At 51.9% G+C, this 70,699-nt stretch overlaps 1 protein-coding gene and 1 pseudogene across 1 annotated transcript; both read left to right on the plus strand.

The window, feature by feature from the left end:
* Positions 1-8,630: 8,630 nt before the first annotated feature.
* LOC129531495 (carboxylesterase 3-like) lies at positions 8,631-20,042 on the plus strand (annotated as a pseudogene).
* A 21,314-nt stretch (positions 20,043-41,356) lies between these two features.
* LOC134756833 (carboxylesterase 4A-like) lies at positions 41,357-52,521 on the plus strand. Its single transcript, XM_063696143.1, has 9 exons — positions 41,357-41,447; positions 43,906-44,107; positions 48,924-49,065; positions 49,142-49,275; positions 49,592-49,745; positions 51,355-51,459; positions 51,541-51,645; positions 51,800-51,838; positions 52,369-52,521. Exons 1-9 carry the CDS (start codon positions 41,357-41,359, stop codon positions 52,519-52,521), a joined length of 1,125 nt encoding a protein of 374 aa, XP_063552213.1.
* The last annotated feature ends 18,178 nt before the right edge of the window (positions 52,522-70,699 follow it).

Consider the following 70,699-nt stretch of genomic DNA (forward strand, 5'->3'; position numbering starts at 1 on the left):
CCTGACACGGCTCCCCAGGTCTTCCGTCATCCCATTTCATTCCTAGAGGCAACCACTGTTCCTGGTGAGTGCTAAGGACCTTCTGGAAATACCGACACAGCAAGAGATTTTGCTAAGTATGTTTAATAGACATAGGGCCCACTTCCCAGGAGAATACCTTTTAATTTTAGTAGGACACAGTTTTCTCAAGATTTGCTCAAGATTTAAGGAATCATAATTGCTCAAGATTTAAGGAATACCACTTAGGAATTTTTTTGGTTAAAATAGAAAAGAGTAGGATGCGTGTGCTGTTAGCTTGCTGAACCAGCCATTTCTCAGATGTGGGGTGAAATTCATGGAGTACCACCGAAGGGGTGGAAATAACACAAGGAGCATGAGGTATCAGCCACATAGCTGCCTTCACTCCCCAAAAGGTAGCATTTCTTTACAAAGCTGTTGCTCCCCTTTCTCATTTGTAGATCACTGGGTGACAGCTCTGAAAGAAACGAATAGCAGGTGGGATGACATGCGTTCATGGGATTTAGGTTACAGTTTGGCTGTAACATATTGCTGTGTCTCTTTCCAGACATGCCTTCATTTCGTAGGCTCAACACCTCTTTTCAACATAATGATTAGATTCAAGGCCTGCATTTCAGTCAAGACGTAGTCATGAGTCACTGTGTTCTTATTATCACAGCTGAGGCTTCAAGCCCACATCAGCTCTTCCAGAAGATCAAGGGAGTCAGGCCACCCAGGAGCAGAGGAGAGGATGTCCCTCAAGAATGAGACAGGAAATGCAGAGGAAATGGGACACCACCTGTCCTGGAAGACAAGGCCAGTCACCGTCTCCTAGCGCTCATTCTAGGCAATCCACCCACCCATGAGGGGAAACATGGGGAAGAAGGAAGCTTCCCTGCCTGAGACACCTATGGAAGCCAAGAGCTCCCGGGTCATGATACCTGCCCAATTAAGCAGAAAAAGGTTTGGAGAGAGAAACGATCATGACACGGACCTCCAGGAAGTGTCTCCCTGATGGACTGGGAAGTCATCTTTGTTGAAGGCATTAGGCAAGAGCAAGAGGCATCCAGGCCCCTGAGAAACAGTGGAGGCAGAGCCAGAGGGAGGAGAGAGCAGAGGCCAGAGACCAGGCAGGATACAGCACCGTGCCACCGCCACGGGCGTAAGGGGTGGGGTTCCAAAAGGGTGGCTTGTCCAGAGAGGCCAGCGTTCCAGTGACAGGGATTGTTGCCATCTCCCATTCCCGGCTTCCTCTTGCTGACTGTATCGTGGAGTGGCTTCATTCCTCAGAGAAGAGCCGTGAAAATATACAAGCGTCTTCTCTGGCGTGGATCCGCTGCTCTCCTGTGGGACAAAGAGTTCCTCTGGGGCTCTTGACCTCGGCTGCAGTGTGTTCATCATGATACTAGAAAAGAGGCCGCTCAGGATGGGGACGAGATTTCAGTTGCTCCGGGAGCAACGCATCTCCTCACGTGGGACAGGCTTTCACACACCCAAAGCGGATCCGCCGCGGAGAGAACGACTGACAGCCGGCCTCATGACCCAGGCAAAGACAAAGAAAGAGGCTCACCAAAGACAGGCCGCCATGCGACAAACCGCTTTGTGGTGCACAGGGCACATTCAGCCAAAGACACACACGCACACGGGCATACACACACAAATCCATAGAGAGAGGGAAAGAAACAAACAGAGACTGAGAAACAGAGAGAGAAGAGAGCATAGGAGACACACACACAGACACATACACACACAAACACACACACACACACAGAGACACACACACACAGAGTCATACAGCAGAGGCATTGAAACACACAGCCCCAGGCAACCCCTAAGGCGGCAGGGTTCTGCTCTGGAGGAGAACGACCCTCGGGTGAGAGAGAAGCCCAGGGGCACGCAGGCCGACCCGTCCTCGAGATCACGGACGGCGGCACGACTTTTGGGGAGACTCACCCCAACCATCACCGTCCGTGAAGGCCTGAGGCTGGGATCCCGTGCTGCTTCCCCCGTCTCCGCCTGGGGTTTCATCATCATGGTCGGCCCACTGTGACTCCTGGTATCCGGAGACGTTCCCTTCGACCCCGAGGAGAGATGAGGCCTTAGCCTCAGAGCCTGGACACCCAAGCACTGCCACGGAGGGCTCCTGCTCTGCCAAGTCTCGGGGCCTGGTTTCTAAGACAACCGTGGGAACCACTGTGACGGGAGAAACCGCTCGCGCCTCGCGCATGCGCATTGGCTGAGCCGACTCGCGCTCCACTCCTGACAGATAGGCTGCGTCCCCTTTAAATATCGCCACCGCCACGCGGCTGCCGCGATGCTCCTGCTTCCGCCGCCGCCGCGGCGGCTGGATCCTGGGTCCTGTTTGGGGAGGCGTGGGAGGGGGGGCCGCCGGTGTCCCTTCCTGTCCCAGGCCCAAACCCCCAGGGGTCCTGTCCTCTGGACCTGCTTGAACCGACTTCCACTGAGGGAGGGGGAGCTTCAGGACGCCTGCTGTGTTCTCCGAACTCCCGTTGAGATCCGATTTTGGTCCCCTCCGAGTGAGATAGGATGGGCTGACCACATCTGGTGAGGCCGGCAGGGCCTTGCTGCAGCACAGAATGATCCCATAGGTCTCAAGGCCTAGTTTCAGCTGCAAATTCACTCATCCATCAGCCCTCTGCCTCCCTCCTCCTTTGAAAGAGCAGTGGCCTGCCCCGCTTGTAAAAGCCCCGGGGGTTCCGGAAAGCTGAACACGCTTCACAGGACACCTGCAAAGAGGAACAGAGGCGAAATCGAGGGGGAGACCATGTGACCAAGCGTGGCACTGGCCAATCCCACAGCAGTTGGTGTAAATGAGTGCCATCGGAGGCATAAGGGGCGACGGCGAAACAAAGGGTGAGGTCCAGGCATGTGCCGGTGGAAGGGGGAAACGGGTGACATTTCCATCAATGAAAAGGAAAATCAAAGAACACCTGGGAACCGAGCGGTGGGGGGGCCGCCTGTGCCTGACGCAAGCCACGTTTTCAAATGCCTACCAGAGGAGCAAAGAGGTTTCTGCAAAATTCGCAACATCCCAAATCCTCCACGGACCTGGTAGCCCTGGCGCAACTTTGGCTGGCACAAACCCACAGAGAGTCGGAAAGAAACACATAGAGACTGAGAGACAGAGAGAGAAGAGAGAATGGGAGACACACAAACAGAGACACACACACACACACACACACACACAAACACACACAGAGTCATACAGCAGAGGCATTGAAACACACTCCCCCAGGCAACACCTGAAGCTGTGAGGTCCTGCTCTGGAGGAGAACGACCCTCGGGTGAGAGAGCAGCACAGGAGAACGCATGCCGACCCGTCCTCGAGATCACGGACGGCAGCACGACTTTTGGGGAGACTCACCCCAACCAACACCGTCCGTGAAGGCCTGAGGCTGGGATCCCGTGCTGCTTCCCCCGTCTCCGCCTGGGGTTTCATCATCATGGTCGGCCCATTGCGACTCCTGGCATCCGGAGACGTTCCCTTCGACCCGGGGAGAGGTGAGGCCTTAGCCTCAGAGCCTGGACACCCAAGCAATGCCACGGAGGGCTCCTGCTCTGCCAAGCCTGGGGGCCTGGTTTCTAAGACATCCGTGGGAACCACTGTGACGGGAGAAACCGCTCGCGCCTCGCGCATGCGCATTGGCTGAGCCGACTCGCGCTCCACTCCTGACAGATAGGCTGCGTCCCCTTTAAATATCGCCACCGCCGCGCGGCTGCCGCGATGCTCCTGCTGCCGCCACGGCGGCGGCTGGATCCTGGGTCCTGTTTGGGGCGGCGTGGGAGAGGGGGCCGCCGGTGTCCCTTCCTGTCCCAGGCCCAAACCCCCAGGGGTACTGCCCTCCGGACCTGCTTCAGCGGACTTCCACCGAGGGAGGGGGAGCTTCAGGACGCCTGCTGTGTTCTCCGGAATCCCGTTGAGATCCGATTTTGGCCCTCTCCCAGTGAGATAGGATGGGCTCACCACATCTGTTCAGGCCGGTAGGGCCTCGCTGCAGCACAGAATGATCCCATATGTCTCAAGGCCTAGTGTCAGCTGCAAATTCACTCATCCATCAGCCCTCTGCCTCCCTCCTCCTTTGAAAGAGCAGTGGCCTGCCCGGCTTGTAAAAGCCCTGGGGTTCCGGAAAGCCGACCGCACTTTACAGGACACCTGCAATGAGAAACAGAGGCGAATCCGAGGGGGAGACAATGTGACCACTCGTCGCACTGGCCAGTCCCACAGCAGTTGGTGTTAATGTGTGTCCCCGGAGGCATACGGGGCGACGGCGAAACAAAGGGTGGTGTCCCGGTATGTGCCGGTGGAAGGGGGAAACTGGTGACCTTGCCCTCAATGCCAAGTAAAATCAAAGAACACCTGGGACCCGGGGGTTGGCGGGGCCTTCTGTGCCTCACCCAAGCCACGTTATCAAACGCCTACCAGAGGAGCAAAGAGGATTCTGCAAAATTCGCAACACCCCCAATTCTGCCCCGACCTGGTGGCCCTGACGCAACTTCGGCTGGTACAAACCCACAGAGAGTGGGAAAGAAACACACAGACTGAGAGACAGAGAGAGAAGAGAAAATGGGAGACACACACACAGACACACACACACACACACACAGAGTCATACAGCAGAGGCATTGAAACGCACACCCCCAGGCAACCCCTGAGGCTGAGGGGTCCTGCTCTGGAGGAGAACGACCCTCGGGTGAGACAGCAGCCCAGGGGCACGCATGCCGACCCGTCCTCGAGATCACGGACGGCGGCACGACTTTTGGGGAGACTCACCCCAACCAACACCGTCCGGGAAGGCCTGAGGCTGGGATCCCGTGCTGCTTCCCCCGTCTCCGCCTGGGGTTTCATCATCACGGTCGGCCCATTGCGACTCCTGGCATCCGGAGACGTTCCCTTCGACCCAGGGAGAGGTGAGGCCTTAGCCTCAGAGCCTGGACACCCAAGCAATGCAACGGAGAGCTCCTGCTCTGCCAAGCCTCGGTGCCTGGTTTCTAAGACAACCGTGGGAACCACTGTGACGGGAGAAACCGCTCGCGCCTCGCGCATGCGCATTGGCTGAGCCGACTCGCGCTCCACTCCTGACAGATAGGCTGCGTCCCCTTTAAATATCTCCACCGCCGCGCGGCTGCCGCGATGCTCCTGCTGCCGCCGCGGCGGCGGCTGGATCCTGGGTCCTATTTGGGGCGGCGTGGGAGAGGGAGCCGCCGGTGTCTCATCCTCTTCCAGGCCCAAACCTCCAGGGGTCCTGTCCTCAGGACCTGCTTGAGCCGACTTCCACCGAGGGAGGGGGAGCTTCAGGACGCCCGCTCTGTTCTCCGGACTCCCGTGGAGATCCAATTTTGGCCCCCTCGGAGTGATATAAGATGGGCTCACCACATCTGGTCAGGCCGGCAGGGCCTCGCTGCAGCACAGAATGATCCCATTGGTCTCAAGGCCGAGTGTCAGCTGCAAGTTCACTCATCCATCAGCCCTCTGCCTCCCTCCTCCTTTGAAAGAGCAGTGGCCTGCCCGGCTTGTAAAAGCCCTGGGGTTGCAGAAAACCGACCGCGCTTGACAGGACACCTGCAAAGAAGAACAGAGGCGCATACGAGGTGCAGACCTTGTGACCACGCGTGGTACTGGCCAATCCCACAGCAGCTGGTGTTAATGTGTGTTACTGGAGGCATTCGGGGCGACGGCGAAAGAAAGGGTGGTGTCCAGGTATGTGCCGGTGGAAGGGGGAAACAGGTGACCTTTCCATGAATGCCAAGGAAAATCAAAGAACACCAGCGACCCGGTGGGTGTGGGGTCCGCCTGTGCCTGACCCAGGCCACGTTTTCCAATGCCTACCAGAGGAACAAAGAGGTTTCTGCAATATTCGCAACACCCCCAATCCTCCACCCACCTGGTAGCCCTGACTCAACTTCGGCTGCACCCAGCCCCAGCCTCAGCCCCAGCCCCCAGCCTTAGCCCAGTCCCTTTGGTTCCCTTTCATTCGTTTCGACCAGAAGTTCAAGGGAGTCAGTCCACCCAGGATCAGAGGAGAGGATGTCCCTCAAAAATGAGACAGGAAATGCAGAGGAAATGCGACACCACCTGTCCTGGATGACAAGGCCAGTCACGGTCGCCTAGCGCTCATTCTAGGCAATCCACCCACCCATGAGGTAAAATGTGGACAAGAAGGAAGCTTCTCTGCCTGAGACACCTATGGAAGCCAAGAGCTCCCGGGTCATGAGACCTGACCAATCAAGCAGAAAGACGTTTGAACGGAGAAACAATCACGACACGCGTCTCCAGGACGTGTCTCCCTGATGGAGTGGGAAGTCATCTTTGTTGAAGGCATTTGGCCAGAGCCAGAGGCATCCAGACCCCTGAGAAACTGGGGAGGCAGAGCAAGAGTGAGGACAGAGCAGAGCCCGGAGCCCAGGCAGGATACAGCACCGTGCCTCCGCCACGGGCATAAGGGGTGGTGTTCCAAAAGGGTGGTTTGTCCAGGGAGGCCAGCGTTCCAGGGACAGGGAGTTTTGCCATATCTCATTCCCGGCTTCCTCTTGCAGACTGTATGGTGTTGTGGCTTCATTTCTCAGAGAAGAGCCGTGAAAAGACTCAAGCATCTTCTGTGACGTGGGTGCGCTGCTCTCCTGTGGGACAAAGAGCTCCTGTGGGGCTCGTGTCTTTGTCTGCAGTGTGTTCATCTTGATCCTAGAAAAGAGGCCGCTCAGGATGGGGATGAGACTTCAATTGCTCCTTGACCGAAGCATCCCCTCACGTGGGCCAGACTTTCACACACCCAAAGCGGATGCGCGGCGGCGAAAAGCATTGACAACCAGCCTCATGAAACAGGTAGAGACGCAGAAAGAGGCTGAGCAAAGACAATCCGCCATGCGAGAAACCGCTTTGTGGCGCACAGGGCATATGCAGCCAAAGACACACACGCACACGGGCACACACACACAAACCCACAGAGTGGGAAAGAAACACACAGACTGAGAGACAGAGAGAGAAGAGAAAATGGGAGACACACACACAGACACATACACACACACACACACACACACACACAGAGTCACAGCAGAGGCATTGAAACACACACCCCCAGGCAACCCCTGAGGCTGCGGGGTTCTGCTCTGGAGGAGAACGACCCTCGGGTAAGAGAGCAGCCCAGGGGCACGCAGGCCCACCCGTCCTCGAGATCGCGGATGGCGGCAACACTTTTGGGGAGACTCACCCCAACCAACACCGTCCGTGCAGGCCTGAGGCTGGGATCCCGTGCTGCTTCCCCCGTCTCCGCCCTGGAGACAGATGCCCTGCAGATCCCCGCCCCGGTCAAGAGCAGGCTTCCATCAGTTCTGTTTCCCAGCCTCTCCTCTGCTCAGGCTTCCATAAGTTCCGGTTCCAAGCTCCTCCCTCCTCTCCCCTCCCCTCCCTCCCTCCCTCTCTCTCTTTCTTTCTTTCTCTCTCTATTTTTCTTTTTTCTCTCTTTTTGTTTCTTTCTCTTTTTCTTTCTGTCTCTTTTTCTTTCTCTCTCTCCTTTCTCTCTCTCCTTTCTTTCTTCTCTCTCTCTCTTTCTCTCTTTCTTTGTCTTGCTCTATAGCCTAGCCTAGAGTGCAGTGGCATTATCACAGCTCACTGCAGTCTCGACAACCTGGGCTCAAGTGATACTCTCACCTCAGCCTCCCAAGTAGCTGGGACCACAGGCATGCACCATCACACCTGGCTAATTTTTTATTTTTTTCTAGAGACGTGTCTCCCTGTGTTGCCCAGGCTGGTCTCAAATGCCTGGGCTCAAGCGATCTTCCTGCCCCATCCTCCTAAAGCACTGGTATTACAGGTATGAGCCACCACACCCAGTCCCAAGCCTCATGTTTTCACACACACACTCACACACACATGCAAACATGTACCTTCACTTCAATGCTATGTGGTGGGTCCTATTATCATCACTGTTTTATTTTCTTTCACATTTTAACATGAGATTTGGAGGGGACAAAACATCCAAACCATATCAAGCCCTCACCTCAGGCCAGGTTGCCCACTCAGAGTGGCACCCCAGGGTCACTGGCCACCACATCCTAGGGTCAGTGATGTGGTCATCTTGGGATGAACGCACAGGATTTCATGGAGATCACCAAGTCAGGAGAGCTGGAATTTGAAAACAGTGGGTCGGGGAGGGCTGTCATATCAACCAGGCCTCTGCAGGGCACTCGTCTAGCCCTGCCTCTGGCTCAGCCTGATCATGGGGCTGGCCACCAGCTAGGTGGCGCTGTCCTTGGAGGTTCTATATCACAGCCCTTTAGAGATCGGTGGTGCTGAAGGGCAGGGATCTTATTCCACCTTCTGAAGCTTCTGTCGAACCAGTTGTAAGGAGAATGGAGAGAGCAGTGAGAGTGGAGTCCAGGGTCCTGGTCAGGGTGGTCTGTCTGCTCCTGCCATGCCCTGCCACAGCCACTGGTAAGACACACCTGCTGGGCCTGCAGAGGGACTTGCTGTGGAGGAGTCAAGAGTGAGACAGGGACAGGGAGCAGTGGGCAGACCGCTCAGGAAAGAGTCCTGTTTGGAGGCAGACCAGGGGTTGTGCATTCTCTCTGGGCAGGCGCTCTGCTCTTGCTATATTTGTTTCGTTGTTTTTGTTGTTGTTGTTTGAGACAGAGTTTTGCTCTTGTTACCCAGGCTGGAGTGCAATGGTGCCATCTCGGCTCACTACAACCTCCTCCTCCTGGATTCAAGCGATTCTCCTGCCTCAGCCTCCTGAGTAGCTGGGATTACAGGCACCTGCCACCATGGCCGGCTAATTTTTGTATTTTTAGCAGAGATGGGGTTTCACCACGTGGGCCAGGCTGGTCTCAAACTCCTGACCTCAGGTGACCCACCTGCCTCGGCCTCCCAAATTGCTGGGATTACAGGCATAAGCCACTGCACCCGGTCTACTCTTGCTTTCTTGAATGATCGCCAAGGGTAGCCCTGCCAGGGGCCATGATTGTCTTTATGGTTTTTTGTTTGTTTGGAGACAGTCCCGCTGTGTCACGCAGACTGGAGTGCAGTGGCGTGATCTCAGCTCACTGCAACTTCCACCTCCCAGGTTCAAGCCATTCTTCTGCCTCAGCCTCCTGAGTAGCTGGGATTACAGGCACCTGCCACAATGGCCGGCTAATTTTTGTATTTTTAGCAGAGATGGGGTTTCACCATGTTGGCCAAGCTGGTCTCAAACTCCTGACCTCAGGTGACCCACCTGCCTCGGCCTCCCAAAGTGCTGAGATTACAGGTGTGAGCCACCGCACCTGGCCTGTCTTTATGTCTTAAGGGGGCCTGAGATTTGTTTTAATGAAGTATAGTAAGACAAGCAGATATGCAAATGACTATCATGAGGGAAGGAGTTTGCTTGTAGTTCCCTGTGAACAGGAAGCAGGCCATGCCACACAGGGCCACAGAGGGAAGCACCAGGTGGCATCGGCCAGGAGGCAGAGGGAGCAGGGGGAAAATGTGGGCAAGCCCCTTTGCCACGGTTGCCGCGGGAAGGAATAGGCAAGGCAGGCTAAAGAGGTTTACGATTGGCAGCATGCTCTGGGGAAAGGGGCTGTCCCCAGCCAGCTTCCTGGTACCTGGCTCTGTGGTGATTATGGCTAGTGGATGGCAGGCAGCCAGGAGCTCAGAGCTGTATAAAGGCGGTGGTTGGGTATGGCTCTGGACTGGTTTGCCTTTGCTCCCTAGAGAGTTGCCTGCCAGTTCCAACTCCCCAGAGAGCTGCCTCCTATCTCTAGGAATTGTCTAGCCTGGGAGAGGGAGTCCTCCAGTCTTAGTCTGTTTGTGTTGTTGTAAAAGAATACAGGAAGCTGGGTAACTCATAAAGAAAAGAAGTTTAATTAGCCCACAGTTCTGCAGGCCATACAAGAAACATGGTGCCAGCTGGGCATGATGGCTCACACCTGTAATCCCAGCACTTGGGGAGGCTGAGGCGAAAGGATTGCTTGAGCCCAGGAGTTTGAGACCAGACTGGGCAACATAATGAGACCCCATCTCTATTTTTTAAGAAATAACTCAGGGCTGGGCATGATGGCTCATGCCTGTAATGCCAGCACTTTGGGAGCCCCAGGTGGATGGATTACTTGAGGTCAGGAGTTCGAGACCAGCCTGGCCAACATGATGAAACCCTGTCTCTACTAAAAATACAAAAATTAGCCAGGCGTTGTGGTGCACACCTGTAATCCCAGCTATTTGGGAGGCTGAGACCCTGGAGTCGCTTGAACCCGGGAGTCAGAGGTTGCAGTGAGCCAAGATCATGCCACTGCACTCCAGCTTGGTCAACAGAGCTAGACCCTGTCTCAAACACAAAAAATAAAAACAAAGAAATGGGCAAGTGGCTGGCTCCAAGGCTCAAGGCCCTAGTGGCAGGCCCGGTCTGGCCAGGAGTGGAGTGGTAGTGACTCTCGGGCAGGCAGGGAGGAGGAAGTTGGGCGTCAACCTAAGACCAGGCTCACCGGATTGCTGGGAAGGTTACCAAGATGCTGTGTGGTAAGTACTGAGAACAGCCTGAGGGTTTGTCTTTCACTCCTTCCCCTCATGGGGGCTGCAAACTCACCCCGTGGCCTTTCTGTCCTTCCCTCAGGGCCCGAAGTTGCTCAGCCTGAAGTAGACACCACCCTGGGTTGTGTGCGAGGCCGGCAGGTGGGCGTGAAGGGCACAGACCGCCTTGTGAATGTCTTTCTGGGCATTCCATTTGCACAGCCGCCACTGGGGCCTAACCGGTTCTCAGCCCCATGCCCAGCACAGCCCTGGCAGGGTGTGCGGGATGCCAGCACTGCGCCCCCAATGTGAGTAGTGCTGGTGGAGGCAGGCAAACAGGCAGGTTGCAGGAGAATCCTGCTGCTGGGGCTTGTGGGGCTGAACAGCTGGACCTCAGGCCCACCCTTGGCCACAGGTGCCTACAAGACGTGAAGAGCATGAACAACAGCAGATTTGTCCTCAACAGAAAACAGCAGATCTTCTCTGTTTCAGAGGACTGCCTGGTGCTCAACATCTATAGCCCAGCTGAGGCCCCCGCAGGGGCCGGTAGGCCAGTAGGCACCCCAGAGGGCCCTGTCCACCTGATCCAGCTCCCCTATGCCCACCTGTCCCCTCCCCGTCCCTGTTTCCAAAGCACCCTAGAGGTCCTGAGACTGCCCTGGGCTGGCAGGTGGGCAGCTAAGGTCTCAGGAGCTTGGGAGTCAGTGCCCCATGGCCACCTCTGCAGGTCATGGTATGGGTCCATGGAGGCGCTCTGATAACTGGCACTGCCACCTCCTACAATGGATCAGCCCTGGCTGCCTATGGGGATGTGGTGGTGGTTACAGTCCAGTACCGCCTTGGGGTCCTTGGCTTCTTCAGGTGAGATGACAGGCCTGGCCAGAGCACTGCCTGCACCGGGGAGAGGCCAGCTCACCAGAGCAACTGGGGATCTAGGCTGGGGTCCGGAACCTGAATGGAGGGCCGCTTACCCATGCTGTCTGGGGCAGAGAAGGGCACCCCCCAAGCCTCCACCCTGGGAGAGGGGTCCAGCCAAAGCCAGAATTATACAGTGAACTTGGTCCCTTGGACAGAGGGCATTGATTCCTGGGCTGAAGCCCAGGTTCCAGCAGGATATGGGACAAAGAGCAACAGGCTGTGGAGATGCCAACCACGGCTCCCAGACCGGCCAGACCTGGGGAGCAGAGAAAGGTCTGGCATCCTGGTGGCTAATTCAAAGCAAACCTGCAGAGGCTGGCGAGGAGCCAGGCTGAACTAACCATTGCCCCAACACTGCCCCCAGCACTGGAGATGAGCATGCACCTGGCAACCAGGGCTTCCTAGATGTGGTAGCTGCTTTGCGCTGGGTGCAAGGAAACATCACCCCGTTTGGGGGTGACCTCAACTGTGTCACCGTCTTTGGTGGATCTGCCAGTGGAAGCATCATCTCTGGCCTGGTAAGTCACCATAGGGGGCTAGCGATGGTGGCCAGGAGGGCTCCGGTGGTCTCAGAACTCCCAGCTCCTCTGCCCTCCTCTGACAGCCACCTACTCTCTCCAATGCACCCAGGTCCTGTCCCCGATGGCTGCAGGGCTGTTCCACAGAGCCATCACACAGAGTGGGGTCATCACCACCCCAGGGATCATCGAGTCTCACCCCTGACCCCTAGCTCAGGTCTGCATTTCCTTCCCTCTCTTACTGTATGTGTGCCTCCCATACCCCACTCTGTGCTGGCCCTGGGGTCTCAGAGTAGCGGGGGTTGCCGGCAGGGAGCTCCCTGTTAGCAAAGAGGAGCCCAATAAGATGAAAGAGCATCAGAGGAAACAACTGCTGCATTCCAGCATGTTGGCAGTCAGGGAGGGCTTCCTGAAGGAGGCCACCCTGAAGCATATCATCGTTGGTCCTTTCTCCAGGGTGGGGGAGCACCCCTCTCTGCCCCAGGCAGCATGGTGGAGGGGGTCTCCATTGCCAGCCACCTGCTGCCTGAGAGCTCTCCATTCAGGCTTCAGATCCCCACCCTACATCCTCATTGTAAGGCCTTGTGAAGAGAATCCAGGGGAGGTAAGTCACAGTGGGAACTGCACCTGCAAAGGCTGCAGGTGTGGGAGAGAGTGACAGGTCCTGCAGCAGCAAGCTCGCAGGTTAGGGAACAGGGCAGGAAGTGAAGGTGCTGGAGAAGTGGGGGCCATGCCTGGGAATCTGGACTTTATCCAGAGGGCAGGAAGAAGTTGGGCAATGACAAGGTTGAGCTACTTGGAGTAGAAGGTGGGTTGGAGGGAGCTGTCCTGAAGATCAAGAGGCCAGTGAAATGATCAGGGCAGAGTCCAGGAGAAAGAGACAGGATGGAATAGGGATAGAGCCACTGCGGGGAGAGGGGGCAAATGTGAGCAGGATTTGGAAGGCTGGGTCAGTTCCCTCACTTGGCCCCAGATGGTGGCCAATGCAGAGTGGGCTGGGCATTGTAACCACTGGGTACAAGATGATTCTGGAACCTCTGCGTGGGCATGTTGACTCTTGTATGGACAACAGCATCCACCTCTCAACCTCCCTAACCCATCCTCTCCCCGTGGCCAGGAGAGATTTTCTCAACCACAGACTTGAGGTCATTCCCTGTCTCTCCTCTGTCCAAAGAAAAACAGCGCAAGGCTGAGGCGGGCGGATCACAAGGTCAGGAGATCGAGGCAATCCTGGCTAACATGGTGAAAACCCATCTCTACTAAAAATACAAAAAATTAGCCGGGCGTGGTGGTAGGTGCCTGTAGTCCCATCTACTCAGGAGGCTGAGGCAGGAGAACGGCATGAACCCGGGAGGCAGAGCTTGTGGTGAGCTGAGATCACGCCACTGCACTCCAGCCTGGGTGACACAGAGAGAGTCGGTCTCAAAAAAAAAAATCAATAAAAGATAATGACACTATTCTTAGAGGGCAGTGAGGACTCAGTGCCCCCATTCCCCCAGATAATAAAGTTATGGTATAATAGGGGATGCAAGGGGGCCCTTGGGACCACCCAAGCTGACAGGCAGGGCAGCCTTCTCAGGAGTGGTGGCAAGTCTATGACCAGTCTCGGGGCCGATCTGTGACATCACGTCCAGCTGTCCTACAGTTGCACCATCTCTGTGGGAGGCAGAAGGCTGCAAGGTGGGGCTGAGTGGCTGAGAGGGAGACATGCCTCTTTCATTTGTCCCCAGAAAATCACAAACACCTTGGCCTGCAGCTCCAGCTCCCTGGCTGAGACGGTGCAGTGCCTTCGGCAGAAGGAAGGAGAAGAGCTGGTCCTTAGCAAGAAGCTGGTATGGCCACCCTTTTGGGGATGGTGCCAGGCAATGGCACAGAGGGGGTTCTATCCATCCCTTGCAGGAGCAGAGGGGCAGTCTACTCCCAGGTGGGGCTGGGGACAGCAGCTCATGAGGGGAAGGGGCTGAGGGCTTGGAGACAGAAATGGAGGGCCATCTCCATCCCTACAGCAGGCTTGTCTTCTAGGAAAGACACTGGAAACATCTGTTGCCCTGATCTCCCAGTTGCCCCGACCCCCTTAGCCCTGGTGATCTCCATCCCTTCACTTTCCCTCCAGGCTCAGCCACTCAGGCCTGCAGCTTAGTGGCTCCTGGGGTCCTAGCCTTTGAGGCTTGATCTTAACTTGGGAGCCTCCTGCATTGCTTTCTCCTGCAGAAAATTACTATCTATCCTCTCACCGTTGATGGCACTGTCTTCCCCAAAAGCCCCAAGGAACTCCTGAAGGAGAAGCCCTTCCACTCTGTGCCCTTCCTCATGGGTGTCAACAACCATGAGTTCAGCTGGCTCATCCCCAGGGTGAGTTGCTCCCGCCCCTGTGCCCTTCAAGGCCCTGCCCCAGCCAGTACCTCCCACCCCAGCATCAACACTACAGCCTTGTGAACCGAGCACTCCCGTTACTCCCATTTGATACGTGAGAAAGCAGAGGCCCAGAAAGGTTTGAGGGACTTGCCCAAGGTCACCCAGCTTTGTTTTGTTGTGTTGTTGTTGTTGTTTTGTTTTGTTTTGTCTTGTTTTTGTTTGTTTGTTTGTTTGTTTTTGAGACAGAGTCTCACTCTGTCGCCCAGGCTGGAGTGCAGTGGTACGATCTCAGCTCACTTCAACCTCCACCTCCTGGGTTCAAGAGTTTCTCCTGCCTCAGCCTCCCAAGCAGCTGGGATTACAGGCACATGCCACCACACCCGGCTAATTTTTGTATTTTTATAGAGATGAGGTTTCACCACGTTGGCCAGGCTGGTCTCGAACTCCTGACCTCAAGTAATCTGCCTGCTTTGGCCTTCTGAAGTGTTGGGATTACATGCATGGGCCACTTCAATAAAGCAAATGTTTTCTTTTGGGGAACCAGGCTTTTGCACAAACTGGCCTTCTGGGCAGTGCTGATCTGGGCAGCATATTCCTGCCTTGGCGTCTGGTTTATACATCAGGCTCTTTGAGACTGGTTACTGTGACTCTGTGCCAGAGCAATTGACTAAGACTCTCAGGTTTTAGATATGAAGCCACCGGGGACCTCATGAGCCAAGTCCCTTCCAGTCCTTTCCAGGTGCATAGAACTTCCCACAAGAGTCAGCACTGTGCTTTCATCCCAAGCATCTTGTTTCTGTCATTCTTATTCTTCTACCCATCTTCACAGCAATCATTTTCTTCACTTTTCTTTTTTTTTTTTTTTCGTCTTGGCCCATTGCACACCCTAAGACAAAGCAATCCATTTTTGTTGTTGTTGTTGTTTGTGTGTTTGTTTTTTGAGACAGAGTATCGATCCATCATCCAGGCTGCAGTGCAGCAGCGCCATCATGACTCACTACTGCCTCAGCCTCTCAGGCCTGAGCAATCCTCCCAGCTTCCTGAGTAGCTGGGGCCTCAGGTCTGTGCCACCACACTCTGCTAACTTTTTTTTTTTTTTTCCGTGTACAGGCAGGTCTCCCTCTGTTGCCCAAGCTGGTCTAGAGCACCTGGCCTCAAGCAATCCTCTTGCCTCAACCTCCCACAATGCTGGGATTACAGGCATGAGCCATAGCACCCAGCCAGTAACCACTTTTAATGGCTGCAAATCTTCCACAAATGGAGCATCTCATTACATTGTTCTTTCATCTTGGCAATTGGGCATCTTCTAGTTTTTTTGTTTGTTTGTTTGTTTTGTTTTTGAGATGGAGTTTTGCTCTTGTTGCCAAGGCTGGAGTGCAATGGCGTGATCTTAGCTCACCACACGGCAACCTCTGCCTCCCGGGTTCAAGCTATTCTCCTGCCTCAGCCTCCTGAGTAGCTGGGATTACAGGCATCTGCCACCATGCCTGGCTAATTTTTTGTATTTTTTTTTAGTAGAGATGGGGTTTCTCCATGTTGGTCAGGAACTCTTGAACTCAGGTGATCCACCAGCCTTGGCCTCCCAAAGTGCTGGGATTACAGGCATGAGGCCACACCCGGCCCTGGCAACTTCTAGTTTTTACCACTGAGGCTAATAACGCAGTGAATGTCTTCATATCCATGGCTTTTGTCCTCTGAGTTAGCCCTTTGGAATCAATCCCCTCATATTGGTCCCTTGGTATGTGAGACAGAGGCTCATGCAATCTTGACATTCAAAGACAAAGCTTAAGCCAGGTGTGGTGGCTCATACCTGTAATCCCAGCACTTAGGGAGGCTGAGGTGGGTGGGTCACTTGAAGTCAGGTGTTTGAGACCAGCCTAGCCAACATGGTGAAACCCCATCTGTACTAAAAATACAAAAATTAGCTGGGCGTGGTGGTGCATGCCTGTAATCCCAGCTACTCAGGAGACTGAGGCACGAGAATCACTTGAACCCAGGAGGCAGAGGCTGCAGTGAGCCGAGACTGTGCCACTATACTCCAGCCTGGGTGACAGAGTGAGACACTGTCTCACAAAAGACAAAGCTTGTAAAAGTTTTCAGGTCAATGCCCTCGACTCTGGCAGGCAGCCTTTACCCCACACCATCAACTTACAGTTGTATGAGTGAAACCAAGGGAACCCCAACCTGGCTGTGCCCCAGGACCTGGGGAGATCTGCCTGGTGTGGAAGGCTGTGCCCAGGACTTGTTGCTGAGAATGTTTCTTAGAAGTTGGGTGACTCAGGCTGGGCCCGGTGGCTCATGCCTTTAATCCCAGCACTTTCGGAGGCCAAGGCAGGTGGATCACCCAAGGCCAGGAGTGTGAGACCAGCCTGGCCAACATGGCAAAACCCCACCTCTACTAAAAATACAAAAATTAGCCAGGCACGGTGGTGCATGTCTGCGGTCCCAGCTACTTGGGAGGCTGACACAGGAGAATAGCTTGAACCCAGGAGGTGGAGTTTGCGGTGAGCCGAGATTGCGCCACTGCACTCCAGCCTGGGCAACGGAGTGAGTCTCTGTCTCAAAAAAAAAAATGTTGAAGAAATTCTTTCATTCTCTACAGTTGCCTTTAACCACTTACCTGTTGTATTTGGGGCTGCTCTCCCCACCCACACCCACCACCTCCCACCAATTGGAGGTTTATCTTTTTGGGTCTGTGGACTTTTCGGCCCCATTTTGGCCAAGTGCTCCATGATGAGTTTCTGGCCTCAGGACTGTGAACACTCTCTTGCCCAGGGCTGGGAGTCGGGGTGAGCCGGAGTTCAGGCTCCACTGAGAGGGCCTTGGTGTCCACACAGGGCTTGGGTCTCCTGGATACAATGGAACAGATGAGCCGGGAGGACATGCTGGCCATCTCAACACCCGTCTTGACCAGTCTGGTGAGACAAGAGGCAGAAGGGAGGAGGCTAGTGGGTATCCTGTCCAACAGCACAGTCTCTGCTCCTACTTCCGACACCCACAGCTATCCACCTACCACCAAGCCCCTTTGTCTAACTGATTAATTTTACTTCCACTCCAGAATCTCCTTAGATATGAGCCAGTGTGGTTCTCAAAGGAAAACCATCATCACCATCATCGTCAACGTGAAACTGCCCGTTAATGAGCACATATTACGTGCCAGGGACTATGGTGCACTGAGCGCCGGGAGAGGGATTCATCTCCTTCAATCCTCATTGCAACTCTTTTATCTTTTCTTTTCTTTCTTTTTTATTTTATTTTAATTTTTTTTTTTTTTTTTTTTTTTTTGAGACAGAGTCTTGCTCTGTCGCCAAGGCTGGAGTGCAGTGGCCCAATCTCGGCTCACTGCAACATCCACCTCCCTCATTCAAGCGATTCTCCTGCCTCAGCCTCCCGAGTAGCTGGGATTACAGGCGCCTGCCACCATTCCCAGCTAATTTTTGTATTTTAGTAGAGACAGGGTTTCACCATGTTGGCCAGGCTGGTCTCACACTCCTGACCTCAGCTGATTCACCCGCCTCGGCCTCCCAAAGTGCTGGGATTGCAGGCGTGGAGCCACCGTGCCCGGCACTGCAACTCTTTACAGAGGAATTTTCACTAGCCCCATTTTACACATGAGGAAACTGAGGCTTGAGGTGTCATGGTGAGGAAGAGGCAGAGGCAGAGTTTAAGCCAGTTCTGTCTGACCCCAGAGCCTCAGCTGTCACACTTGGAGCTAGATAGACCTGGGGCCAAATCCCAGCCCTGGGCACTTGCCCAGTTATCCTATCCCCTCTAAGCCCATCTCTTCATCTACACATGGGGATGATACTGCCCACTCGCCTGGGCTGTTGTAAGGAGACTAGACATTGCATTTGAAGAGTCTACCTGGGATCTCAATACCAGGGGCTGTTCAATCTCTGTACATTTCCCTTCTTTGGAAGCCCCAGAACCCTTCCCATTCACACAATCTCATCACTGCCCTCTGGAGCTGAGAGGAGCCCCTATCATTTCTGCTCACACTTACTTCCCAGTTAACTTCAACCAAGCACCTGCTTCCAGGCCAGACCCTTTGCTGGGGACTTCACATAGGCTGCCAGGCAGAGACTGACTTTCAGAGAGGTTTAGCCACCTGTCTGAGATCACACAGCCAAGCAGTGGTTGCAGAGCTAAGATTTGACTCCAAACCTGAGCTTATGCCAAGGTGACCTTGGGAAAGATACCTATCCACTCTGAGCCTCAGTTTCCTCCTTTGTAAAATGGAAATAATAATATAATCTAATCTATTAATTCTATTAATACAGAATCTAATCTATTGTGATGGGGATTCAATAAATGATGACACTGGCCAGGCACGGTGGGTGGCTCAAGCTTGTGATCCCAGTACTTTGGGAGAAGTGGGAGGATTGCTTGAGCCCAGGAGTTCAAGACCAGCCTGGGCAACATATTGACCCCAATCTCTACACAAATTGTTTGAAAATTAGCCGGGCATGGTGGTACACACCTGTAGTCCCAGATACTTGGGAAGCTGAAGTGGGAAGATCACTTGAGCGTGGGAGTCTCAGGCTGCAGTGAGCTGTGATCATGCCACTGCACTCCAGCACGGTCGACAGTCAGACCATTTCAGAGATTAAAATAAAAATATTAAATTAAATTAAAATGATGACACAAAGCACAGAGAATGGTGCCTGTCACCTAGCAAGCACTCAGTAAATGTTTGCAGCTAGTCATTTTATCATCATCATCATCATCATCATCATCATCATCATCATGGAAATTGGTGTTATTATGAGCATGTGCTGCCAAAGGCAGCATCGAATCAGGCCATGAGTGCCTAACTCCCATCCCATCCTTTCTTTGTAGATTCTGGAAGCCCTGTGTTTTTCTATGAGTTCCAGCATCGACCCAGTTCTTTTGTGAAGATCAAACCCGCCTGGGTGAAGGCTGATCATGCGGCTGAGGGTGCTTTTGTGTTTGGAGGTCCCTTCCTCATGGATTAGAGCTCCCGCCTGGGTGAGGACAGACAGACAGACATGTGATCCCTAGGCTGCCAGACTCCAAGGGGCCTGGGAAGGGCTTGTGGGAACACGGGTCTCCAGTCAGCACTGAGGATTCTTGGGTCCCTTCCAGGTCCCACCTGACTCTCGTTCAGTTCTGTCCCTCTCACCTTTCCAGCCTTTCCAGAGGCCACAGAGGAGGAGAAGCAGCTAACCCTCACCATGATGGCTCAGTGGACCCACTTTGCCTGGACAGGGTGAGTGAGTGACAGGGCATAGCTCGCTTTGGGCCTGGGATGCTCAGGTCAGCCCCTCTGGGGGACAGCACAGGAAGCCTTGGTCCTCATTCATTCCTCCCACCCAGGGACCCCAATAGCAAGGGTCTGCCTCCTTGGCCCCAATTCAACCAGGCGGAACAATATCTGGAGATCAACCCAGTGCCACGGGCCGGACAGAAGTTCAGGGAGGCCTGGATGCAGTTCTGGTCAGAGACGCTGCCCAGCAAGATACAACAGTGGCACCAGAAATAGAAGAACAGGAAGGCCCAGGAAGACCTTTGAGGCCAGTCCTGAACCTTCTTGGCTGGGGCAAACCACTCTTCAAGTGGTGGCAGAGTCCCAGCAGGGCAGCCCGCCTCTCCCCCTGCTGAGACTTTAATCTCAACCAGCCCCACATGGAGTCATGTTCCTTAAAGCGTCGGCCGCTCTGTGACTGGCATTATGCTCTTTTGAAATGTCATAAGGCTGCCTCCCACCTCTGGGCCATTGTACAAGTTCTTCCCTCTCCCTGAAGTGCCTTTCCTGCTTTCGTCGTGGTAGGTTCTAGCACACTCCTCTAGCTTCCTGGAGGACTCACTCCCTCAGGAAGCCTTCCCTGCTTTCTCTGGGCTGTGCAGCCCCGAGTCTGCATCCATTAGAGCACAGTCCACCCGAGGCTAGCACTGTGTCTGTGTCTGTCTCCCCGTCAGAGGAGCTCTCTGAAAGTGGGGATTAGCCTAACCCCACTCTGTCACCCACACCAGGATCGGGTGGGACCTGGAGTTAGGGGATGTTTGCTGAGTGAGTGAGTGAAACACAGAGTATGGGAATGGCAGCTGCTGAACTTGAACCCAGAGCCTTCAGGTGTCAAAGCCATACTGAGGCCCCCACTGACATTGTCCACCCTGGCCAGAAGGGTGCATGCCAATGGCAGAGACCTGGGATGGGAGAAGTCCTCGGGCACCAGGGGATCCAGCCTAGACCAGACCTTAGCCCCTGACTAAGGCCTCGGACTAGGGTGGGAGGGATCTCCTCCTCTCTGCTGCCTAGTCCTGGCCCCTGCACAAGACAACAGAATCCAGCAGGGCCATGAGTGTCACCCAGACCTGACCCTCACCAATTCCAGCCCTGACCCTCAGGACGCTGGATGCCAGCTCCCAGCCCCAAGTGCCGGGTCCTCCCTCCCTTCCCGGCTTGGGGAGACCAGTTTCTGGGGAGCTCAGCACAGCTCCAAGAGCACCCACCAAGACACAGCAGGACAGGCCAGGGGAGGACATCTGGACAAGGGCATCAGTTGGGCTATTGTCACAGAGGAAAGAAGAGACCCAGCCACTCGGGCTGCAAAAGGTGAAAAGCACCAAGAGATTTTCAGAGTGGGAGTAAACATTTCTTGCTTTGAGGATCAATGTACCACTACCTTAAAACACCTGGGTTTGTTTTTGTTTTTCTTTTAGAGACAGGGTGCACTCTGCTGTGCATGCTGGACTGCAGTGGCACCATTGTAGCTCTCTGCAGCCTTGAACTCCTCGAACTCACTGCAGCCTCAAACTCGATCAAGCGATTCTCCCACCTCAGCCTCCCAAGTAGCTGGGACTACAGGCGAGTGTCGCCATGCCTGGATAATTTTTTGTTTTTGTAGGGACAGGGTCTCACCATGTTGCCCAGACTGGCCTCAAACTCCTGGCCTCAAATGATCTTCCAAAACACTGGGCTCGGCCTTCCAAAAGGCTCGGCCTTCCAAAATACTGGGATTGCAGGTGTGACCCACTGTGCCCAGCCAACACCTGGATTTCAGCATATATCCCAGAGTCTTCCCTGCCCCCGTTACGCCATCCTACCAGCTCCAGTCCCACAAATGCCCTTCCTCAGTCAGACTGAGCTGCTGGCTGCTGATGGGTGCATGAAAAGCATTTTCATTTTCTTTCTTCTTTCTTTCTTTCTGTCTTTTTTTTGAGATGGAGTTTCACTCTTGTTGCCCAGGCTGGTGTGCAATGACACGATCTCAGCCCACTGCAACCTCCACCTCCCAGGTCCAAGCAATTCTCCTGCATCGGCCTCACAAGTAGCTGGGATTACAGGCTCCCACCACCACGCCCAGCTAATTTTTTGTGTTTTTAGTAGAGACAGGGTTTCACCATGTTGGCCAGGCTGGTCTCGAACTCCTGACTTCAGATGATCCACCCGCCTAGGCCTCCCAAAGTGCTGGGATTACAGGCGTGAGCCACCGCACCCGGCCAGCATTTTCATTTCCAACTGGAACCAGCTCTGTTCTGGGAAGTCCATTTTAGGGAGGAAGGAGAGACAGAAAGCCAGAAGGGCTCTGAGTCATGTCATTCCCCTGCTTGAAAGCTCCTGGTGACTCCCTGTCTCCCTTAGGACAAGTCCAAGTTCTCCACGTGCCACTGAAGTCCTGCTATTCTCATCCCCTTCCTTCCACCAGAGAAGTTCATCCCCATAAGCTGGTAGAGCCTGACAAGTGGACAGGCCCTGGCCAGGCACGGTGGCTCACACCTGTAATCCCAGCACTTTGGGAAGCTGAGGTGGGCGGATCACCTGAGGTCAGGAGTTTGAGACCAGCCTGGCCAACATGGCAAAACCTTGTCTGTACTAAAAATACAGAAATTAGCCTGGTGTGCTAGTGTGCACCTGTAGTCCCAGCTACTAGAGAGGCTGAGCCAGGAGAATCACATGAACCCGGGAGGCAGAGGTTGCAGTGAGCCAAGATCACACCACTGCACTCCAGCTTGGGTGACAGAGTGAGACCTTGTCTCAAAAAGAAAACAAAACAGGCCCCAATAATACAGTGTGTAACTGGGACATGAAGGGCTGTGAGGACACAGAGACGTAGACCAGCCCAGACTTGGGAGACAAGGAAGGAGGGACATGTCAGCTGAGACCCGAGGAATAAACAGAGGTTACTCAACCGTGTAGACCAGCGTAGAAGACTGGAAGGGTGGGGAGCGAGGCAAGGGCGTGACTGGCAGAGGGAACAACAGGAGCAGAGGCCTGAAGGATGCAATGTGCTGAGGAATCGCAGTTCTGCAGGGCTGGAGAGGTCAGCAAAGAGCAGACGTGAGAGGACTTGTGGGCTGCGACGGGGGGCGGCAGGGACTTGAGGCTCATGGAAGCCCTGTTGTATGGAGGAGGGTGGCTGGGAGAGGGGAGAGGAGGGGGAGAGCAGGGAGAACAGGGAGGGGACCAGGGTGGGCTGCCAGGTGGATGGAGAGGCACTGGTGGGCTCTAGATTTAGAGTCCGCAGACAAGACCGGGCGACTGACCATACACAGAGGTTGGGGAAAAGAAGCCCCGATAGGGCAGCCTTAAGGCAAGCAGGAGCGGACCCGGAAATCGGGGGTCTGGTGTGGGCCACCCTGGATGTACAAAGAGGCCTCTTCCTCTGGGCCTGATGGTGGCCCACACAGGGCACCCATGGGTGTGTAGTGGGGGGGGGGGTGGGTGTTACCAGATTGGGTATGGCCAACACCAGCAGGCCCAGGAGAGGGTGGGCAAGCCGGCTGCTGAAGCCTCAGACCCTGTCCTAGCTCCAGCCCTCTCCGCCAAGGGCATCCTTCACCCAGGGAGGGAGGAGAATGTCTGGTACCGCCCCAGGGGCCAGGGGATATGACCTGCCAGGCGGAGGGGATTCCAGGCCTCATGCCTCTCTATTCTCTCCTCCCTGAGGCTCCCTGAGGGCCCCACCATGCTCTAGGACCCAGCAGCCATGCAGAGCTGAAGGGAGCAAGCCAAAGACTCAGACAGGCATGGCCCTGCAGGACAGGGACTGGTGGACCCGGGAGCCTCCCAGTGGAAGGGCCACAGGAAGGGCCAAGTGAACAGTGCAGGAATGTGAGCACCAGGGGGGGCTGCAGGATCAGACGTGAACACCTGGACCCCGCCACAGGATGAGGTCCTAGCAGATGCTTCCAGTATCTACCCAAGGCCAACCTTAGTTACTCACACAACCCGACAGTCTCTCACACACACACGCTCACAGATAGGGTTCCTATGAGTTCCACCATTTACTGGGTGTGTATCTTTTCTTTATTTTATTTCTATTTTTTATTTTTGTTGAGATAGAGTCTCACTCTGTCACCCAGGCTGGAGTGCATTGGTGCAATCTTGGTTCACTGCAACCTCTGTCTCCAGGGTTCAAATGATTCTTGTGCCTCAGCCTCCCAAGTAGCTGGGATTAAAGCTGTACACCACCACGCCTGGCTAATTTTTGTATTTTTAGTAGAGATGGGGTTTCATTTCACCATGTTGGCCAGGCTGGTCTCAAACTCTTGGCCCCAAGTGATCCACCCACCTCGGCCTCCCAAAGTGCTGGGATTACAGGCATGAGCCACTGCACTCGACCACAGATGTGTATCTTTGAATAAGCTGTGCATCCTCTTTGTTCCTCAGTTTTCTCATCTGTAAAATGAGAGTAAGGTTAGTGACTCCCTTCCCAGGTCTGTCTGTGAGTACTGAAACATCATTAGCCATGAAGCACCTAGAGTTGTGCTTGACACACAGCCAGTGCTAAATAAGTGCTCCCTGGCACAGGTATAAACACTCCACTCACAATGTCCAAAAAAATCATATGGCTCCTCGACTACAGCTCAAACATGGAAGAATTGGGGTATGTCAGGGAGCGTCATAATATTGGCATGAGTCTCTTCCACCTTAAAATAATTTCTGGGACTAGGTGCAGTTGCTCACGCCTGTAACCCCAGCACTTTGGGAAGCCGAGGTGGGAGGATCGCTTGAGGCCAGGAATTTAAGACCAGCCTGGGCAACATAGCAAGACCCCATCTGTACAAAAAGTTTTAAAAATTAGCCAGACGTTGTGTCTCACACCTGTAGTAGTGTGAGGCAGGAGGATGGCTTGAGCCCAGGAGTTCGAGGTTACAGTGAGCTGATTGAGCCACAACACTCCAGGCTGGGCAACAGAGTGAGACTCTGTCTCTAAGTAAATAAATAACTTCTGAGCCTGTAGCTGCCCAAAAGAATTGGTCGGTGGACCCCTGGGAGGCTCTGAATGGCAGGTTGAGTGTCATATAGAGTCTGTGTCCCTCCCTGAGGACTTCAGGGAAGCCATGTTCAAGTTCCTCCCCAGTCTGTCTATAGCCCCACCTCCTGGGTTTTAGCCACCCCCCATCTCCACTTCCGCACGCCCCCCCAACCTCCACCCCAGTTCCCAGTCCAGCCTGCCCAGGCTCTGGGAAGGCTATTGCAAGAACAGGAAGGAACTTGGCAGGGGAACGCCAGCTCTGGTTCTTGCAGTGGCACCCACATGGCCTTCTTTCCCTGCCCTAGCCTGCCTGCCTTCCTTCCCATCACCCTCAGACCTCCCACACTTTGCGGCATCGTTGCCACTAGAGCCTGTCTTCGGGTGACGTTGCCCCTCCCTGCTGCCCCCAAGCTGGCCCCTTCCCACTCTTCGGACCTTGACCAGGACCCCAGGAAACAAGGCAATCGCTGGCGGTGCGGGTAGGGGTGAGGTCCAGGCTTCTCCCGGCCACCCACTGATCTCTCCTCTGAGCCCAAGCTTACTCACACCCGGCCTCTCCCGCAGGCCTCTGGGCGGTCCTCTGGGGTTCCGAGAGGACCCCACCTTACAGATGAGGAAATTAGAATCAGAGAGGGGCAGTACCGTGCTTGAGGCCACACAGAGTGAGAACAAAGCCAGGACTCACACCCAAGTTTACTGGCCTTCAAACTGCAAGTCCTTCCCCTCCAGAATGTGCCCTTGTGTCTAGGGTGGGCTTTCCAGGTGCTGGAGTTGGGGTCTAGTGGGCTGACTTGGGTGGGGGGACTGGGATTCTAGTTAGGCCAGCAAGGGAGGCCCAGAGGAGGGGTTTTGCAAGGCAGTGGCTTCAGACTGCGGCTGGACAGCCCGCAGGGAGATGACAGGGGCCAGCCCTGCTCTCCCTCAGATGCCTTCGTGAGTCCCCTCTGTCCTTTGGGCCAGGACTGTGGCTTCTGGAGTTTGTCAGCGTGCACAGTGCTACCCCAGCCAGACTGCAGGGCCTCAATCCCTACCAACCGGGTGTGTAGGTGCAGAGGAGTGTGCAGGTGCAGGGGAGTCTGCAGAGGGAAGGGCCATGTTGAGCTTCCCTACTCAAGGAGGGTGGGCCTCTAGGCCCTATTACCCTCGAGCTCCATCCGAGGGCCCAAGGAAGAGAAGATCCTGAGCCAGTACATATCGACTCTGGGAGGAGATGAGCAGCCGTGGGAGGCGATGAAACCCCCAGGCCTCCCAGGAGACCAGGTAACCCTCAGAGCAGACCCAGAATCACCACGGGGTCTCAGAGTAATAAGGCTGACCAGGTGAGCAGCCAGAGCCCCTTACCTCCACCTGTTCCCACCTCCTGAGGCACCACTGTGATGACACAGGACAAGCCCCAGGAGTCAGTGCCCAGCCTTGGCCAGGACCATCCCCTGGGGTGGGAGCTACCTAAAGTTGCCACCCCAAGGAAAGCCTGGACTCACCATATGCCTAGGGCGAGTCCTGGTCAGGCCCTGTCTGTTTCTCTGTGACCCCCAGACCACAACACAGCCAGGCTTCTGGCCCTGGCCCGCCTCCTGGACCCTCACCGTGCCCTAGGACTGACATTAGTACAGGGCTGCACCTCGGTCCCCATGTGGCTAGCTGGAGGCATACCTGGGTCTTGCCCTGAGCCTGGGGAGTGGGGCTGGAAAGTGCCAGGCCAGAATTCTGGGTAAGAGACAGCATTGGGCCAAGCATGGTGGCTCATGCCTGCAATCCCAACACTTGGCCTCCCAAGGAGGCCAAGATGGAAGGATTGCTTGAGCCCAGGAGTTTGAGAACAGCTTAGGCAACATAGTGAGACCCCTGTCTCTACAAAAAAATTAGCCAGGCATAGTGGCTGTGATCCCAGCTACTTGGGAGGGTGAAGTGGGAGGATCTTTGAACCCAGGAGGTCAGGGCTGCAGTGAGCTGTGATCGTGTCGTTGCACTTCATCCTGGGTAACAGAGTGAGACTCTGTCCTTTTACAGGACCGAGGGGCTTCAGCAGATCACTGCTGGCCTCCAAGACACCCTGGAAGGAGATGAGCTGGGTTTTGCAGGATAACTAGGAGTTCATCTGTCCCTTCCAAGACCCTTTGCAGCTTAGCGCTCTGTCAGGAGTCAGTCCTTCCACAAAATTCCCCCCACTGCTTTCCTTTGTGTTTTCTTCTCTCTCTCTCTCTCTTTCTCTCTTTCCCTCTTTTTTGAGACAAGTTCTTGCTCTGTCACCGAGGCTGGAGTCTTTGTGTTTTCTTCTTTCTCTCCCTTTCTTTTCTTTTCTTTTCTTTCCTTTTCTTTTCTTTTCTCTTCTTTCTCCTTCTTTCTTTCCTTGCTTTTCTTTTCTCTCTCTCTCCTTCCTTCCTGTCTAAAACAAAAAAAAAAAAACAAAACTGAAGCTTATTCTGATTAGGTAAAATGTATATGGTAAGCCCTAAAACAAGCACTGAAAACAATGATGACAAAAACAAAATAAAAAATACACAGTGAAATAAATCATTAAAGAAATTAGGCCAGGCATAGTGGCTCACACGCATAATCCCAGCACTTTGGGAGGCTGAGGCAGGCAGATTACTTGAGGTCAGGAATTCGAGACCAGCCTGACCAACATGGTGAAAACCCATCTCTACTAAAAATACAAAAATTAACTGTGCGTGGTGGCGGGCACCTGTAATCCCAGCTACTCAGGAGGCTGAGGCAGGAGAATTGCTTGAACCTGGGAGGCAGAGGTTGCAGTGAGCTGAGATGGCAACACTGCGCTCCAGCCTGGGCAACAGAGTGAGACTCCGTCTCAAAAAAAAAAAAAAGAAAGAAAGAAAAAAGTAATTTAAATACTTTGGCCGGATGCAGTGATGCACACCTGTAATCTCAAAATTTTGGGAGGCTGAGGTGGGTGCATATCCTGAGGTCAGGAGTTTGAGATCAGCCTGGCCAACATGGCTGAAGCCTGTCTCTACTAAAATTACAAAATTAGCAGGGCATGGTGGCGGGGGCCTGTATTCCCAGCTACTCGGGAGGCTGAGGCAGGAGAATTGCTTGAACCTGGGAGGCAGAGGTTGCAGTGAGCTGAGATGGTGCCATTGCACTCCAACCTGGGCAACACAGTGAGACTCTGTCTCAAAAAAAAAAAAAGAAATTTAAACTCTTACCAGAAAATATTTACTTAATAGAAAGCAATAAAGGATAAATAGAAGACAAAAAAGACACAAGGAAAACAAGAAGTAAATTGGCAGTTGGTTTATAGTGAACTTCGTGGGCCCACTTATACACAAATGTTTTTCAAGAAATTTATTAAACATTTATGGGGATTTGTAACAAATTGAGAAAACTGGCAGATGAACTGCCACCCCTGAGATATTGAGACTAACCTACCCTCCTTCTTCTCCTCCTCCTCAGCCTACTCAACAGGAAGATAAGGATGAAAACTTTATGATGATCCACTTCCATTTAATGAATAGCAAATATATTTTCTCTTTTTTGTGATTTTCTTAGTAACATTTTCTTTTCTCTAGCTTGCTTTATTGTAAGAATACATTATATAATACATATGACATACAAAATATGTGTTAATCGGCCAGGTGCAGTGGCTCATGCCTGTAATCCCAGCACTTTGGGAGGCCGAGGTGGGCAGGTCAGCTGAGGCCAGGAGTTCAAGACCAGCCTGGGCAACATGGCGAAACCCCATCTCTAACAAAAAATACAAAAATTAGCTGGCATGGTGGCGGGCACCTGTAATCCCAGCTACTCGGGAGGCTGAGGCAGAAGAATTGCTTGAACCCGGGAGGCGGAGGTTGCAGTGAAGCCAAGATCACGCCACTGCATTAGAGCCTGGGTGTCAAAAATAAAAAACAAAAAAAAGTGTTAATCGATGACTACGTTATCAGTAAGGCTTCTAGGCAACAGTATGCTATTAGTAAAGTTTGTTGGGTGTCAAAATAATATGCAGATTTTCAACTGCATGGCATTCAATGCCCCTAACACCCACATTGTTCAAGGGTCAACTGTATACTTAGGAGTGGAATTGCTGGGTTATATGGTAACTCTATGTTTCATCATTTGAGGAACTGCCAAATTGTTTTCTAAAACCACTGTTTTCTATACCACTTTATATTCCCACCAGCGATCTATAAGATTTCTTCACTTCTTTGTCAAAATTTATTGTCCGACTTTTTTATTTATTTATTTATTTATTTTGAGATAGTGTCTTGCTCTGTCACCCAGGCTGGAGTGCAATGGCATGGTCTTGGCTCACTGCAACCTCCACCTCCAAGGTTGAAGCAGTTCTTCTGCATCAGCCTCCCGAGTATCTGGGATTACAGGCGCCCACCACCACACACAGCTAAGTTTTGTAATTTTAGAAGTGGCAGGGTTTCATCATGTTGGCCAGGCTGGTCTCGAACTCCTGACCTCAAGTGATCCACCTGCCTTGGCCTCCCAAAGTGCTGTGATTACAGGTGTGAGCCACCATGCCTGGCCTTATTATCTGACTCTTTAATTCTAGCCATCCTAGTAGGTGTGAAGTAGTAGTGTCTAATATTGGTTTGATTTGCATTTCCCTGATGGCTAATGATGTCAAGCATCTTTTCATGTTCTTTTTGGCTCTTTTTATATTCCTTGGAGAAACGTTTACTCAAATCCTCTGCCTGTTTAAAAAAAATAAGTTGTCTTATTGTTGTTGAATTGTAAGAGAACTTTATATATTCCAGATATAAGTCCCTTATCAGACACATAATTTGCAAATCTTTTCTCCCATTCTGTGGGTTGTCTTTTCCATTTTTCCATAGTGGCCTTTGCAACACAAAAGTTTTTCATTTTGATGAAGTCCGAATTACCTGTTTTTGTTGTTTCTCATGCTTTTGGTATCATATCTAAGAATATGTCACTAAACCATGAAGATTTACCTCTATGTCCTTTAAGAGAAGAGTTTTATAGTTTTAGCTCTTACATTTAGGACTTTGATTCATATTGAGTTAATTTTTGTACATGGTGTGATATAGGGGTCTCTCTTTTTTTTTTTTTGAGACAGGATCTTGCTCTGTTGCTCAGGCTAGAGTGCAGTGACACAATCATAGCTCACTGCAGCCTCAACCTCCTGGGCTCGAGCAATCCTCCCACCTCAGCCTTCCCAGTAGCTGGGACTACACGCACATTCCACCATGCTTGGCTCATCTTTTTTACTTTTTGTTGTCCAGGCTGGTCTTAAACTTCTGAGCTCAAGAGATCCTCCCAAAGTGCTGGGATTACAGGTGTGAGCCACTGCACCTGAGCCAACTTTATTCTTTTGCATGTGGCATGATCCAGTTTTCCCAACATCATTTGTTGGAAAGACTATTCTTCCCCTTATTGAATGGTCTTGACACCCTTGTTCAAAATCAGTTCACCTTGGCCAGGAATGGTGGCTCACACCTGTAATCCTAGCACTTCGGGAGGCCGAGGCAAGAGGGTCATTTGAGCCCAGGAGTTCAAGACCAGCCTGGGCAACATAGTGAGACTCCATCTCTGAAAATAAATAAACTAATTAGATCAGTTAACCATAGAGACATGGGTTTATTTATGGACTCTCAATTCTGTGTATCTGTCTTATACCAGTACCATACTCTCTCTCTTTTTTTTTTTCTTTTCTTTTTTTTTTTTTTGACAAAGTCTCACTCTGTTGCCCAGGCTGGAGTGCAGTGGCACCATCTCAGCTCACTGCAAGCTCCGCCTCCTCTGTTCATGCCATTCTCCTGCCTCAGCCTCCTGAAGTGTAGTCCCAGCTACAGTAGCTGGGACTACAGGCATGTAGCTGGGACTACAGGCACCCATCACCACGCCCAGCTAATTTTTTTCTTTCTTTTTTCTTTTTCTTTCTTTTTTTTTTTTTCTTGTATTTTTAGTAGAGACGGGGTTTCACCATATTAGCCAGGAATGGTCTCGATCTCCTGACCTCATGATCCGCCCGCCTCAGCCTCCCAAAGTGCTGGGATTACAGGCGTGAGCCACCACGCCCAGCCAAGTACCACACTCTCTTAATAGCATTTCTTCCTCATAAGTTTTGAAGTAGGGATGTGTGAGTTCTTCTACTTTGTTCCTTTTCAAGATTGTTTTGGTTGAAGTGGGACCACAGACATATGCCACCACACCCAGCTAATTTCCTTTTATTTTTTTTAGAGAAGGGATCTCACTGTGTGGCCCAGGCTGGTCTCAAACTCCTGGGCTCAAGTGATCCTCCTGCCTTGGTGTCTCAAAGTGCTGGGATTACAGACATGAGCCACCATGCCTGGCCACTTCTGTCACTTTTTGCTTCATATATTTTCGTGCTCTGTTATCTGGTACATATATGTTTATAATTGCATGTCTTCCTGATAGATTGACATTTTTATCATTATAAAATACCCTTCTTTATCTCTAGTAATATTTAAAAAGTCTACATTGCTTGATACTAGCATAACCACTCCAACTTTCTTGTGGTTACTGTGTCCATGATATATATTTTCCCATTCTCTTCTTTTCAATTTATTTGTATCTTTGACTCTAAAGTCTGTCTTCTGTAGACAGCATATAGGGGACATTTTAAAAAATCCAATCTGGGCTGAGTGTGGTGGCTCACACCTGTAATCCCAGCACTTTGGGAGGCCAAAGCTGGTGGATCACTTAAGGTCAGGAGTTCAAGACCAGCCTAGCCAATATGGTGAAACTCCATCCCTACTAAAAATACAAAAAAAAAAAAAAAAAAAAATTAGCTGGGTGTGGTAGCGCATGCCTGTAATCCCAGCTACTCGGGTGGCTGAAGCAGGAGAATCACTTGAACCCAGGATGCGAAGGTTGCAGTGAACCAAGATCATGCCACTGCACTTCCAGCCTGCGTGACAGACTCAAGACTTTGTCTCCAAAAAATGAATAAATAAAAATTTTTTTAAAATCCCATCTGACAGTCTCTGCCTTTTGACTGGATTGTTTAATCCACTCACGTTTAGTGTTATTCCTGACATAGTTGGATTTACTGCTGGCATTTTACTTTTTGTTTTCCATGTGTCTTGTGTCTTTTTCTTCTTCTATTTATCCTCTACCACTTTCTTTGTTTTAAGTAAATATTTTCTAGTGAAGTATTTAAATTTCTTTAATAATTAATATCACTGTATATTTTCAGTTTTGTTGTTGTCATTGTTGTTTTTAGTGGTTGTTATGGGGCTTACCATATACATTTTACCTAAAGAGAATCAGCTTCAGAGGTGTTTTGTTTTGTTTTGTTTTGTTTTGTTTTGTTTTGAGACAGGGTCTCACTCTGTTGCCCAGGCTGGAGTGCAGTGGCATGATCTCAGCTCACTGCCACCTCCGCCTCCTGGGCTCAGGTGATCCTCCCACCTCAGCCTCCCAAGTAGCTGGGACTACAGGTGTGCACCACCAACCCCAGCTAATTGTTTTTTCTATTTTTAGTACAGACAAGGTTTCACCATGCTGCCAAGGCTGGTCTTCAACTCCTGGGCTCAAGCAATCCACCCACCTTGGCCTCCCAAAGTTGTTGGGGTTATAGGTGTGAGCCACAGTGCCTGGCCCTATCTCTACTAGCTTCATTCCAGTGAGATATAGAAACTTTGTTCCTATATATCCCTATTCATTTTTCACCCTTTTGTGGTATTATTGTTATATGTATTACATCTATTAATGTTACAAACCCAAAAATACATCGTATGATTGTTATTTTACTGTTTTCATTTTGTTAGCCCAATGCAGCTTACTTCCACCCACCTCCTTTGTGTTGTCATTGGCAAATATATTAAATTTCTACATGTTACAGGCCCAATAATACACTTTATGCACATTCTTTTATAAATTGCCTTGGTCAATTTTTGCTTTAAATCTTTTATAAATTGCTGTTTTAAGTTAAGGTTTTTAAAAAGGAAAAAAAATTCTGTGTTTTATAATTACAACTTTCCTCCTTAAGCAATAAAAGAGCCACAGATATGGGGAATTACACAGACATCACAATCTCCACCACGCTGTGGTGTGCCCCGTGCAGTCCCGCCCACTTAATAGCAATTTGTTTAATCCTCACAACGACCCTCACAATTAGTCATTGTTAGCTCTGTTTTACAGATGGGACAACTGAAGCTCAGAAAGGTCTTCTGGGACACATGTATGGTAAGAGACTAAGTGAGCTTAGGGCCTACATCTTGTTTTTTTTTGTTTTTTGTTTTTTAGATGGAGTCTGGTTCTGTCATCCAGGCTGAAGTGTAGTGGTGTGATCCCAACCTGCATCCTCCACTCCCCCGGTTCAAATGATTCTCCTGCCTCAGCCTCCCAAGTTGCTGGGATTACAGGCATGTGCTACCACACCGAGTTAGTTTCTGTATTTTTAGTAGAGATGAGGTTTCACCATGTTAGGCAGGCTGATCTTGAACTGCTGACCTCAGGTGATCCACCACCTTGGCCTCCCAAAGTGCTGGGATTACAGGCATGAGCCACCAAGCCCAGGCTGTTGGGGCCTACATCAGTCAGACTCAGAGATCAATGCTCTTTCCACAGCACGACTTCCTTCCCTTTGCTCAACCAAGATACATAGGAATGTTCTTAAGAAAATTCTACTACGAGACTCAGGCAAATAACACCCAGGCTTTCTGAGAAAAGACTGATTCTTGGAAAAGATGATGCTGTACCAGGACTACCTGAATGAAAACTCTGCTAAGAGACTCAGGCAAGTAACAGCCAGGCTTTCTGAGAAAAGGCTGATTCTCAGAAAAGATGATACTGTACCAGGACTACGTGGTTGATGTGGCTGCCCACTCAACATCCCCTGTGCCCCATGTGAGCATCAGATGGGGCACACATGTGTCCTGGGCACCTCATCATGGTATCTGGCCTGGCACGAGTGCTTCCCATATGGGCTGAGTGAAAGGTTTTTGCTCCCCCAGGGACAGGTGGCAGGAGTAGAGCCAGAGGTTGGCAGAACTCGTCCTTGAGGCCCACACAGATGTGGCCAAGGAGCTGCATAGCTGAGTGGGGGAATCTATGTGTGGCTGGCCCCTAGGCCTAGCAGGTGGATTCACAATCTTGTCTGTCTTCCCCACTGCCCCCTTACCCTGTCCTCTGCCTGACAGCTTGTCCTGTGCATTCTGAACTTTGTCAGATGCTGGGCAGCAAAACAAGCAGCTTCCTCACCTCCCAAAGCCTAATATCCATACTCCTATTGATGTGGCCACAGCCTATAAGAGAACCTGGCAGAATGAGGCTGTGAGGATAGGCAGGCAGTCAACAGAGAGAGAGATGTGGTCCAGGCCAGGTGGAGCTGCTGGTAGTCCCTGCTTTCCTGGTCCTGCCCACCCTGTCCTCCCATCCCTACACCTTTCAACCTCACACTGACTGAACCCTCAACTAATGTTCATTTTTTTAAATATGGAAAATACCACTTTGAGAGGCTGAGTCAGGTGGATCACCTGAAGTCAGGAGTTCGAGACTATCCTGGCCAACATGGTAAACATGCTACTAAAAATAGAAAAATTAGCTGGTTGTGTTGGTGAGCACCTGAATTCCCAGCTACTCAGGAGGCTGAGGCAGGAGAATTGCTTGAACCCAAGAGGTGGAGATTGCAGTGAGCCAAGATCATGTTATTGCACTCCGGCCTAGGCAACATGAGTGAAACTCCATCTCAAAACATAAATACATAAATAAATATGGAAAATATGTGGCCGGGCGTGGTGGCTCACGTCTGTAATCCCAGCACTTTGTGAGGCTGAGGCAGGTGGATCACTTGAGATCAGGCGTTCGAGACCAGACTGGCCAACACAGTGAAACCCTGTCTTTACTAAAAATACGAAAATTAGCTGGGGGTGGTGGCACAGGCCTGTAATCCCAGCTACTTGGGAGGCTGAAGCAGGAGAATCGCTTGAACCCAGGAGGCAGAGGTTGCAGTGAGCCGAGATCGGGCCACTGCACTCCAGCCTGGGCGACAGAGTGAGACCCTGTCTCAAAAATAAATAAATAGGCCAGGCATGGTGGCTCTTGCCTGTAATCCCAACACTTTGGGAGGCCGAGGCAGGCGGATCACGAGGTCAGAAGATTGAGACCATCCTGGCTAACACGATGAAACCCTGTCTCTACTAAAAATACAAAAAATTATCCGGGCGTGGTGGCATGCGCCCGTAGTCCCAGCTACTCAGGAGGCTGAGGCAAGAGAATCGCTTGAAACTGGGAGGCAGAGCTTGCAGTGAGCCGAGGTGGCGCCACTGTATTCCAGCCTGGGCGACAGAGTGAGACTCTGTCTCAAAAAAATAAATAAATAATAAAAGTGGGTCTTGTTTTTTGTTTTTTGTTTCAGGGTATTTTGGTTAGAGACAGAGTCTTACTCTGTCTTGACCACCTGGGCTCAATTGATCCTCCTGCCTCAGCCTCCCAAGTAGCTGGGTCTGCAGGCATGTACCAGCACATCTGGCTGACTTTTTAATTTTTTGTAAAGACAGGGTCTCACTATGTTGTCCAGGCTGGCCTTGAACTCCTGGCCTTAAGCAGTCCTCCTGCCTTGGCCTCCCACAGTGCTGGGATTACAGGCGTGAGCCACCACAAGTTAACACGTTATGCTGGGGAGGAGTTAGGGGAGAGATTTTCTTTGTAGAGAGCTGTTACCTCACTGTGAGTTCTCACCCCACTTCTTTCCCCTCAAGCCTGTGGGCATGAGACCATGGGGAGGATGAGTGGTGCTTTCCACCATAGGAGGCTCAGCCAGCCAGAGCCTGACTCCACCCTGCCATCGTGAGTGGGGCAGAAGGGGCTGCAATGGGATGGGCCACACCTCTGCTGAGGTGGGGCAAGGGATATTGGAGGTTTGCCCATGTAGACCCCACAGGATAAGTGGCAGAGGCAGGGGTGGGGGGTCATCTTGGGCCTTCATTAGAGGAGCATAGAGCCCAGGCAGCAATGATTGGGCAGTGAATGCCACATTCCTTGGGACTGAGGAAGGGTCACAAGGATGGGATCTGTGGGAGAAGAGTCCCAAATAAAGAGCATCTCCGAAGAACTCAGAAAATTGACTGTTAAAGAAGAAGGAGGCTTTAACCATCTGTCAGGCCTATAGAGCAAGAGGCTGTGGGCCAAGGGAGAAGTTCTCTGTTCCCCTGCCTTTTCCCCTCCCCAGCACAGAAGCCCAACAGACCTTCTTTTCACAAAGATGGGCCGGGACCCCAGACTTTGGGGGTACACAGAGAGAGGAAACATCTTACCTTTTTTTTTTGTTCTTTGAGATGGAGTCTCACTCAGTCGCCCAGGCTGGAGTACAGTGGCGCCATCTCAGCTCACTGCAAGCTCCGCCTGCCGGTTTCAAGCAATTCTCTTGCCTCAGCTTCCTGAGTAGCTGGAACTACGGGCTCGTGCCACCACGCCCGGATAATTTTTTGTATTTTTAGTAGGGACGGGGTTTCATCATGTTAGCCAGGATGGTCTCGATCTTCTGACCTCGTGACCCGCGTGCCTCAGCCTCCCAAAGTGTTGGGATTACAGGCATAAGCCACCGTGCCTGGCCTATTTATTTTTGAGACAGGGTCTCACTCTGTCACCCAGGCTGGAGTTCAGTGGCCCGATCTCGGCTCACTACAACTTCCGCCTCCCAGGTTCAAGCCATCCTCCTGCCTTAGCCTCCTGAGTAGCTGGGACTACAGGCACACACTACCACGCCCGGCTAGTTTTTGTATTCTTTGTTTTAGTAGAGACGGGGTTTCACCGTGTTGGCCAGGCTGGTCTCGAACTCCGGACCTCAGGTGATCTGCCCGCCTCAGCCTTCCAAAGTGCTGGTATTACAGGCATGAGCCACCACACCCAGCCCCATCTTACCTTTGACTGAAGATGGGACTGCTGTCTCCTTGCTTCCACCTCCCACACTTGCTCCTGTGGCTCCAAACTTCAAACAGGATCTTTCTTTGCCTGGCCCACTCCTCCTCATCCTTTACTTAGAAGATTAGATCTTTTCCAGGGAATCTTCATTCCCACCACCCGGCCCTGGGCTCACTCCTCGGGTGCCCCTCTGGGCTCCCACATTATGGTTGCTTTCAGGTCCAGCTTCCGCATGTGGACTATGAAACTGTGAGGACAGCCAAGGGTCAGCATGTGCGAGGAAAGGCAGGGAAGAGGCTGGACGAGGCACTGGGGAGCAGGGAGGCCCAAGACCCTTAAATCCACAGACAGGAAGCCCTGGCTGAAGGGCCAAGTAACCAGGTGTTCTACTTCAATCTTGGCACCCACTGTATGCTTAGACCTTGACTCACACATGTTCAGCTTTAAGCCACTGCACAGATGAGCAAACGGGGTGGAGACTGCAGGCTGATCAGTTTGTCTGAAGAGCCAAGATCATCTAGGGTGACCTGTTGCCCAAGGCAGAGACAAGGCTGTGGGCTGGTCAGAAGCTGGTTACAATTCCTCCCGCCCCAGTACTTGCTGGCAGGGATTAAGAGCAGATAAAAGTGTGCTGACACACTGTAGACACGGCTACCATGCCATCCACAGTGTTGCCATCACTCCTGCCCACAGCAGGAGCTGGCTGGAGCATGAGGTGGATTCTGTGCTCGAGCCTTACCCTCTGCCTGATGGCGCAGACGGCCTTGGGTAAGACCCCCACCCCTTCCCGAGGGTGTCAGGCAAGACGGGCACAAGGGACGGAGGGACAGGCCCCAGTTCAACCTCTCCTGGGGACAGCAGGGCAGGATCACTTAGACAAGGCCTGGGCAAATGGAGGGTAGGGTTTCAGGACACTAAACCATCTACCAGCTGGGAGTCTGGACAAGTCCTTTAGCCTCCCTGAACCTCAGGGCTTCTCTGCATTTCCTGCCTCCCGACACCGGTGAAGGGGTCTGAGAACATGGCCACATCTTTCCTTCCTTCCCACCTTTTTCCTTCCTTCCATCCTTCTTTCCTTCTCCTAAGCAGGAGGCCTGTCTCTGCCCCCTCTCTGCTACATGAACCTCTTTACCACCTTCAAATTTCTCCCCAATATCTTTCTTTTTAAAATGAGTACTACACTTTTTACTGTGAAAACCATCTAATACATTAACAAAAGTTTACTGAGGTATAAGATGTATACAGCAAGGTGCACACATCTTTACTGTATAATTATATCTATTATACTAATTATATATATATATATGGTAACCATTATCCAGATCAAGATCTAGAACATTTCCAGTGGGTTAGGCATAGTAGCTCATGCCTGTAATTCCAGCACTTTGAGAGACTGAGGTGGGAGGATTACTTGAGCCCAGGAGTTTGAGACCAGCCTGGGCAAATAGTGAGACCTAGCCTGGGTAAATGGACTCTGTCTCTATTTTTAAAAAACTTTTTTTAAAAAGTTTTTTTAACTTACAAGCATACACCTGTAATCCCAGCACTTTGGGAGGCCGAAGCGGGCAGATCACCTGAGGTCAGGAGTTTGAGACCAGCCTAACCAATATTATTACCCTGTCTCTACTAAAAATACAAAATTAGCCAGGCATGGTGGCACATGCCTGTAATCCCAGCTACTCAGGAGGCTGAGGCAGGAGAATCGCTTGAACCCAGGAGGCGGAGGTTGCAGTAAGCCGAGATCGTGCCATTGCACTCTAGCCTGGGCAACAAGAGAGAAACTCTATCTCAAAAAAAAAAAAAAAAAAAAAAAAAAAACCATCTCCAGCGTCCCATGTACTCCTCAGTCAATACTCAAAGTTACCACTAGTCTGACCTCTATCATAAATAAATTTTGCCTATATATACATATATCCATTATTTTAAATTTGAAGGAAACTTTGCTTACTCCACTTTTAACATTTTGGCGCATTTTCTTTTCATCTTTTCTTTCTTTTTTTGTTTTTTTTGAGACGGAGTCTCGCCGTGTCACCCAGACTGGTGTGCAATGGTGCCATATCCACTCACTGCAACCTCCACCTCCCGGGTTCAAGCAATTCTCCCCACCTCAGCCTCCCAAGTAGCTGGGACTACAGGCGTACACCACAAGCCCAGCTAATTTTTGTATTTTTTTAGTGGAGATGGGGTTTCGCCATGCTGGCCAGGCAGGTCTCGAAATTCTGACCTGAGATGATCCACCTGCCTCGGCCTCCCAAAGTGCTGGGACCGCAGGCATGAGCCACCATGCCTAGCCTCTTTTCACCTTTTCATTGTGTATTTATCTATAGCTGTACTATTAGAATGTACACAATTTTAAGCCAAATGTGGTGGCTCGTGTCTATAATCCCAGCATTTTGGGAGTCTGATGTGGGAGGATTGCTTAAGCTCAGGAGTTCAAGACCAGCCTGGGCAACATAACTAGAGCCCATCTGAACAAAAAATTTAAAAATTAGCCAAGCATGGTGTGGTGCATGCCTGCAGTCCCAACTACTCGAGAGGCTGAAGTGAGAGGCTCACTTGAGTTTGGGAGGTGAAGGCTGTAGTGAGCTATGATCATGCCACTGCCTTCCAGCCTGGGCAACAGAGGGAGACCTTGTCTCAAAAAAAGAAAAAAATAAGGGAAAGAAAAGAAAAGAAAGAATGAAAGAATAAACACAATTTTATACTCTGGGGCTTTTCTCTTTGTTTTTGTTTTTTAATTTAAATTATTACCAAAAACAGTTTAAAGTTTGAGTCTGTAGTTACATTGGCCTTGCTTGGTCCCCAGATATAAATGATGCTTCCAGTATTCACTATGGTATAGATAAATTTAGTTCAGAAAGGTCTTTGTTTTCATGTGTTTCTGACTATTTTCACAGGGGAGAGACCCAGAAGTGGAATTACTGAGTGAAGGCATGTGAACTTTTCTTTTCTTTTATTTTCTTTTTTGGTTGTTGTTTTGTTTATGAGATGGAGTCTCACTCTGTCTCCCAGGCTGGAGCACAGTGATGCGATCTTGGCTCACTGCAACCTCCACCTCCTGGGTTCAAGCGATTCTCCTATCTCAGCCTCCTGAGTAGCTGGGATTACAGGCACGCACCACCACGCCCAGCTAATTTTTGTATTTTTAGTAGAGACAGGGTTTCACCATGTTGGCCAGGCTGGTCTCGAACTCCTGACCTCCAGTGATCCACCTGCCTTGACCTCCCAAAGTGCTGGGATTACAGGCATGAGCCACCACACCGGCTGGCAAGTGAACTTTTCATGGCTTTGTATACATTTCGCCAAATTATTTTCCCAAGGCATTGTATCAGTTTATCCTCCACCAACAGTATATGTGAATGTCCTTTTCACTGTATCTTCACCAGAATTAGATGCCATCACTTTTAAATTTATTAGGTCTAAGTTGTAACTCCTGGTTTTAGTTAGCACTTTATGACCACCAGTAAGGTGGAATATTGTTTTCATAGGTGCTTACATGCTGCCTCTGGGTAGCAGAGCTGAGATGGGGACCACTCCATGGCAGCTCACGCTCAGGGGTCTAGAGCACTCTGCTACATGGCTAGGTGCCCCTTGGAGGCTGGGGAGCCAACAGAAAAACATGGTTTAAGGCACTGCTCTGATGTAAGATACTTTTCTGTGTGACCTCGGCCAACTTATATAACCCCTTTGAGCTTCAGCTTCCACATTTGTATAGTTTTGTAACAATAACATTTGCTCTATAAGGTTTTCAGAAAAATGAGGTGAGGCTGGGCGTGGTGGCTCATGCATGCCTGTACTCCCAGAACTTTGGGAGGCCAGAGTGGGAGGATCACTTGAGGCCAAGAGTTCAAGACCAGCCTGGGTAACAAAGTGAGACCCTGTCTCTACAAAAGAGAAAAAGAAAAAAAGAAAAAAATGAGGTGAGATTATTTAAAGTGTTTGGCACAGCACCCAGGCTATAACGAAGGCCCAGTAAATTATAGCTATTGGCTATTCCACCATGAGTGGACCCTGGATTCAGGGCAAATCCAGGTAATGGGTTAGACCTTGGCCTCCTGGCTGTGTCCTGTGAGACTGCAGGCTGGTCATGGCCCCCCTCTGGGTCTTTGGGCCTCCCTCAGCTCCTCCCAAGTCCAGTGGAGAAGCCCATGTGAAAGAGCTTTGTAAACTGCAAAGGCTGCACAAACGGGAGATTTGAGCTGGCCCTTGCCCCTGCTGGCCTGCCTCCATGCTTGAAGGGTCTCCATTGCAGTCACTTCTTTTTGCCCAGATATTGCTTATGTGAGACCTGTAGAGACCTGGGGGCATGGGCAGAGAGGCATTTTTGGCAACCTGCAGCTGGGAGTGTGAAGGGAATTGCATCAATTCAAAATCCTATTCCAAAAACCATTTGCATCAAAATCTGGGGAGGTTTGCAACCCTGAGATTCTCATCAGAGAGTGTGGGGTGGGGCCAAGGAATACATATTTTTGCAATGATCCTCCAGGTGATTCTGATGCACAGATAGGTTCGCTAATTACTTGGATCAGGTCTGCTTTCTGTCACTTTACAGAATGAGCTCCATAGGACCGGAGCACAGAACAATTCAGTTTGCATTTTTGTTGTTTGCTTTTTGGTTTTTTGTTTGTTTGTTTTGAGACGGAGTCTTGCTCTGTTGCCCAGGCTGGAGTACAGAGTGATCTCTGCTCACCGCAACCTCCTTCTCCCGGGTTCAAGAGATTCTCCTGCCTCAGCCTCCTAAATAGCTGGGATTACAGGCTTGTGCCTCTGTGCCTGGCTAATTATTATTATTGGTTTTTTTTTAGTAGAGATGGGGTTTCACCATGTTGGCCAGACTGGTCTTGAACTCCTGACCTCAGGTGATCCACCTGCCTCGGCCTCCCAAAGTGCTGGGCTTATAGGCGTGAGCCACCGTGCCCAGCCCAATTCGGTTTTGATAAAAGGAGGAGGGGGCAAATAGACAAGGGCACTTCAGGAAGGGACAGTGGATGTGAGGCTTCAATGACTCTTGGCAATAGGAGTGGGGCAGGATGATAGCCTGGAAGAGGAAGAAAAGAGTATCCACGGGAAGTCGAATTCAACTTAGCTTATTTCATATCTATGCCAAGAGCTGGCTATGGTGTAAGTTTGCTTGCACTGTGTATGTGTGCTTGTGTGTGCGTGTAATAAGTATGCTGTAGATAGATTTGTTGTCACCTATGTACAACTGCACTTGTATGCATATGTATGTATGTATATGGACATGCATTTTACTCTTCTGTTTCTGCATGTTTCTTGGAGTGTTTGTTTGTCTGTTTTGAGACAGAGTCTTGCTTTGTCACCCAGGCTGGAGTGCAGTGGCAAAATCTCGGCTCACTGCAACGTCCGCCTCCAGGGTTCAAGCGATTCTCCTGCCTCAGCCTCCCGAGTAGCTGGGATTACAGGTGCCCGCCACCACGCCTGGCTAATTTTTGTATTTTTAGTAGAGACAGCGGTTTCACCATGTTGGCCAGGCTGGTCTCGAACTCCTGACCTCAAGTGATCTGCCCACCTCGGCCTCCCAAAGTGCTGGGATTATAGGCGTGAGCCACTGCGCCTGGCCTTTTTCTGCATGTTCCTTTGTAGATGAGCTGTGCTCACATGTACCTATATCATAAATTAGCATGTACATGTGAGTATTAGATGCGAGTATGCATGTGAGTAAGAATGCATATATGCGTGTATGATTTCTTCCTAGAAACATGCTGGGCTAATGTTAACAACAAGAACAGAGGCGTAGGCCGGGCGCGGTGGCTCACGCCTGTAATCCCAGCAGTTTGGGAGGCCGAGGCGGGCAGATCACGAGTTCAGGAGATCAAGACCATTCTGGCTAACATGGTGAAACCCTGTCTCTACTAAAAATACAAAAAATTAGCCGGGCATGGTGGCGGGTGCCTGTAGTCCCAGCTACTAGGGAGGCTGAGGCAGGAGAATGACATGAACCTGGGAGGTGGGGCTTGCAGTGAGCCGAGATCGTGCCACTGCACTCCAGCCTGGGTGACAGAGCAAGACTCCATCTCAAAAAAAGGACAGAGATGTAGCTATATTAATATCAGACAAACAGAAATCAAAATGAATAATGCATTTATTGCCATTAAATGACGCAGAGAAACAGCCCATATAAAAGACATAAATTTTTATTTATTTATTTATTTATTTATTTATTTATTTATTTATTTACTGAGATGGAGTCTCACTCTGTTGCCCAGGCTGGAGTGCAGTGGCGCGATCTCGGCTCACTGCAACCTCCGCCTCCTGGGTTCAAGCAATTCTCCTGCCTCAGCCCCCTGAGTAGCTGTATTACAGGTGTGTGTCACCACGCCCAGCTAATTTTTGTATTTTTAGTAGAGACGGGGTTTCACCATTCCTGACCTCATGATCCACCCACCTTGGCCTCCTGAAGTGCTGGGATTACAGGCGTGAGCCACCGCGCCCAGCAGACATGAACTTTTATGTGCTTACCGATAGGGATTTGAAACGTTAAATGAGGTCAGGCGTGGTGGCTCATGCGTATAATGCCAGCACTTTGGGAGGCCAAGGTGGGTGGATCACGAGGTCAGGAGATAGAGACCATCCTGGCTAGTATGGTGAAACCCCATCTCTACTAAAAATACAAAATTAGCCAGGCGTGGTGGTGCATGCCTATAATTCCAGCTACTCGGGAGGCTGAGGCAGGAGAATGGCTTGAACCCGGGAGGCAGAGGTTGCGGTGAGCCGAGATCACGCCATTGTACTCCAGCCTGGGCAGAAACAGCGAAACTCCAACTCAAAAAAAAAAAAAAAAAAAAAAATTAGCCAGGCGCGGTGCTGCGTGTCTGTAGTCCCAGCTACTCAGGAGGCTGAAGCAGGAGAATCACTTGAACCTGGAAGGTGGAGGTTGCAGTGAGCCAAGATTGGGCTATTGCACTCCAGCCTGGGCGATAGAGAAAGACCCCATCTAAATAAATAAATAAATAAACGAGGGCCGAGCGTGGTGGCTCACACCTGTAATCCCAGCACTTTGGGAGGCCAAGGTGGGCAGATCACGAGGTCAGGAGATCGAGACCATCCTGGCTAGCATGGTGAAACACCGCCTCTACTAAAAATACAAAAAATTAGCCGGGTGTGGTGGTGGGCGCCTGTGGTCCCAGCTGCTCTGGAGGTTGAGGCAGGAGAATGGCGTGAATCTGGGAGGCGGAGCTTGCAGTAAGCCGAGATTGAGCCACTGCACTCCAGCCTGGGCGACAGAGCAAGACTCCATCTCAAAAAACAAACAAATAAATAAATAAATAAATATAAATAAATAAATGAAACATTAAAGGAGAGAGAAAATTCTGAGAGAAGCACAAGAAAAAGTGGACAGACACACAATGGTTATGATCAATTGTTATGAAAAGCAGCCACTGCTTCCCATGACAGATGGGCCAGGGTCCCATTTGTGGCTGACTGGCTGCGCAGGGGTGACCCTTTTCCCTCCTCTTTCTAGGTGCCTTGGTCCCATTTGTGGCTGAGTGGCTGAGCCAGGGTCCCATTTGTGGCTGGGTGACTGAGCAGAGGTGACCCTTTTCCCTTCTCTTCCCAGGTGCCTTGCACACCAAGAGGCCTCAAGTGGTCACCAAATATGGAACCCTGCAAGGAAAACAGATGCATGTGGGGAAGACACCCATCCAAGTCTTTTTAGTAGTCCCCTTCTCCAGACCTCCTGTAGGTATCCTCAGGTTTGCACCTCCAGAACCCCGGGAGCCCTGGAAAGGAATCAGAGATGCTACCACCTACCCGCCTGGGTAAGAGTCAGAGGCCTGTCCACTGGGAGGGGGCAATGGGCCTATGCCTGCATCTGGGTGGGGCTTTGCACAGCTCACTGAGAAGAACTCACTGTTTGATCACAGGCAGGCCTGGGGCCCATTCTGGGCCTCAGTTTTCAGACCCGTATCATGAGCAAACTGGTCCTGATGGTGTTTACGTCACTGACAATGCTGCTGTTGGTTTTGGTTTTTGTTTTTGTTTTTTTCTTTTTAGATGGAGTCGCGCTCTGTCGCCAGGCTGGAGTGCAGTGGCACGATCTCGGCTCACTGCAACCTCCGCCTCCCGGGTTCAAGCGAGTCTCCTGCCTCAGCCTCTGAGTACCTGGGGCTACAGGTACGTGCCACCATGCACACCTAATTTTTGTATTTTTAGTAGAGACAGGGTTTCATTATGTTGGCCAGGATGGTCTCGATCTCTTGACCTCGTGATCCACATGCCTCGGCCTCCCAAAGTGCTGAGGTTACAGGCATGAGCCACTGCGCCTAGCCTTGTTGTTGGTTTCTTAGAGGAGAGCTCCAGGCAAGGGGGAGGCTGTCACTGACTGTGCTCCAGCACCTGCTGGGGAGCTGCGTTTTCCTAAATGTGTCTGAGGAGCAGTGTTCACTCTCACATCACCCCCTGACCCAGTCCGGAGCTCTTCCCTCTCTCTGGGGGCTGAGCCCTGAGTCACAGAAGCATAATTAGAACAATGACTGCCCTTTGAAGCACTGGGCTTGGCGATTTACCCAGAACAAGTGTATTTACTGTTTATTCAGACTATTGAGCAATCCACTGTCCAGAACATTCTGTGGCAATCATTAACAATGCTCAGCATCAGTTGGTTAAAGCACAGGGTTTAGAAAAATGTCTGAGAACCTGGGTATCAGCTGATATAAAAAGATACAAATACCACCCCAGGTGTCTAGCTGTTAAAAACAGGTTGTTGGCTGGGCACAGTGGCTCACACTTGTAATACCAGAATTTTGATAGGCCAAGGCAGGATGACTGCTTGAACCCAGGAGTTCAAGACCAGCCTGGGCAGCATGGCAAGACCCCATATCTACAGAAAATTAAAAAAAAATATCTGGGGGCGGTGGTGAGCACCTGTGGTCCCAGTTACTCTAAAGGCTGGGGTGGGAGGATCAATCACTTGATCAAAGCCCAAGGGATCACGGTTGTAGTAAGCCATGAGTGCACCACTGACTGCACTCCAGCCTGAGCCACAGAGTGAGACCCTGTCTCAAAAAAAAAAAAAAAAAAAGCAGGTTGTCCACTGTTAGAACATGACTAGCAGTTACTAAAATACCAGAGTGTTCCTTGTCAGAACATTGGCTGTCACTGATAAGATCCCAGTTATCCTGAACATTCTGTGACTTATTTAGAATCCCAAAGATCAGGTGACAGAACATGGGATGGCCACTGTTAGAACCCTGGAGATCAGGGATTTAGAGGTTAGGGTGTTCACTGTGTAGAAGTCTGGGCATCAGTTGTTAGAAACTGACCATGAGCTGTCAGAACAATGGCTGTTTGGAAACGGAGTGTCAGGTGTAAGAATTTGTGGATTGCTCAGAATAGCCCATGGGGTGGTGGTTGGGGTGGGCAGCGGGAGAGGAGGATGTTTCAAAGATAGTAGTTTCTGCCTGGGTAGTTACAGGGGAGGTGGAAGGAAGGTATCAGACTCCAAATTTATTTTGAAAGTAAAATTGGCAGGATTTGCTGGAGAATTGGATATAAGCCACAAGGAAAGAAGAGGAATCACTGATAATGACTAGTTTTTGGCCACAGTAGACAAGGAAATAGGGGTACCATTTATCAAAATGAGGAAAACTGGAGCAAGAGCAAGTTTGGGCAAAATAGGAATTCATTTTGAGCCAGGAGCAGTGGCTCATGCCTGTAATTCCAGCACTTTGGGAGGCCAAGGCAGGAAATCACTTGAGCTCAAGAGTTTGAGACCAGCTTGAGCAATGTAGTGAGACCCTGTCTCTACAAGAAATTTTAAAAATTAGCTGGGCACAGTGCCGTGGTCCTAGCTACTTGGGAGGCTGAGGTAAGAGGATCGCTTGGGCTTGGGAGGTTGAGGCTGCAGTGAGCTGTGATCGTGCCACTCACACTTTGCCTGAGAGACAGAGTGAGACCCTATCTAAAACACACACACACACACACACACACACACACACACACACACACACACACACAGAGTTCCTTTTGGGGCCTGTTAAATTTGACGTGCTGACGGATGTTCCACGTGGAGGGGCAGTAAGGTGGCTGGAGAGAGGCGACAGAAGGCAAACTGATCATCAGCACATCAGTGGTGTGAAGCCCCTGGGCCTGGATGATGGGAGAAAGGATAGTCAGAAAAAAAACCAAAAACTGAGGATCGAGGACTGGGCACTCTCATGCTTAGGCCTGGAGAGAAGGAGGAACCACCAATGAGGTGGCAGGAATATCAGGAGCACGGGGTGTTACAGAAGCCCAGAGAAGGAAAGCTGTTCAAGAAAGATAATCTGGCCGGGCGAGGTGGCTCTCACCTGTAATCCCAACACCTTGGGAGGCTGAGGCGGGAGGATCCCTTGAGGCTAGGAGTTCCAGACCAACCTGGGCAACATAGTGAGACCCTGTCTCTACAAAAAAATTAAAAATTATCCAGTGTGATGGTGCGTGCTTGTAGTCCTAGCTACTTGGGAGGTTAAGGATCACTTGAGCCCAGGAGGTCAAGGCTGCAGTGAACTATGATCATGTCACTGCATTGCTGCCTGGGTGACCTTGTCTCTAAAGAAAGAGAGGAGGCTGGGCACTGTGGCTCATGCCTGTAATCCCAGCACTTTGGGAGGAAGAGGCGGGTGGATCACGAGGTCAGGAGTTCGAGATCAGCCTGACCAACATGGTGAAACCCCGTCTCTTCTAAAAATACAAAAATTAGCTAGGTGTCGTGGCATGTGCCTTAGGAGGCTGAGGCAGTGAGCTGATATCTCCCACCTGAACCCAGGAGGCGGAGGTTGCAGTCAGCCAAGATCATGCCACTGCACTCCAGCCTGGCCGACAGAGCGAGACTCCATCTCAAACAAAAAAAAAAAAAGAGAGAAGGAGATAGAGCAAAGGGGAATATAATATGGTCAACCATGTTGAGGGCTGTCAGGGCAAGTAAGATAATGACAGAGATTTAGCAAGATGGATGTCACTGGTGACCATGGCAGGATGGCTCTGATGGTGGGATGGGCACAGAAGCCTTGGCTGTTCATAATCCCAGTTCCCAGCTATCAGAGCCCTGGCTTTCCTGGTGAGGTGCTAGATGTGGTTTACTAGACAGCATTCTAATACCACATTAGCTGCTGCCAGAGGAGTGTTGGAATGCTGTAGGGAAGGACTGGTGAAAGGGAGCAGGTGATGCTCTGGGAACAGGCTAGGCTAGGACAAGAGCAGAAGGGAGCAGAGGAACAGGCGAGGCAAACAGGGTGTCCTGCGCCCAATCAAATGGTCCAGGCCCTGCTGTTATGAGAATAGCCACCTAGGGGTTGGGCCAGCAGGGAGAAAAGGTGAGGTGGCCGGAGAGCCCATGCTACAAAAATACCCCAAATATCCACACAGTATAAGGTACTGGGCTGGGTGCCAATACTCAGATGAATCTATCTCCATTCCTGCCCTTGGGAAGTGCATGGTCACTTGGGGAGAAAAACAGCCAACTGAAATAACTCCAACCAGGACATGGTCAACAGTGGACAGGAGGCCAGGCACGGTGGCTCATGCCTATAATCCCAGCACTTTGGGAGGCCGAGGTGGGCAGATCACTTAAGGCCAGGAGTTCGAGACCAGCCTGGCCAACATGGTGAAACCCCGACTCTACTAAAAATACAAAAATTAGCTGGGCGTGATGGCGCGTGCCTGTAGTCCCAGCTACTTGCGAGATTGAGGTAGGAGAATTGCTTGAACCTAGAGGCAGAGGTAGCAGTGAGCCAAGATCGTGCCAGTACACTCCAGCCTGGACAACAGAGCAAGACTCTGTCTCAAAAAAATAAGTGGACAGGATGTCGGGAGGCACAGAAGAGGAAGTGACCAGGAGAGGAGACACCACTTAAGCTGGGCCTTAAACACGAATAGGAGTTTGCTGGGCAGGGCAGAAGGCATTTGCTTGAGAGGACTGAGGCCCACGGGCTTGGAGGTGGGAGGCAAGGGGCCACATGTATCTACAGCAAAGGGTGGCTGGGACAGAGATGACTGGATGGAAAGGAGGGCCTGGGTACTCCGGGTATCTTAACTTTATCCTGAGGGCAGTGGAGAGCCAGGGAAGATTTTTGTTGATTTGTTTGTTTTTATTGATATATCATAGTTGTACACATTAGGGAAGATATGAAGAAGAGGAGTGACATAGTCCGCCAGAGTGTGGCCGAGGTGTACGAGTGTGAAGAGGCTGGGGTACTGTCCAGACCAGAGACGGTGGTGGCCTTGACATCTCCCCAGAGGTGGGGATGGAGGGGAGGGACCATATTCCAGAGCTGTTTGGGAGGCAGAAGGGAGACTGAGAGGAGGGTGGAGCATGAAAGACAAGGAGGTGCCCAGGGCAGGCAGGTTCCTGCCTTGACAGCACCAACAGGAGCAGGAATCTCTCCACGGACTGAGGCGCCGGGCAGGGAGGGGATGGTTCCTGAGAGGCCAACCTGCCTCCCAGTCCTGGGCCCCGGGGCTGGCGGAGGCCTCCTGGACACGGACACGCACGCGCACAGACGCTGCCTGGATTTTGCTTTGGGTTCCGTCTTCTCACTGCGGACCCTGGATTGAAACGATCTCCCGGCGGCCGCCGCCGCTACCTGGTGCCCGCAGGTGCCTGCAGGAGTCCTGGGGCCAGCTGGCCTCGATGTACGTCAGCACGCGGGAACAGTACAAGTGGCTGCGCTTCAGCGAGGACTGTCTGTACCTGAACGTGGACGCGCCGGCGCGCGCGCCCGGGGATCCCCAGCTGCCTGTGAGTGCCAGGTCTCCCGCGCCCGCGGTCCCACCGCCGCCCACCGCCCGCTCAGGCCCCGGCCTTCTTCGTCCAGGTGATGGTCTGGTTCCCGGGAGGCGCCTTCATCGTGGGCGCTGCTTCTTCGTACGAGGGCTCTGACTTGGCCGCCCGCGAGAAAGTGGTGCTGGTGTTTATGCAGCACAGGCTCGGCATCTTCGGCTTCCTGAGGTGGCGGGGCCGGTACCCTTTGGGACCGCAGCTGTGGCGGGAGCGGCGGGGACTGGGTGGGAAGGGAGAGGCGGGGCCTGGGGCGGGGATGGGGGGGTGGGGCCGCGAGGCGGGGGCGGGGCCTGGCGCTCGGTGGTAGGGGCGGGCGCTCCATACCGTCTGGATGGGGCGAGCTAACTCCAAGGAAGGGGGTGTGGTCGCAGGACTGGGTCTTAGAGGAGCAAGGCTGGGCTGGGTGGGGGAAGCCCAGGAGGGCAGCCCAACGCGCCCCGACTGTCGAGGCCCGGGACCCTGACAGTGAACCCCACACGCCCAGCACGGACGACAGCCACGCGCGCGGGAACTGGGGGCTACTGGACCAGATGGCGGCTCTGCGCTGGGTGCAGGAGAACATCGCAGCCTTCGGGGGAGACCCAGGAAATGTGACCCTGTTCGGCCAGTCGGCGGGGGCCATGAGCATCTCAGGACTGGTGAGAGCGATACCCAGACGGACCCAGCACAGACTTAGGCTCCTGTGTTCCCACAAATGTATGCTCCACTGCACAGGCCATGTGCAGATTTGCGTGTACAGGAACGTGCCTGCCACAGAAATGCTCTCGCCCCTGCCAAGGATACAGCCCCTCACAGCCAAGGATGTCTCCTCTGTTGAGGGGTGGCACTGATGAGAAAACTGAGCCCCAGGAAGGGTAGTGCTGAGGCTTGGGGTAATCAGTGAATCCAGGTGCTACCCAGCACCTTCTGCCTCTCCACATTCCCCCAGAACTCTATCCCCTGAACAGAGCCCACCATCTGCCCCCTGGGCAAGGCTAGGACCTCACACCAGGCCTGCAAGCCAGGGGCATGAGTTGATGGGCTTTGCCCCTGACTCCTGTGTGACTGCTGACCTGGGATGTGCCTGGAATGTGGGTGTACTGTAAGATGCCCTGTGAGGGGCATATGGCTGGGAAGTGAACACATCACACAGAACATTGCTGGCCACAGTCATAATAATACTCAACAGCTGAGCACTTCCTGTGTGCCAGGCATTCTTCTAAGCACCTTATGTGTCGTCATCCATGTAATTCCTTCAATAGTCCAAAAAGAAAAGTACTGTTGTCTCCATTCTACAGATAAAGAAACGAAGGCCCAGAGAATTAAGCAACTTTATCCAAAATTCACTAAAAAGCAGAGGAAAAAAAAATTTTTTTTTTTGAGACGGAGTTTCGCTCTTGTTGCCCAGGCTGGAGGGCAATGGTGTGATCTCAGCTCACCATTACCTCCGCCTCCCAGGTTCAAGCGATTCTCCAAAGCAGGGAAAGATTGTAAGCAGCAAAGTGACATGATCAGATGTGCATTTAGAGAGATGGCTCAGCCTGCTGCATGGGACTGGGTTGGCAAGAAACAGGAGCAGAGACTCGGAGAGCTACTGGGAGGGGCAGGGATGGGGATAGGATATATCCTAGGAGAGATCATGGGGGCTGGCTCTAAAGCAGGGGCAGGAAAGATGGAGAGCAGAGGATGGCTCAGAGTGATCCAGGAGGCCAAATGGGCAGGACTAGGGCAGCTGGGGTGTGGTCATTAGCAGAGATAGGGAAGGCCCCTGGGGCTGGGGGATGGTATGGGGTAAGGAATGCCACCCAGACAGGGATTGGCTGGAGCAGGTTTGGGGCACATGAAGTCTGAGGTATCCAAGGGACAGGATGGGAGGCCCTAGATGTGCTTGTTCCCCCAACTTGGGCAGTGGAGAGAGGCTAACAGCTGTCAGCGCAGGTAACAACCTGGGGAAACCATGAGGTCCCTTCCACCTACCCCTCATTTCTAGCCCTAAAGTAGAGGGAGACCCCTTTTCCACACCAGCAGATTCCCTCCCCCAATCTCACATCCCCTCTGGAACCCACTGGGGCCCACTGTACAGACCAGAGGCAGGAATACCACTGGCTTTAGGTCTAGGACATCACCCTAGGACTCCTGACTCCCTCCCAGCTACTTGCCCTTCCTGGCTTCACTCAGGCTGCCTGCCCATGGCCAGACAGATGCCCAGAACAGCCCAGGTGTCTCTACTTGGGCATCTCACGGGTGTATTCCTCCCTGTTCTTGCAGATGATGTCACCCCTAGTCTCAGGTCTCTTCCATCGGGCCATTTCCCAGAGTGGCACCGCGTTATTCAGACTTTTCATCACTCGTAACCCACTGAAAGTGGCCAAGGTGAGTGCCTCTCCTTCCCCAGGGCTCAGCATGGAAGGGCAGGATGGAAGCACCCCTGAGCATCCCTTCTTCTCTCTATAGAAGGTTGCCCACCTGGCTGGATGCAGCCACAACAGCACACAGATCCTGGTAAACTGCCTGAGGGCACTATCAGGGGCCAAGGTGATGCGTGTGTCCAACAAGATGGTAGGTAGAACATTCCAGCTGTCTGACCTGGCTGCCTGAGGGCCATCCTCCTATCCTGGTACCCAGCCACCCCCAACTACTTCCCCAGGGACCCTGTCTCAAGAGCACACGAGGGAGACTTCCTTTAACTCTGATCCCTTCCTCTCCCCCACAGAGATTCCTCCAACTGAACTTCCAGACAGACCCTGAAGAGGTAAACAGGCCACATTCTGCAATTTGAGTATTTATTTAACACCTACTTTGTGCCAGGCACTTGGGATACTTAGGGAATTGTTCAGGCCAAGATCCCTTCCCTAGTGGAGCTGATGTTCCGGTGGGGAAGGAGAATAAACCCTATAAATAAATATATTGTCCACCTCCTTAGAAGGTGATAAGTGAATAGCAAGGAATGCAGAGGGTAAAGGGGTTGGACATGTTGGGAGGTATGGACTTTTAAATAGAATGGCTAGAACAGGACTCAGTGAAGTGAAATTTAGCAAAGATTTTCAAGAGGTGAAGGAGTGAGCTATACAGATACCCGTGGCCATCCTAAGTCCACGTAATTTGGTCCTGCCTATCCTGCTGCCCTCCCATACCCATCCTCCTGGGGCTCACCATGCCAGCCCCAGCCTTTTCCCAATCAAAGAACCTAGGCTAGAGCAGCCTCTGAAGGGGCACCCAAGCTCGCAGGGACCCCAGGAGGATACTTGAGGAGACTGGCTGGAAATGCCCTTTGCCTTGTAGATTATCTCGTCCATGAGCCCTGTGGTGGATGGTGTGGTGATCCCAGATGACCCTTTGGTGCTCCTGACCCAGGGGCAGGTTTCATCTGTGCCCTACCTTCTAGGTGTCAACAACCTGGAATTCAATTGGCTCTTGCCTTACGTAAGTGAGTAGGAGTTCAATTGGCTCTTGCCTTACGTAAATGAGTACCATAGTGGAGGCAGGGAAGGATGCCTCTTGGACGGTGCTGGGCACCAGGTCAGATGCCAGTAGCTCCTCTGTGGATGCCCTATGTTTGGGAGCCTCCTGTAGTCCCTGTACAGTGAAAACTGGCCATGAATGATGGAGGGGAAGAAGGGAGAAGTATGGCCTGTTGGAGATTTGAGGGCCACAAATTCTCAGATCATAGTTTAGATGGGTTATGATGTTCATTCCCAAGCCTCTAGGCAACTGCAAATCCTGAAGCCCTCCCTTGCTCCTGGGTCAGGGTAGATGCCCCAACTCAGGATGGACCCCCACTCAGTACCACTTCAGCTCTGGCCCAGGTGGTAGTGATGAGCAGGATGGGAGCAGGGGGACAAGAGAGAGTCATGGGCCCTTCCTGGGCTGTGTGCTGTGTCTGATAACTCATCATTAGATGGGCAAGACCTTTGGGGCCTTTGTAGCTCTGGCCAGAATCCCTCCTAATGCTCAGGCCTGACCCACACTGGGGTCCTTGTCTTGTGAACAGATCATGAAGTTCCCGCTAAACCGGCAGGCGATGAGAAAGGAAACCATCACTAAGATGCTCTGCAGTACCCACACCCTGTTGGTGAGGGACCCAGCTGGCAGGGGTGCTCAGTTTGGACAGGGTTGACCCCCCCGTTTTTTTAACCTAGTAGCTGCTCTTTGCAAAGGGGCTCACAGCCAGGGTAAGGATCTTTCTTGGAGGGTCTGGGGTTTGCTGTGGGATCAGATGACTGCTTACAGGTAAGGTGCTCAGGGTCACAGGGGCAGTTATGCAGCAAAATCAGGGGTTACAATCAGCAGAGACAGAAACTTTCCCAGGAAGCTCCCTTTTTTCCCCCTCCCAGGCCAAAAACTCCTGGGGGGCTGAGCATGGATCCAAGTCACTGGTGGGCCCACCTCTGGCCCAGCTGGCACCCAGGCCTCAGGTAAGTGTGGCCTCCTCACTCAGAATATCACCAAGGAGCAGGTACCACTTGTGGTGGAGGAGTACCTGGACAATGTCAATGAGCATGACTGGAAGATGCTACGAAACCGTATGATGGACATAGTTCAAGATACCACTTGTGGTGGAGGAGTACCTGGACAATGTCAATGAGCATGACTGGAAGATGCTACGAAACCGTATGATGGACATAGTTCAAGATGCCACTTTTGTATACGCCACACTGCAGACTGCTCACTACCACCGAGGTATGCGGGGTCCCCAAGAGTGGCCACACTGGCCCCGTCCACTCTCCAGGTGTGCTGTTTACCAACTGGGCTTATCGACTGCTCCCCTACCCTCTCTGTACTTCTGGGCTAGTATAGGATTCTAAGATATCACAGAGGAGGCAGCATGCTATCAACTACAAGAGAGGAAGGGGCCAGGCACGGTGGCTCACGCCTGTACTCACAGCACTTTGGGAAGCCGAAGTGGGTGGATCATTTGAGGCCAGGAGTTCTAGACCAGCCTCACCAACATGGTGAAAACCCATTTCTACTAAAAATACAAAAAAATTAGCCAGCTGTAGTGGTGCATGCCTGTAGTCCCAGCTACTCAGTAGGCTGACGCAGGAGAATCGCTTGAACCTGGGAGGGGGAGGTTGCAGTGAGCTGACATCACACCACTGCACTCCAGCCTGGGCAACAGAGCGAGACTCCATCTCAAAAAAAAAAACAAAAAAAGTATAAGAGAGGAACTGTTCTTCCTTAGGAACAAGGGCAGGACCTCAAACAGTCCAGAGGAGAAGCCTGGGGTGGTCAGGGAAGGCTTCCTGGCTGAGAGGACAGGCTTAGGGGCACCTTGAAAGTTCAGGCTGACTGGGGCTAGGGGAACACGTGGGTAACAGGTTAAAGTGGGGGGCTGGAAAATGCAGACACCAAAGACCCTTCAATATGAGGCCAAGAAAGGAAGGTTCAGAACAGGGAAAAGGAAGGCTTCCATGATCCTGGCCACAATCCTGTGAATTAGGTTTTAGTATTCTCAGTCTGAAGATAAGGAACTATTGATACAATTCAGAAAGGTAGAGCAACTTGCTTTAGGTCACACAGCGAATGAGTAGTGCAGACAGGATTCAAGTCTGCCCCCTTGATTCTGAAGCCAAAGCTCTTTTTCCTGCTTGGTGCAGGTGAGTGGGAGGCATGGGGTGGATGAGAAGCCTAGGCAGAGGCTTTTCCTGCATCCCTCCTCAGTTTCCCTATTCACAGATGCCGGCCTCCCTGTCTACCTGTATGAATTTGAGCACCACGCTCGTGGAATAATCGTCAAACCCCGCACTGATGGGGCAGACCATGGGGATGAGATGTACTTCCTCTTTGGGGGCCCCTTCGCCACAGGTGCAAAGGTCCCACCTGATACCCCAACTGGGTGTCCAGTCTCCCACCTCTGGATGCAGACCCACCCCTCCATCGGCTGGCCACAGGGAGCTCACCAGTTCCTAATCTGTGATGCTCTCCCAAATGAAAGTCGTCTGCTCCACAAGCAGCAGAAGCAGCAGGAGTAGGGTGGGAGGGCAGCGTCCCCTGCTCTGTCCGAAATCCCACATCCCATTCTGCCCCCAGGCCTTTCCATGGGTAAGGAGAAGGCACTTAGCCTCCGGATGATGAAATACTGGGCCGCACAGGGTGAGCCTGCCCCCCAGCACATCTGGGCATTCTACCTGCCCAGTGCTGGACCCAAAGAAGCCAGCTGCTTCGGATATTTGCCCCAGCATGTCCTACAGGAACTGCCCAGTCGGCCCAACCAGGGTGCCCCTTCTTCTTCAGCTTTCCCCAGTCAGTCACCGGATCCTAAACGTCTCTGGAATGTGTCCTTCTTGATCCATGACCCACACTCTTCATTCACTCAAGCATTCCATAGTCATTCACCACTGCACTCTTTTGGGCCCAGCCCCAGTACTGGGAGCTGGAATTCAAGGATGTTGCAGACATGAGCCCCATCCTCCAGCAGCTCACCACATAAAATCAGGAAATTACAATCTGGTACGCTGAGAGCTGTACTGGGGGAGCACAAGGCACTTTGAGAGCATAGAGGAGGTGTCTGGCCCAGCCTAGGGGGCAGGTGACATGTAAAGAGAGCTTTGGCTAGCCTTGTGACTATTTTCTTAGTCTCGCTCTGTCACCCAGACTGGAGTGCAGTGGCGCAATCCCAGCTCACTGCAATCTCCGCCTCCCAGGTTCAAGTGATTCTCCCGCCTCGGCCTCCTGAGGAGCTGGGATTACAGGCCACCACACCTGGCTAATTTTTGTATTTTTGTAGAGGTGGGGTTTCACGTTGGCCAGGCTGGTCTTGAATTCCTAACCTCAAGCTATCCACCCACCTCGGCCTCTGAAAGTGCTGGGATTACAGGCATGAGCCACTGCGCCTGGCCTCTCTCCTTTCAATTCATCCTCCTTATGACACTCAAAGTGTCTTTCTTTTTCTTTTTTTTTTCAATTTTTTTGAGACAGGGTCTCACTCTGCTGCCCAGGCTAGAGTGTAGTGGTGCAATCACAGCTCACTGCAGCCTTGACCTCCCAGGCTCAAGCAATCCTCCCACTTCAGCCTCTCAAGTAGCTGGGACTACAGGCACATACAACCATGCCCGTCTAATTTTTTTTTTTTTTTTGAGACAGAGTCTCGCTCTGTCACCCAGGCTGGAGAGCAGTGGTGCAATCTCAGCTCACTGCAAGCTCTGCTTCCCAGGTTTATGCCATTCTCCTGCCTCAGCCTACCGAGTAGCTGAGACTACAGGTGCCTGCCACCATGCCTGGCTAATTTTTTTGTATCTTTAGTAGAGACGAGGTTTCACCATGTTAGCCAGGATGGTCTCGATCTCCTGACCTCGTGATCTGCCCGCCTCGGGCTCCCAAAGTGCCGGGATTACAGGTGTGAGCCACCACGCCTGGCCTAATTTTTGTATTTTTTGTAGAGATGAAGTCTTGCTATTTTGCCCAGACTGGTCTCCAACTCCCGGGCTCAAGCAATTTTCTCACCTATGCCTCCCAAAGTGTTGGTCTTACAGGCGTTAGCCACCATACCCAGCCCAAGGGGTCTTTCTGAAATAACATCTGACCAAGTCACTCTCCTGTTTAAAACTCTTCATGGCTTCTCTCTGCCTCCAAGATAAAGTCCCAGCTCCTCAACCTTGCGTGAAAGGCCTTTCAAAATCTTTCCTATGTCATCTCCTTTCCACTTCGATCCCTTTCACACGCATTCTCTTTTTTTTGTTTTTGTGTTTGTTTTTGAGACAGAGTCTCGCTCTGTCACCCAGGCTGGAGTGCAGTGGCGCGATCTCGGCTCACTGCAATCTCCACCTCCCAGGTTCATGCTATTCTCCTGCCTCAGCCTCCCGAGTAGCTGGGACTACAGGCACCCGCCACCTCGCCCGGCTTTTTTTTTTTTGTATATTTAGTAGAGACAGGGTTTCGCCATGTTAGCCAGGGTGGTCTCGATCTCCTGATCTCATGATCCGCCCGCCTCAGCCTCCCAAAGTGCTGGGATTACAGGCATGAGCCACCAGGCCTGGCCACACACACACTCTATTTTTACCTAACTCTTGACTTGTGCTTCCTGCAAAAGCCTTGGTCTTTTATATCTCTCAACCTGGCACATACTGTTTGCTCTGCCTGGAAGGCCCACCCCAATACACACTTTCCTACTCTTTATTAAAGTTCTAAGTATCATCTCCGTAAAGCCCTCTGGAACCCCAATTCCCAAGGGCAAATTAAACGAGGGAAGGGTGAAAGAAAGAAGCAGGATGAAAAGGAACACAGGTAGTCCTCTCTTTTTTATTTCTGGGCAGAAACCCCAATGATGGGAATCTGCCCTGCTGGCCACGCTACAACAAGGATGAAAAATACCTGCAGCTGGATTTTACCACAAGAGTGGGCATGAAGTTCAAGGAGAAGAAGATGGCTTTTTGGATGAGTCTGTACCAGTCTCAAAGACCTGAGAAGCAGAGGCAATTCTAAGGGTGGCTATGCAGGAAGGAGCCAAAGAGGGGTTTGCCCCCACCACCCAGTCCCTGGGGAGACTAGCCATGGACATACCTGGGGACAAGAGTTCTACCCACCCCAATTTAGAACTGCAGGAGCTCCCTGCTGCCTCCAGGCCAAAGCTAGAGCTTTTGCCTGTTGTGTGGGACCTGCACTGCCCTCTCCAGCCTGACATCCCATGATGCCCCCCTACTTCACTGTTGACATCCAGTTAGGCCAGGCCCTGTCAACACCACACTGTGCTCAGCTCTCCAGCCTCAGGACAACCTCTTTTTTTCCCTTCTTCAAATCCTCCCACCCTTCAATGTCTCACTGTGGCTCCTTCTTATGGGAGGTCGACCCAGACTGCCACTGCCCCTGTCACTGCACCCAGCTTGGCATTTACCATCCATCCTGCTCAACCTTGTGCCTGTCTGTTCACATTGGCCTGGAGGCCTAGGGCAGGTTGTGACATGGAGCAAACTTTTGGTAGTTTGGGATCTTCTCTCCCACCCACACTTATCTCCCCCAGGGCCACTCCAAAGTCTATACACAGGGGTGGTCTCTTCAATAAAGAAGTGTTGATTAGACCTGAATTTCTCCACCTATAAAATGGGTGTGTGAAGTGAATGATGTCTCAATTTCAGCCCTGAGAGAAAGGAAGTATTGCTGCCTGCTCCTTAGTGGGCTGTGCCTGGATGCTACACTCAGTCAAAGGGTGCTACTGCAAAGTTGCCTGGGGTACAAAACACTTGCCTTTTGCCTTCATGGTCTCAAGTGCACCCCTCAGGACAGCAGGACAGCCACAGCCACGCTCACTTGTCCATCAGTTTAGGTCTTAGTGCCACATCTAGATTCCTCTGGCCTCTCCTGCAGCCCGTGTGTATCCCAGCCTGTCCCACAGTTTTGTTTCGTTGTTTTGTGGGGGTTTTTTTTTTTGAGACAGAGTTTTGCTCTTGTCACCCAGGCTGGAGTGCAATGATGAAATCTCAGCTCACTGCAGCCTCAGTCTCCCGAGTTCAAGCGATTCTCCTGCCTCAGTCTCCCAAGTAGCTGAGATTACAGATGCCAACCACCATGCCTGGCTAATTTTTGTATTTTTAGTAGAGATAGGGTTTCATCATGTCGGCCAGGCTGGTCTCAAACTCCTGACCTCAGGTAATCCACCCGTCTCAGCCTGCTGAAGTGCTGGAATTACAGGCATGAGCCACCATGCCTGGCCACTGTGGGCTTTTTGGTGGTAAAATACACACGACAAATTTTACCATTTTAACTATTTTTGTTTTTTGTTTTGTTTTTTGTGGTTGTTTTTTTTTTTTTTTTTTTTTTTTGAGACGGAGTCTCTCTCTGTCGCCCAGGCTGGAGTGCAGTGGCGCGTTCTCGGCTCACTGTGATCTCTGCCTCCCGGGTTCATGCCATTCTCCTGCCTCAGCCTCTCGAATAGCTGGGACCACAGGCGCCCACCACAACACCCAGCTAATTTTTTTTTTTTTTGTACTTTTAGTAGAGACGGGGTTTCACCATGTTAGCCAGGATGGTCTCGATCTCCTGACCTCGTGATCCACCCACCTCGGCCTCCCAAAGTGCTGGGATTACAGGCGTGAGCTACTGCGCCCAGCCCATTTTAACTATTTTTAAATGTACAGTTCAATATCATTAAGTACATTCACACCATTGCACAACCATCACCACTATTCTGTCTTTAGAACTTTTTCATCATTTAAACTGAAACTCTGTACCCATTCAACAATGACTTGCTGTTACCCCCTCTTCCTAGCCCCCGGTAACCCCTATTCTGCTTTCTGTCTCTATGAACTTGACTCTTCCAGGTGCCTGATATAAGTACAGTAATGCAGTATTTGTCCTTTTGTGTCTGGCTTATTTCACTTCACATGATGTCTTCAAGTTTCATCCATGCTGTAGCATCTATCAGAATTTCCTTCCATTTTAAGGCTGGATAATATTCCATCGCAAGTATATAACACATTTTGTTTATCCATCCATCCAGTGATGGGCATTTGGGTTCTTTCCACCTCTAGGCTATTGTGAATAATGCTGCTATGAACACTGGCATAGTGTCCCACAGTATTTTTGTCCCAAACTAGTGTTGATTAGGCTAGTGTTGATCAAACTAGTGTTGATCAAACTAGTGTTGATTCCCAGAGGTTCCTGAGTCTCTGGGGCAAATGGAAGCTGCACAGATCTGTGGGATGAGGCACATCTAATTCCCCATACCCCAGGATCTAACCCCCAAAGCAAAGGGATGGTGGAGGAGGGCGGAAGCCCCTTCCAAGCAAACATTAATCCTCACAACAACCGTGGATCTTATTATCCCCATTTTACAGATGAAGAAACTGAGGCATTGAGACATTAAAAAGCCTTGCCCAAGGGCCTGAGCTGGTGGAGGCAGAGCAGGAATTGGATCCAGGCTTGTCTGAGGCACCCTGCCACCTCCATCCAGACCTGGAGCAATCCCTGAGAAGGGTGGCTACCACCGGAGATGTGGCAGCTCTGGTCTCAGGAAGCACAGCCGGAGGATGTCCCAGGCAACCAAACAGCCACTCATCAGTAAGGAGCCAGAGTGAGGGCTGCTAGTTCAGCCCCCGGAAGGTGGTCCAGGGGCAGCCAGTGCAGAACTCAGCAGGAGCTCAGTTCCAACTGAGCCTGATTTCACTCCAGTGTCCACAAGGGACATCCTGACCTGGAGGTCCTCGGCTACTCACCCTGGGGCCTGCTGGCACAGCCCAGGAGCTAGCCCAGGCCTGCCTCTGATGGTTCCCCCTGATTTCTCCCCTGACAAAGATTCTCTCCTTGACCAAACTACTCAGACTTTCCTGAACTTTTTCAGCTAGGCCTGACTTTTTAGCAAGATTCCTGCTAAGTCAGTTTAACCAGAGCCCCCCACCTTCGATATCTGATCATATTCCATAATCTAATTAAGTTCCTTAGCCTCGGCCAGGCACAGTGGCTCACGCCTGTAATCCCAGCACTTTGGGAGGCAGAGGCACGCAGACCACTTGAACTCAGGAGTTTGAGACCAGCCTGGCCAACATGGTGAAACCCCATTCTACTAAAAATAGAAAAATGAGCCGGATGTGGTGGTGGGCGCTTGTAATCACAGCTACTTGAGAGGCTGAGGCAGAAGAATCACTTGAACTCAGGAGGTGGAGGTTGCAGCGAGCTGAAATCGTGCCACTGCACTCCAGCCTGGGTGACAGAGCAAGACTCTGCCTCAAAAATATAAAAAATAGAAGTTCTTTAGCCTCTATTATCCCCAAGATGATGTCTGGTCACCCTGGCCTGCCTGCAGCAAGAATCCTATTGGATGGGCTTAGCCAGAATTCCCCCCTTTATCTCTGGTATTTCCTCTTAGTAATTTTCCATCCACTGACCCCACCTTGCTCCTTGGCTATAAATTCTCACTTGTCCATGCTGTATTCAGAGTTGAGCCCAATCTCTGTCCCCAGCTGCCTGACTGCAAAACCCCACTGTGGCAGTCCCTATGCCTATTTCTTTTTATTTCTTTTTTCTCTTTTTTTTTTTTTTTTTTTTGGAAACAGGGTCTCCTCTGTTGCCCAGGCTGAAGTGCAGTGGTGCCATCACAGCTCACTGCAGCCTCAAACTCCTGGGCTCAAGCAATCCTCTCATGTCAGCCTCCCAAATAGCTGGAACCACAGACAGCCACCACCAGCCTTGGCTAATTTTTTTTTTTTAATTTTTGGGCCTGATACGGTGGCTCATGCCTGTAATCCCAGCACTTTGGGAGGCTGAGGCAAGAGGACTGCTTGAGCCCAGGAGTTTGTGACCAACCTGGGCAACACTGCAAGACCCCATCCCTACAAAAATTATTAATTAAAAAAATTAGCCAGGTATGGTGGCACATGCCTGTAGTCCCAGCTACTCAAGAGGCTGAGGTGGGAGAATCACTTGAGCCCAGAAGGCCGAGGCTTCAGTGAGCTATGATCATCACACCACTGCACTCCAGCCTGGGTGACAGAGTGAGACCCTCTCTACTGCCTTGGCCTCCATAAGTGCTGGAATTACAGGCACAAGCTAACGGCTCGGCCCCTATGCCTATTTCGATGCTCCTGAATAAAGTCTGCTTTACTGAGCTTTAATAAGGACCATGAATGATTTTTCTTGAACGCCCCTCCTCATGCTTTCTCACATGGGTCTGTGGGGAGGGCAGCTGCTTCTAATGGCCACCTGCCCAGAGCCCTCCTCCTCCAACTGGAGGAAGTGCAGCTGAGCAGGAGCCAGGGCTTAGTCGGGTCCAAGCTGGCTGTGGCAGATGTGACAATCATAAAGGGCTCTGAGGAAACCCTAGAACCCTCCATAGGAATCCAAGCCTGGGAGAACCCCAGTGGGCAGTCTGAATGCTGGGTTGGCCCCTGCCTTCCACAGCCCCGGCTCCACACCCTCCCCATACACCCAGGAAGGTGTCCCTCTTCTCGTCAGCTCCTCCCCGGGTTGCATTGCTGGATGACAGAGGCGGGAGGGCTACCTACTACTGCCCCATCGTCCCACCTTGTCTTCCTGCCCCCACTCAGGTCCTCCCACGGCCACTTGGAGTCTCTCCTGAAGCTGCTGCCAGGCCCCATACCGCGTGGATCGGTGCGCAGAACAGACTGGCTCTTGGTGAAAGCCCGAGGACACTTCTGGGTCTTGCCCCAGCCGCCCTCCCCACCGCCGGGTTTCATCCACCCGCCCGCGCCACCGCGGGTACGAAAGAGTGCGGGCGCTAAGCTCACGCAGGCATAGCGCACACACGAGCCCCCTGCCAGCCGGGCCGGGCCGCCCACCTGGGGCTGAGCCTGGCTCCTGGCTCCCGATGCAGCGCCCCAGCTTCTCCCTCGCCACGCCCCCACCTTCCACCCGCGAAGCAGCAATTACCCGGCCAGGCGGCTGGGAAAGGGCCAATTAGCGCAGGAGACGCAGCCCCTCTGCGGGGCTCCTGCTGACCGCAGCCGACGCAGCGCTGCCTCCGCCGCGGGCCCCCAGCCTCCCGCCGCCCGCCAGCCTGCCACAGCCCTCCCGGCCGGGCCGACAGCGCTGGCTGCCTGGGAGTCCCCGGGGACGCGCCGTCCTTCCTCCCGCCAACTGCAGTCACGGATCCAGCCGCCTGGCGCCAGCCCAGAGCCGGGGCGGACGTGCGGGCGCCGGGAGCTGAATCTCGCCGCCGCTGGGTGGTGGGGGCTAGTGGGCTGCGCTCCACTGCGAGGGCTCCCGCGCCCCCGACAGCCTGCGCCTTGGCGCCCGCCAGCAGTCTCCAGGCGGGGGCGGCCCGGCCCAAGCCTTCTTGCCTTCTCATGGCCCTCCTTGCTTCTTCCGGCCCTCCAAGGCCCGGTTCTGGGCTGGCCGAGCTGGAGCAGTTCCCCACTGGTGGTTACGGCAGAGCCAGGCTTTGGAAACCCACGGCCGTTGCTGGATCGTGCCCCGCGACAGGCACGTAGGCAGGATGCGGGGTGGACAGCACAGGGACACAAACACTCATTACTGACAGTGAATGCATGAACTTCCTCCCCTGGGTCCCTCCCCTGCACAACCTGACTTACCCACCTAGAGGCTTTGGGAGACCCAAGAGGGATGGGTCCTACCCTCCAGGAGCCTGCAGCCTGCATGGGCAGAGGATCCAGGAGCTTGGCTAGGACCCCAAGCTAAAGAAAGCCCCGAGGTCCAGGGAGGGAGGCATGGGGTGAAAAAAAAAGGGGGAGAGGCTGGAAGAGGGAGTTGTAGGGGACAGATGCCACCCGTCAAGGCTTTCCCTTCCCCCAAAGAACCACCTTCCAGCTGAAACTGGTCACACTGGGGCCCAGGAGTAAGGGACAAAGTGGGCCTGAGCCCAGTACATCCTCTGCAGGAGGCTGAAGTTTCTGAAACAAGAAGTGAGAGAGGGTTCAGTAGGAAGGTCCACAAGTGAGGTCGACCAAAGAGATCCTGCTGTTTCCCCATGAGTGCCACAAGGGACTGGGGTGGAAGGGCTGAGGCTGGACCAGTCCTGGATGCAGTGGCCTTTTCTGTGTGTTCTTCCTCTGCTCCCTCAGGTCTGGAGGGCTGGGAGCCTGCTGCGTGCTCTGGAACTTTACTCAGGTCTTGTTGAGCCACTTTCTTTGGGAAAGTGTGGACCATGTCTCTTAAAGAACCAGAACTGCTTCTTTCCATGAAGGTCATTAACTGTGTGGAGAGGGAGAGAGCCCCTGTCAGAAATTGGGGGATGCAGACTGAAGAATGAAGGAAACATAGCAACAATGAAGGAACATAGCAACAATGAAGGAACATAGGGACAATGACATCACCTTGAGTCCAGTGGAATGAGGTGCAGCTGCATTAAAGAATGAGGAAAGGGACAGAGACAGGTGTAAGAGACGATGGAACAATCAGCCAAGAAAGTCAGGGGGTTGGCTGGGCGCGATGGCTCACACCTGTAATCCACGCACTTTGGGAGGCTGTGGCGGGCAGATGGCTTAAGCCCAGGAGTTCAAGACCAGCCTGAACAACATGGCAAAACCCCATCTCTACGAAAAATGCAAAAATTAGCCAGGCATGGTGGCATGCCCATGCAGTCCCAGCTACTTGGGAAGCTGAGGTGGGAGGATGGCTTGAGCCTGGCAGGCAGAAGTTGCAGTGAGACAAGATTTTTTTTTTTATTATACTTTTTTAGGGTACATGTGCACATTGTGCAGGTTAGTTACATATGTATACATGTGCCATGCTGGTGCGCTGCACCCACTAACTCGTCATCTAGCATTAGGTATATCTCCCAATGCTATCCCTCCCCCCCTCCCCCCACCCCACCACAGTCCCCAGAGTGACAAGATTTTTGAAAAGGCCAGGTATGGTGGCTCATGCCTGTAGTCCCAGCACTTTAGGAGGCAAGGCAGGCAGATCACCTGAGGTCAGGAGTTCTGGACCAGCCTGGCCAACATGGTAAAACCCTGTCTCTACTAAAAATATAAAAATTAGCCAGGTGTGGTAGCACACACCTGTAATCCCAGCTACTCAGGAGGCTGAGGCACGAGAATCGCTTGAGCCTGGGAGGCGAGGTTGCCAAGATTGTGCCACTGCACTCCAGCCTGGGCGACAGGGTGAGACCCTATAAAAAAAAAAAAAAGTCAGGGATGGAGGAAAGAGGCAGAAGCTGGTGGACACACAGCCAGACAGACAAATGGAAAGAGAGCCAGGGTAGTGCTGGGGCAGTTCAGACAAGAGAGGGGGCATGCCTGGACACTCAGAAGGTAGCCATGGGCAGGGATCTGTTTTTCATCACAGTTGTCTGACCACTGAGACACCTTGGGGTGGGAGGCTGATGGAAAGGGAGGGCTTCCTGGAGGAGCCTTTGAAAGGACTATAGGGAACAGTGGAGGGAGTGAAGGTGGGAGTGGAGGGGAAGCTGTCTCAGCCAGAGGGCACAGCAGGAGCAAAGGCCTGGAGGCAGGCATTGGCTTGTTCAGTCCCAGCAGCTCTATGTCAGTCAGCATGGCCCCCACAGAAAGACTGAAAGAGGAAATGGCCCAGAACTGGAGCACCAGGCCTGTAAGCTAGGAGGGGGCATGGACTCTATGCTGAGGCACTAGGGAGCCATGGGAGGGGCATGTCTTGGTCAGATTCACCTTCCAGAAAGGTCTTTGAGGTTACCTAGTACAGAGACACTGGAGGAAGAGAGAGTGGAAGTGGGCAGACCAGGGGATGGTGGCAGAGAACTAGACAGTGGGTCCTTCGTGGAATCGAGCAAGCAAGTTCCCAAAGTAGATGGTTAGGACCTAGTGACACATAAGGGCAGGTGTACTGTTTTTCCAAGGAACTTTAGGCCAAGGCGGGAGGTCAGCTCTGATCACTCACCTCCCCCACTCACAGGACGGCCCCTGGTGTACTCTGGCCTAGCACACTCCCACCCAGCCAGGTCTGGGAACTCACATGGCCCCTCCCCAGACCTGGGAGACCTTGGCACCTACCCACTGGGCCCAGGAAAAGCCCCAAGAGGTGTCCAGTCCAGGGTGGAGGCACAAACAGACCTCCCACCCCACAGAAAGCTTGTTAAGACAGCACTCTCAACTCCCACCACCAGCCCTCTGTGCAATGATGACTCCACTGCCATGAGGGGTTAGGCTTGGGTCTATTTGGGAAGCCAGTAGGTAGGGGAGGAGGGCCCAGATGAGCCCAGAAAGAACTCAGAGGCTGAGATCACATGGCTGACAGAGCAGGGTTCACCAGGCCTTTTAGGCAGAATTTAGGGAGATGTGTGTTCCTGTCTGGGCCTGTTCTTTTGTGTGTCCTCAGGCAGACCACTTGCCTCCCTGGGCCAGACTTTCTTTGGGAACAGTCCCTGTTTTAAGACAGGACTCTGGCCTCAGCCCCCTGTAGCCATGGTCCAGGACCCCTGTCCACTCCCAGCCCTTTCAGCCACAGGAGCTGCTGGCAGAGCACATTGGTGACCTCACCAAGTAGCTGCTGGGTGATCATCATGGATCCCCCGCCGACAAAGAGCAAGAACCCTTTTGAGGGGGAGCCTGAAGGTGAAAGAAAAAGCCTTTCAGGAAATTAGCACCAGTGGCAGGAAAATTCATCAAAAGCTGGAGGAGGCGCCTGTGGCCGATTCACGTCTCTTGCCAAAGAGGCAGCTCCTCTGACCTGGGGGAAGGGCTGGTAGCTTCTGGGGCCTTCTAGAGACCCCAGATCCCTGGCCCTGTTGCTGGGCCTCTCAGCACCTGGCAGGGGTGCCACCATGGATTTGCTGCTCCCAAATCACAGGATTCTGCAGTGCTAGGAAAGGCTGCTGATGAGTAGGGGGTCTTGGGTTTTAATATAACTCTTCCCACTGCTGTGTGATCTCAGACACTCAACTGGCTTCTCTGATACTCCCTGCCAGGAGAAATCCTAACCTGCCTGGCCTCTAGGCAACCAATATATCCACAATACTCAGTATATCTGAGACAAGAATATTTTTCTGAAGAGTGAGGATGCAACTATACCCAAACAATCATTGGTAGTGGGAGGTCTCACGTGAGAAGCAGGGAGGCAGCCTGAATGTTGAACCCATTATTCTGGTAGCAGCCCCACCTGCCAGCATCCAGGTATGGCCGACAGAATAGCTGTTGCAGCACACACCTCCGGGGGCACCATTTCCATGGTTTACAGTCTGAATGAGGCCTGAATGTAACCTGAGCTTCATGACTGCCTCCTCTGGGCTTGGTACCCACAGGCACACTCACACCACACACGTGCCTCAGAGAAGGCTCTGATTGGTTGATCACAATCACCACCTAACCTAAAGCATCCACGTTGGTCAGACTTTGGAGCCCGCACTTCTGCTCTAGCTATGCATGGCTCCCTTCAGCTCCCAGAGAAGGTCCAGTCCCAGGTCCAGCCAGATCATTTAATGCTGATAGAAGCAGGATCTTTTGAAAGAGCTATGGATGTAGCAGGCCCCAGAGGCTCAGGAAGTCCTTTCCAGGCCATGCCCTGGTTCTGGCACTGCTACTGCCCCTGCTCCACTACTAAAGGAGGCAGGCCAGGCCATACATGGTGGCTCACGCCTGTAATTCCAGCACTTAGGGAGGCCAAGGTGGGCAGATCTCCTGAGGTCAGGAGTTCAAGACTAGCCTGGCCAACATGGTGAAACCCCCTCTCTACTAAAAATACAAAAAATTAGCTGGGCATGGTGGTGCTCGCCTGTAATCCCATCTACTCGGGGGGCTGAGACAGGAGAATCGCTTGAAACGTTGAAACCGGGAGGCAGAGGTTGCAGTGAGCAAGATCGCACCACTGCACTCCAGCCTGGATGACAGAGTAGGACTCCATCTCAAAAAAAAAAAAAAAAAAAAGAATAAAGAAAAAAGAAAAGGAGGCAGGCCACAGGCAGTTACTTTTTTTTTTTTTTTTTGAGACGGAATCTTGCTCTGTCACCCAGGCTGGAGTGCGGTGGAACGATCTCGGCTCACTGCAGCCTCCACCTCCCAGGTTTAAGCTATTCTCGTGCCTCAGCCTCCCAAGTAGCTGGGATTACAGGCGTAAGCCACCACACCCAGCTGATTTTTGTATTTTTAGTAGAGATGGGGTCTCGCCATGTTGGCCAGGTTGGTCTAGAACTCCTGACCTCAGATGACCCACCTGCCTCGGCCTCCGAAAGTGCTGGGCTTACAGGTGTGAGCCACTGCACCTGGTTTCAGGCACCCTTTCAGCTCATTGTATGGCATTTTGGCTAGACCTTATGTGAACTCAAATTGTTATCCTGTGCTTCCCTTACTGGCAACGTTTACAGATGGCTTCGTATTAACCAAAGCGTTGTACAACTCATAGCATTTCAGAGCTAGAAGGGACCATAAACAGTGTCATAGCCACCGTTCTTTGAACACTTACAACTTTGTGCTAGACACTAACCCAGGTACCTTCTGATGTTTTTGCCTGCACGGTACAGCCATTCCTTTTCCCGTGACACCACCCTGTCCTCGGCAATTCACCGTGTCCACACCACAGCTCAGGGATGACCAGATAACCCAGACTTGGACTATTAAGCTCAATCTCAAGATTTTTGTAGAAACATCAGGAAAGAGAATGGGTACCACTTGAGGGTGAGTCAGCATGTGAAGGAAGGTAAAACGGAAAACTTGCCAGGTACAGTGGCATGTGCCTGCAGTCCCAGCTACTCGGGAGGCTGAGACGGGAGGATTGCTTGAGCCCAGGAGTTCTGGGCTGTAATTCACTATGTTGATTAGGTGTCTGCACTAAGTGTGGCATCGATATGGTGATCTCCTAGGAACGAGAGACCACCAGGTAGCCTAAGGAGAGGTGAACCAGCCCAGGTCAAAAATGGAGCAGGTCAAAACTCCGGTGCTAATCAGTAGTGGGATCGTGCCTGCGAGTAGCTGTTGCACTCCAGCCTGGGCAATATAGCAAGACCTCATCTCCAAAAAAAAAAAAAAAAAAAGGAATAGTGAAATGAAATAGTTCACACTGAGAAACAGCCTTGAACAAATAAAATAAAATAGGCTGGGCGCTGTGGCTCACACCTGTAATCCCAGCACTTTGGGAGGCCGAGGAAGGCGGATCACTTGAGGCCAGGAGTTCAAGACCAACCTGAGCAGCAATATAGCAAGACACCCCCACCTCTAAAGAAAAAAAAAAATTAAAGAGTTAAGTGACTGCATTTCTTCAACTGCAGGACTTCTCTGGGATCTCTCTCTCTCTGAGTCTACCTGGCTATATGCCCTTGAATGAGTCAGTCACCTGTTCTGAGTCTCAATTTCAAGAGCTACAAAATAAGGCAGTAATTATTTCCCTCTTTATCCTTTATTTATTTATTTATTTATTTATTTATTTATTTATTTTTTATTTTTTGAGACGGAGTCTTGCTCTGTCGCCCAGGCTGGAGTGCAGTGGCGCAATCTCGGCTCACTGCGAGCTCCGCCTCCCGGGTTCACGCCATTCTCCTGCCTCGGCCTCCCGAGTAGCTGGGACTACAGGCGCCCGCCACCATGCCTGGCTAATTTTTGTGTTGTTAGTAGAGACAGGGTTTCACTATGTTAGCCAGGATGGTCTCGATCTCCTGACCTCATGATCCACCCGCCTCGGCCTCCCAAAGTGCTGGGATTACAGGCGTGAGCCACAGCGCCCGGCATTTTTTTTTTTTTTTTTTTTGAGATGGTGTCTCGCTGTGTCACCCAGGCTGGAGTGCAGTGGCACGATCTTGGCTCACTGCAACCTCTGCCTCCTGGGGTCAAGCGATTCTACCGCCTCAGCCTCCAGAGTAGCTGGGACTACAGGCATGTGCCACGCCCAGCTATTTTTTTTGTATTTTTAGTAGAGACAGGGTTTCACCGTGTTAGCCAGGATGGTCTCAATCTCCTGACCTCGTGATCCACCCACCTCGGCCTCCCAAAGTGTTGGGATTACAGGTGTGAGCCACCATGCCCGGCCTTCCCCCTTTATCTTGAAGAAATTAAGGAGAGGCCAGCGAGAGAGTGTTTGGAAAATTGCTTTATGCAGTGGCTTGTGCCTGTAACCCCAGCACTTTCGGAGGCCAAGGTGGTAAGATTACTTGTGCCCAGAAGTTCGAGACCAGCCTGAGCAACATAACAAGACCCCGTCTCTGGAAGAAAGGAAGGAAGGAAGGAAGGAAGGAATGAAGGAAGCAAGCAAGCAAGCAAGCAAGCATGGATTAGCCAGGTGGAGTGGTGTGTGCCTGTGGTCTCAGCTATTGTGAGACTGAGGCAGGAGGATCACTTGAGCCCAGGAGTTTGAGGCTGCAGCGAGCAATGATGCCACCACTGCACCCCAGCCTGGCTAACAGAATGTGACTCTATATTGAAAAAAAAAAAAAAGTAACAATTAGCCAGGCGTGGTGGTGTGCACTTGTAGTCCCAACTACTCAGGAGGCTGAGATGAGGATTGCCTGAGCCCAGGAGTCGGAAACTGCAATCAGCTAGAATCATGCCACTGCACTTGACTCGGGAAGACCTTGTCAAAAAAAAAAAAAAAAAAGAAGAAGAAAAGAAAGAAAGAAGAGAGAGAAAGAGGAAGAAAGAAAGAAAGAAAAGAAAGAAAGAAAGAAAAAGAAAGAAAGGAAGCAAGGAAGAAAGGAAGGAAGAAAGAGAAAGAAATTCACTGAAGCGAAACCTGGGTTGTTCATCTTTGTGTCCATCTCCGTCACCAACACTACTTAAACTGCAAAGCATGCTGGGAGCTCCCACTGGGCAGGAGGGAGTAAGATGAAGTTAGCATAAGCTGGGACTAGGGAAGCTATCAAGCCTGTGGGATGCCTTTGAGGTAGTTGAGTCCAGTCTTGTCTCATAGGCATTGGTGAGGGCACGCTGAGAGGCAGTCATTCTGCCCAGCATAGTTTAGAAAGCCTTGTCAGAGGCCTCTGAATTACATTTTTTTTTTTTCTGAGACAGTGTCTCACTCCATTGCCCAGGCTGGAATGCAGTGGTGCGATCTCAGCTCACTGCAACCTCCACCTCCCAGGTTCAAGTGATGCTCCTGCCTTAGCCTCCCAAGTAGCTGGGATTACAGGCATGTGCCACCACCCCCAGCTAATTTTTGTATTTTTAGTAGAGACAGGGTTTCACCATGTTGGCCAGGCTGGTCTCAAACTCCCGACCTCGGGTGATCTGCCCGCCTCGTCCTCCCAAAGTACTGAGATTACAGGTGTGAGCCACTGCCCTGGCTCGAGCTACTCTTTTTTTTTTTTTTT

Source organism: Gorilla gorilla, chromosome 12 (genome assembly GCF_029281585.2).
Source record: "Gorilla gorilla gorilla isolate KB3781 chromosome 12, NHGRI_mGorGor1-v2.1_pri, whole genome shotgun sequence".
NCBI classification, from domain to species: Eukaryota; Metazoa; Chordata; class Mammalia; order Primates; family Hominidae; genus Gorilla; species Gorilla gorilla.

Bases quoted from the DNA above. Each gene is read 5' to 3' on its own strand.
- LOC134756833 (XM_063696143.1), top strand. From the start codon at position 41,357: ATGATAGCCTGGAAGAGGAAGAAAAGAGTATCCACGGGAAGTCGAATT. The intron at 41,448-43,905 runs GTAAGTTTGCTT...TTCTCTTCCCAG, and splicing joins TGCCAAGAGCTGGCTATGGT to GTGCCTTGCACACCAAGAGG. The intron at 51,460-51,540 runs GTGAGTGCCTCT...TTCTCTCTATAG, and splicing joins ACCCACTGAAAGTGGCCAAG to AAGGTTGCCCACCTGGCTGG.